A 55545-nucleotide genomic window follows, 5' to 3' on the forward strand; every position below is an offset into this window, starting at 1 on the left:
TTCACTTTAAAATATGTAGTTTTACTGTATTGGGGGGGTCCGGGGGGTCCGAAAACCAGTCAGTATCTGGTGTGACCACCATTTTCCTCACGCAGTGCAAGACATCTCCGTCGCATAGAGTTGATCAGGTTGTCCACACCTCTTCAATGGCTGTGCTAAGTTGCTGGATATTGGCAGAAACTGGAACACGCTGTCGTATACGCCGATCCAGAGCATCCCAAACATGCTCAATGGGTGACATGTCCGGTGAGTATGCTGGCCATGCAAGAACTGGGATGTTTTCAGCTTCCAGGAATTGTGTACAGATCCTTGCAACATGGGGCCGTGCATTATAATGCTGCAACATGAGGTGATGGTCGTGGAAGAACGGCACAACAATGGGCCTCAGGATCTCGTCACGGTATCTCTGTGCATTCAAAATGCCATCAACAAAATGCACTTGTGTTCGTTGTCCATAACATATGCCTGCCCATACCATAACCCCACCGCCACCATGGGCCACTCGATCTACAACCTTGACATCAGCAAACCGCTCACCCACACAACGCCATGCACGCTGTGTGCCATCTGCCCTGTACAGTGAAAACCGGGATTCATCCGTGAAGAGAACACCTCTCCAAAGTGCCAGACGCCATCGAATGTGAGCATTTGCCCACTCAAGTCGGTTACCATGACGAACTGCAGTCAGGTTGAGACCCCGATGAGGACGACGACCCCGATGAGGACGACGAGCATGCAGATGAGCTTCCCTGAGACGGTTTCTGACAGTTTGTGCAGAAATTCTTTGGTTATGCAAACCGATTGTTGCAGCAGCTGTCCGGGTGGCTGGTCTCAGACGATCTTGGAGGTGAAGATGCTGGATGTGGAGGTCCTGGGCTGGTGTGGTTATACGTGGTCTGCGGTTGTGAGGCCGGTTGGATGCTCACTAACACAGATTTAGACAGAGTTGTGAACAATATTTGAGAGAAATAGGTCTTTTGTGTACATAGAAAAAGTCTTAGATCTTTTGAGTTCAGCTCATGAAAAATGGGGGCAAAAACAAGTGTTGTGTTTATAATTTTGTTCAGTGTATTTATATTCATATAATTTATATAAATATATTTATTATATAAGCAACATATTTTTCTTAAATACATGCACGTGTGTATTAACATTTACATAATAAATTACACAGTACACACATTATGTAAACAAAAACTTTTATTTTGGATGTGATTGTTTGACAGCACTATTATTATTACTTTGTTATAATACTAAACAGTAATCAGGGTAGATTTACGTATAACTTTGAGTTTAACTTTAGTTAAGTAGATTTTAGTTACTTTTATAACTATTTAAAAACTGCAAAATAAAAGCAACCCTTACCTGCCTTAAACTTTTCTTCTCTTCTTTCACGCTGCATTTTCAAGAGATTTGGCTTTTTTCCCCCACTAATCTGACTTTTTTTTTGCGCTTGGTGCTGAACAACCACTCAACACCCTAGTAACCACATAGAAACATACTCAAAACAGCCACCGCATAGCAATGTCATGGCAATCATCTACAAAACCCTGGAAGCATATTTTGCATGCACTTCAGAAATCCTGTAATGCAGCACTACAAAATGTTCAAAGTATGCATATAAATGTGGACATGCATATGTTTGCATAAACTGGCAGACACATTTTACTCAGCCACATTTTTCATTTATTATCAGTTTACAACATGTACACTTGGCGGAGTCAAATCAAAACTGGCAAATCTGGTGCTAAAATTCAAGTCAGTTCAGTGTCTTTCTGAAGATGCTTTCGATTTAAATGAACTTTGCTAACCCTTGTGGTCCTGAAAACAACATTTGGATGAGGACATCCACCCCCCACCAAAAATCAAAATAAGAACACATCTTACGCACAAGCTAATATGAATCTGTGAAAACAAAGGCCTCACTCAAGTGCTGCAAATGACTTCATGTTTTCCTCATGCCTTTGTGCGGAATCTGAAAGGATGAAGTAGAACAAGCCGGATCGAGTCTCTTGCCTTACACATAACAGGACTAAAGAAAGTAGCTTGATTTAGACATTTACGCAGCCCTCAAAGAAATCACACATGGCTAAAACTCACAGACCGTTGCAGTCGGAGACGCGGGAAAAGATGCTCTCCAAATAACGCTGTACATCACTGGGAGGGATGAACATCATCCATTCGCATTCAACAACATTCACTTTTTCCTTTAACGGAAGAAAGAAATATATTAATATGTAGTAAACGTAAGTTTAACGGCTAAAGCACATTAAGTAGAAAATGACAAACGAAAAGTTCAGAGAACGGTTCAGGAAGGGCCGGCGGCTCCTCCTAGGGTGTACCGCATGTCTTGGTCCTGGGTGAACTGAGTTTCCGGAGCAGCGTTTGCGGGCGGTGGGGTGGCGCTCGGGGGAGAGGAGGGTCCCCGGCTGGGGCACAGGTCTGCTGCGGGACGTCTGCTCTCGGAGGCTTGCTGGGAGATGAGCTGGAGTAGGGTTGTCGCTACATCTGATGTAATGTCTTGAGCATGTTTTGCAGACTTTGACCCTGTTGCCTCTGGATTTACTAATGCAGAATCTGCCAGGAAAAAAAGACAAAAACTTTAGACTTCAAATATATGATCAAAGAATTCCATACATGAGCTATGGCAACAAATAAATATTACAATTAAACAATACATAACATTACTGCTGTAAACCCTAATAAGTCATGAAAACTCAAATTCATATTTATAATTCATAAACCAAGAATGAGGTAAAACTTCAGATTTTGGTTTCGTACTATAAAAACATGTTAAATGTATTTAACTTGAAATATTGAATTAAGCAAAGTCACAATATAATTAAGCAAATAAATCATGTTTATTACTACTACTACGCTGTTTCTTGTTCTTTTTTTGAATGATGAACAAATAATTATTTTGATGTAACTAGAATAAAAAGTAGAATCCAATCTAAATAGAATTAAAATTCTGGAGTATTGTTAATGCACAAATGAAAATATGAATCTGCTTTTAAGTGATTATTCTTCACTTACAAGCAAATATCAGCTTTATTTGCTCTTACCACATTTGATGTAATTCTGTTAAACATTTTAATTATCTTTGAAAATATTTTAAGTATTTATGTACTAATTTATGGAGTTTTCACTTAACTTTTTCCATAAAAATGATCATTTTCATAATTATTTAAAAAGGTATATGAGTAAGAGTAATATTAAAGGTAAATAATAAAAACAGCATAGTAATTTGTTAAGAGTGGTCAAATGAGACTCAATAGTTTGGGTTTTGCTAATGCAGCAACTGGCAGGAAAAATTGATTTATATAACTTAATTTATATATGCTAGATTTATGTAACGTGACTCTTCACCGGGTGATAATTCTAATGCTTCAGTTGTTTTATTTATTGACTAGTCTAATACATGTATACAGGGAGCGTGATGTCTGTCTCATTCATAAATTGATGTAATTTTCTCTATTAGTAAGTCCTTCATGATTTATTCAAAATCAAGTTTTGATCTGGATCAGAAAATAGTCATCTTTCAATGACCTCTAACTGAATCACAGTTAAGATGCATGCTTGGCAGACATCACGCTGCCTGTATACATGTATTAGACTAGTCAATAAATAAAACATGATGCGCCAAAAGCAAGCGCCCACGTCTGCATGGCTAAAACACTTAAAAAAGTAAAAACGTTGGACTGTCCTTAAGCTAACAGAGAAGTTGACCTGAAATGAATCCATGCTTGACACTTGACCAATTATTCATCATTTAGGCAGTTCTGCAGGAAGTGTGGGATGAAACGCCTCCACACTACTTTAAAAGAAACTTACACTGACCTACAGGGATTGGCTGGAGTCACTTGTTTTTTTATCTTATCAAATGTAAATGTTGGATAATTAGATAAATGTACAAATATTAAATCATTTTTCCAAATGATAATAATATCTAAATATTATTTTTGACTTGCATATTTAAAGATCGCTATACAGTGATAAATACAATAGTAGCAGCAGTAATAATAATAATAATAATAATAATAATAGAAGCATTCAGGAATGGTGCAACATCATTTGCAGTGCAGTATTTCTTCCTGAATTTGAATGTACAGATTGCATTTGTTTTTCCTCATGGACATCTACATTTTTAAATGTGCATTATTTATGAATTTTTAAAATTCATTAATATTTTATGAAACCATTGTTGTGATGTCTTACCAGATCTGCATACATTTAAATAGTTAAATACGACGCTGATCTAACAAAGCAATAGCTTTTGATTTTGTTTCAATTTTAGACTTAGCTTCTGTCATTTAGGGATAAAATATATAACTGAAGGTGAAGGTTTTTAGTTTTTTTTAAACATCCAAGTTGTTAATCTTAAAAACAAATGGGTCAATGCAATAGATTTATGATTTTAAGAAAAGGCTATTCAATAAGTAAAAAAATATATATGTATGTGTCAAACAATTGAGCAATGGCCGTGGCACATCCAGATTTTAATACTGGGGAAAAATGCATAGAATTAAATTATAGTTGACTTTAAATCTGATCGTGTACAGCTGATCTCAGCAAACTCATTCACAAGCTAAAAAGTAGTTTACTTCTGTGCTCCAATACGACATTGACTTCACCAAGTTTAAAACTATAGATGCTTGACATTAGATTTTCTAGATGCATACGTAAAAACATTTTTTAGGATTTGTGGGAGTGAATTAGCTCATGCTAAATTATTCTTACAGCAACTACTGAAATGTATTTTATTTCAACTTTAGCTTTTGTGTGTGCAGTTTATGTTGTAGCAGTAGTTTGTCTAATATCAGTCTGACTATTATTACTATACAATAAACTATACTAAACTAGATGTTCATTTTGAACTAGTAAACATCACATTCACATACATAGAAAATATCTACAAGAGTTTGGAGACTTTCATCAATGGAACAAATTGATGGTGAGATCGAACACAAAAAAAAGGCAAAAACAAGCAATAGCCCTTTTCCATCAAAGAAAATATTGATAAGTGTGAGGACAAAATATACAGTATAGCTATAATTTATTTGACACTCGTCTCACAATAAGGCTTTATTACAGTGTGTATTCCTGTATTCACAGATTAAACCCCAAAGACCATGTGAAAAGAGAGCAGAGAGAGAAATGAAATCGACCACTGAGGAACTGAGAGTGAAAACAAAAGCGTGTGAGCTAGAACAAAAATGAGCTGGAGGGTATCAGTCGGCAGGACAAGGTCAGCGATCTTAATTAGACTTCATTAAGATGGATTACACCAGCAAAAGCTATAGAGCATCTCTTGGATGAGAACAGGTACCATTTACAAATAAATGGATGCATCTTATAAAACGTCAAGAAAATGCTTGTCATATTTTACCCCAAAAATCTACAGAAAAAAATGCATTAATTTGCATTTTTTCCCGAGACTTCTTGTATTTGACATCCGCATAATAAATTCAAATAAACTGAATTTAAATCTACATAAATTAAGCACATTTTCCACCCCTCATAACCATAATGAGTGTAGATGTTTTATTTTTGTATTTTAATTTTTTGGGAATTTCCTTAGATTTTCCCCAATGATGCACATTCTGTAATTTTATACATTATAATTTTATTAATTAAAAAAAATACAAATTAATTATCGATATATAACATTACAATAATGAAATGTATATGGACTATATTCATTCTTATTACTGTGATGCAGATATAAAACATTATGCATTACAATGAAACATAACATTCTATATAAATTCCTTTTTTATTAATTCTTATGACTAATGCAAAATATACATAGGTGATATATGTGTGTGTGTGTATATATATATATATATATATAGTATTTCACTAATAAGGACAAGTTTTCTCATTACAATTATGAAAATGAAGTGAATGCCCTTAATTTTCATGAAAATAAGGGCACCAAAAAGTAAAAAAAAAAAAAAAAAAAAAAAAAATCATGGTACTAATGGTACTACTACAAATGCAAAATAAAAATGTTCAATGTCAGAGTGAAATATGATCTCTGCATATTCTTGACAGGATTTTAAGATTCACCCACTAAACCAATTCAGTAAGAAAGAAATTATGCGTGCAAGACAGAGGTTGGAAATGTTGCCTAGCTTACTCCAGCCAAGTGTTGTTTTCTGAGTGTACTAGAAGAGAGACACATAAATAAAGATGTGTCCAAAATGGCTCTTTATTAGGACTATTTAATCTGGATTTAAAAGAGTGACAATTTAACGCAAACACTGTAACAACACTGTGTGTGCCAATAGATGAAGAGCTCCCATGTCCTGTCTGTGAGCAGATTTCTGCGCACAAAAAGTCCGCTGGACACCGACGCAGTGCGCAAGCAGACGGGGCTCTGTGGATTTTGTTCCTATGAAAATAAAAACTAAATACTGCAAGACTGTAAAACTCAATGGAAGTTCACGAAAAGCAGAAAATAAACATCTGGATTTTCAAATAAACATGACCATTTATTTCTCTATTTGTTAGCCTGCAGTCTTTCAACTAATTAAACGTTTCCCCTCTTTAAGATTTTAGGAAGAAAACAACAAAAAGAGTGACATCTCTGCAAGAAAAGCGTATGGTTTCTCTGATGCGGGTGGGTCCCACATTACGAGCCTGCGGTGTAACCTGTTTAGCTGCGGCCAATCACAGCATTCGACAACTCAGGCCCCGCCCCCCATAGACTTAACTAACACTTGCCCTCGCGCTCGCCGGCCATGACGGAAGCGGAGCCGCCTCGTGCAGCGCCCTCGTCTGGCCGGACTCCGTTGCTCTCGTCTGCCCGCTCCGCCCCTGGCGCCGGAGCCTTTATCAGCTGCTCCAGCAGGAGCGCGAGCAGGCCGGCCTGGTCTTCCTGCGGGATCTCTGCTGGCTGCGGGATGCTAGAGGACTGGATTAAGGTGGAGAGCTGACTAAGCAGCTCAAGCTGCTGCGCAGCGTCTGGCTCAGGGGTGGAGGGGGCGGCAGGCGTTCTGGAGAGCACTGACGTGGAGGCTTCAGAGGACGAGCTGCGGAGATACTCTGCCATCCGCGGGATGGTTAGATTGTCTGTCTGGCCCTGCAGCAGGTTGAGCAGCACCGCCAGCTCGGTCTGGTTCAACTGCTCCGCCGCAGCTCCCAAACCTGTGCATAGAAACGGTTACATTTGATTGCCATTTATGCCAAAGTTTCTTGCCTTTCAGTTTACATACTGCAGCATTCAAACGCTTGGCCTACACAGATTTAAAACAATGAGGAAGCTGGAGGGATAGTATCATTCCAAAACTCCAGATGGAGGGTACTGAACCTGTAACAATGGACCCTTTTCACATTTAGAGGCTTTTCAGAAGCGGAACTTCTAGTGTTGACTGAAACTACAACAAATATCATTTTCGACTTCCCATTTGCCCCAACAGTAAAATCCACGAAAAGAGGAAGAGAGAGATTGCTAGTAACCAGTTTTCTGTCATTTAATGCCAAGGTAGTTAAACACAAAGTACAGTGTTATAAACACGTTTATTTATTTATTATTTTTTTAATTCAAACAAAAACTTTACTAGATTTACCATTCTAATGACTGCAGAAAAGGGTCCATGCACTTAAGGCTTTCTTTTTTTTTTTTTTTTGAAAAATGGGAAAGCAGCAACAGTATTGACAGCCACAGTAAAAATGCAACCCAAAAAGCAATCATCATCACTTCCTTCAGAGGCGAGGGTTTGAGTGAATCACAACAGAGGTCTCTGTACAAACTCAATGGGGTAAAGTAACAAAATGGGTGGAAATTGATCATGTAAAATCCATCGACTATTCTGGTTCAAGAAATATTGACATAAGTGAACAAAGTACAAAATATAGAATAAAAATAAAATAAATACAATGTTAAAATTACAGCCTCAAATTCAAATAATTTAAATGATTAATGCTGATGCTAGACTTCCTTTTATAGAGATAAGTGGCAGGACTTAAATTTATGCAGCATTGCTATAGGAAGGATTTCTAACTCCGTAAGCGGAAAAGTTACATTCATCAGCACTTCATTATATATCCAGCCAGTTTAAAAAGCACAGATAAGGGCGAGCTCCTCTATTGGGTCCAAAGGTCCAATCCATTTTAGAAAACACTTAATTTTTTTGGATGAACAGTTTAGATAAATGGTCACCCTGCACCGCTTCTGCCTTACCTGAATAGTTTAGTTTAGGGATCCTCAAATCTGGCCCACTCCTGCAGAGTTTAGCTCCAACCCTAATCAAACACACCTGAGCACGCTAATCAGAGTCCTCAAGATCATTAGAAAAATCACAGGTAGGTGAGTTTGATCAGGGTTGGAGCTAAACTCTGCAGCGGATTGGCCCTCCAGGGAAAGATTTGAGGAACCCTGGTTTAGTTCCTCTAACTACCAGCCTATGATTTTGAGGTGAACAGAACCCAAGTGTTCCTGTAAAGTCATGGCCCACCTTCCAGCTCACTGGCTGTGATGTTTGCCGGTGCGGGATGGGCAGATGAGGGTGGTGGGGGTGGGGGACTCGGTGGCGGGCGGCTGTTCTCCCCTCCTGAAGGTCCCGCGGGTTCCTTTCGGGGAACTTTGGCAACAGGGAAATCCTCAGGCACTCCGCTTTGCCTCTGCCGCCGCCGCTTCTTGCTCCAGAGCTCATGACAGTCTTGCCAATGAGGCAAACTAAAAAGAAAGGCCACATAATTACAAAATTATATTTGTGTATTTACAACTATAAACTGCCATATAATCAGCTAGTCATTCATACGGAGTTAAATTTCATAATATTAAATAGCCTAACAGCATTTAATTGCAGCTGCATTTAAAACTAAATTACAAAATGTGGTGTGACTTTACCACTCGTTCCACAAACGTAGTTTCATTAACACCATGAAATACGATTTAAAGGGGTCATATGATGTGATTTCTTGTTTTCCGTTTCTTTAGTGTGTTATGTACATGTTTGTGCATGTATACGATCTGAAGAGTTACAAAGCTCAAAGTCTCCCACAAAAGGATTTATTTTAATCTAAAAGAGAAGGCTGATCCAGACCGGGCTAAAACGCCTCAATAAAACACACCCCCACATGTCTACGTCACGATGTGGAAATATTTGCATAATGCAGCCCAAATGTTCACGCAAAGAAAGGCGGCGTGGTTTCGGTAACCGCAGTAGAGTTGATGCAGCCATGTCAAGGAGATGCTGTGTGTTTCTATGCGAAAGCACTTTATTTGACCTTCCGAAAGTAGATGCAATTAGGAATCATTGTTAAGATTTGTTTACAACAGAGCGACACAACCCAAATGTTCGAATTTGTGCAACGCATTTTATGGACGACAGTTTTGTGAACCTAGGAGAGTACAAGGCTGGCTGTGCACAAATGCTATTTCTAAAAAAACCCCAAAAAAAACAAAAAGAAAGGGTCAATTCCAACTTAGCTATGACAATCTGGCGATTCTGAATCAGCAACTGTAAGTATGTTTTGTTATTAGTTTAAGCATTTGCTATTGACTGTTCAAATGCAGAATTTTGCGCAGTGTAGAGTAACACGTCGTGTGTGTGTGCGCGCGAGTGAGTGAGAGATCATATCATCTAACACATCTGCATTAGTAGTACCATTAATGTTTATTTATATATATATATATATATATATATATATTATATGTATTTTTGTTTTGTTTTTTATTATACGTACAATGCTTTGGCAATATGTATCTAAGTATGTCATGCCAATAAAGCAATATGAATTGAATTGAGAGAGAGAGAGAGAGAGAGAGACACAGAGAGAGGGTCACATCACAGAGTCAGCTGTCTTAACCGTGGCTTGTGTACTGCAAATACATCATCACTGTGTCTGTCACGCGACTCTGTTCCCCTCTCGGGCTTGAACTGATGGTAAAACTAAGGATATTATTAACTGTCTTTATATTTACTCTGAAGGCTGAAGCTCGTGATTTATGGTAAGGGATATTACATTTCCGATGCACGCTTGTGGTGTTCGGCCAATCACAGTGCACTGTGTCAGCTGGCCAATCAGAGCAGACTGCGCTTGTCAGAAGGAGGGGCTTCATAGAAAACGACCCGTTTGAGAGAGGTGGGGTATAGAGGAACTACAATAATGTACAGTATTTGAAAAACAATGTGTTTTTTGAACATTAAAGCATGTCAACATATTCTGTTACACCAAATACACAAAATAATTATCTTTAAAATAGCACCATATGACCCCTTTAAATCACATAAGATGTGTTTGTGTGTGCACTGACTCAGGTGGCGGCATCTTGTTGGGCTCCACATCACACAGAAACTGGCTCGCGAGGGCCTGTTCGGCTGTGCAGCGTCTCGAGGGGTCCAGCGTCAACATGTGGTCCAGCAGGTCAAGAGCTGAGGTGGGCAGACTATAGACCAACATTGTGATTATAAAGGAAGTACTGTGCAAAAATATTGTGACTGAAAAGATAAATATATTTATGCATTTGGCAGAAGCCTTTATCCAAAGTGACTTACACTGCATCATTAAAATTCAGGAGCATAACTATGGCAAAACAATCATGAACAACCTTTTTTCTTTTCTTTTTTACAGTGCAAAAGTTAGGTAATTTTTAATATTTATTTAATAAGTTTGCTCAGGAAAGATGCATTAAATATCAAAAGTGACAGTAAAGACATTTATTAATGTTACAAAAAAATTTAAATTTAAAATAATTGCTGTTCTTTCAAGCTTTCTATTCATCAAACCATCCTGAAAAAAGTATCAGGTTTCCATAAAAATATTAAATCAGCACAACTATTTCAATGTTGATAAGAAATGTTTCTTGAGCAGCAAATCATCATATTAGAATGATTTCTGAAGGATCATGTGGCACTGAACACTGGAGCAATGATGCTGAAAATTCGCTTTACGTCAAAGGAATAAAATACATTTTCAAATATATTCAAATAGAAAACATTCATTTTAAATTTCACGATATTACTATTTTTTACTGTATTTGTGATTAAATAAATGCAGTCTCAGAGTGAGAGACTTCTTTCAACAAAGATTAAAATCTGTCAGAGAATGATGGAAGAGTTTCAAAAATCAGGCTGAACTTACAAAGAGAATTCCTCCCGTAAGCGTCGTCTGTACTGTTTCTTGGGTCTCATGGTATTAAAGTACGGCAGCTTAATTACATCTGGCCAAGCAGCAGGACACGGACTACCGCACAAACGACTGACCAAAACAAAATACAAAACAGATGAAGTATAACACTGTTTCATAAAGTCCTTTCCCCTCTTTCAGCATTAGAGCAACAACACATGTGCATTCAGAGAATGTGAGCAATGTACCTGATCAACTCAAGCTGTAGAAGCTCTTGGTTGGCCTGGAAAATTGGTTTCTTAGTGAAGAGTTCTCCCAAAATACACCTTTACACAACAGCAAAAAGAAACACAAACGACATTATTACATGAACAGCAGCTGAGGTGTAAATGTAGATGGGAAACAGACAGAACGTCTTACCCGCAACTCCAGACATCAATAGCAGGTGAGTATCTCTCCTCTCCTAGTAGCAGCTCAGGTGGGCGGTACCACAGCGTGATCACCTTATTAGTGTACGGCCGACTGGGAATGACCATCAAGTTAGTGTTATACACCAAAGCTTTTCAATACAAATCATGTTTACCGTTTCTAAAGTTGCATGGAAATCTATAGAAACTTTAAAGCTGAAGGTAGGGGTGGGCGATATGAGCTAAAATTCATATCACAATATTGTCCACTGTCCAGACGATGTTGATATTATATCGCGATATGAGAGAAAAAAATTGGAATCACATTTTAGTAGACTTAAAATTACAGGCAAAATATGTATTTTAACCAGGGCTCTGAACCGGTCCAAGGAACGGAAACAAACAAAATTTTGCCTGGAACAGAACCAGAAATCAAATTTCTTTTCCGAACAGAATTGAAAATTTGAAATGACCATTAACCGGTTAATAACGTTATTTTATAGTTCCATTTAATATTTGAAATTTGCTGTCAACCAATCAGGAAATGAAGTAGTAGCGAGTGAAATGCCCACGCTCAGCTGTGAACACTTCATAGGTAAGTCGCAACGGCGATACACCGGCGTTAAGAGTTTATCCTGTCCAGGGCAGTCGTGGCCTAATGGGTAGAGAGTTGGACTTGTAACCTGAAGGTCGTGGGTTCGAGTCCAGGTCCGGCAGGGATTGTAGGCGGGGGAGTGAATAACCAACACTCTCTCCACCTCAATACCTTGAGCAAGGCACCGAACCCCCAACTGCTCCCCAGGCGCCGCAGCATTGGCTGCCCACTGCTCCGTACTGTGTGTACACTTGGATGGGTTAAATGCAGACCACAAATTCCACTTCCCATACACCACTTCCCTTTCCCTTTTGGGAAGTCGTGGCCTAATGGTAAGAGAGACGGACTCGTAATCCAAAGGTTGCGGTGCGGGTTCGAGTCTCCGGCCGGCAGGAATTGTAGGTGGGGGGAGTGAATGTCCAGCGCTCTCTCCACCCTCAATACCACGACTGAGGTGCCCTTGAGCAAGGCACCGAACCCCCAACTGCTCCCCGGGCGCCGCAGCATAAATGGCTGCCCACTGCTCCGGGTGTGTGTTCACGGTGTGTGTGTGTTCACTGCTGTGTGTGTGTACGTTGGATGGGTTAAATGCAGAGCACGAATTCCGAGTATGGGTCACCATACTTGGCAGTATGTCACTTCACTTATCCGAGGATAGTGTTAGATGGATTCAACAGATATTACGCACCTGCAGTGCTTGAATGGAGAAAACTGAATAAAATTATAGGCTTACATAAAAAGGAATAGATATGCCTATACACTAAATAAATTTCATTTAAAACATTGGCAGATTAACAAAACGATAGAAAAAAAGTGCTAAGTTAGGCCTATGGTTCAATGTGACGCGTTGAAAGTTCTCGGAAAGGAAAATGAGACGGCAGAAAGTAGTTTTCTTTATTTCGCAAAAGCTTGATAGTTTTGAATGATGTCTTGCATCTCTAGCCTATAACCAACCAGCGTTGGTATGGCCATATCGCGCTGGTGTCTCACGCGCGCACAGACACAACATATTTTTTGCGGCATTGCAGCCTGTTCATTATCATAATAAAATACAGTTAAAGAAACGTATAAAAAGTTACAGTATTGTAGCCTACATCATTTCTGAATGTAATAGCTTAATAAAATGTGACGCGACTTAGCCTGTTTTTCCCCCTCAAAACACAATTTTATACAAGTAGCATTTTTTTAAACAATGCAGCAAACATTTTAAAATATCTTTAAAAATACTTTAATGTCTTTAAAACATTAATAGATTTTTTATTTTGTTTACTAGCAAAATCTAGAAAAGATGATGCTGTATTGGCTGTGACTAAGTGTAGCCATCTCTTCCTGTTTTTTTTTCTTTTTCTTTTTGTGTAAAGAAAATGCTGTACTTTATTATTTCTTATTATTGGCAAAAACCATTTAAAAAAATTCCTTCTACTCGAACCATTTCAGATTGTAATAACACAGAGGAACGCAGGAACAGAAACATTAAAATATTGATTCTGCTCGGAGTGAACCGATTGATTTTAATTTATTTTTTTCATTTTTAAGCCCTGATTTTAACCTTATATAACTAGAAATAAAACATGATTTCAAGATCTAAGGCAAAAATAGAATGGTCTGACTTTAGATGTGTGAAATTATGCTACATAAGACACACCTGCGCAAAAGAAAAACAGCAAATGGACTAAAAGAACATGCAAATTCACTCTGACACCAGATGGCGCTTATGGCCTGAATTTAGCGTTCCTTTGGTTACCGCTGTAATTAAAGCTGCTCTGCGCTGCGCTTGTGAACACGGAGGTTAGATAAAGAAAACGCCATCTAAAGCTTTCTGAAGAGAGTTCCCTTCAGATACTCATTCATATTAACCCCCTGCCCACAATTCATTATTTATATTTTTCTTCCAATATTTCGAACATTGTGAACGGTGATCTTGCGCTGCCAGCTACAGTATTTTCTCTCTCTGTGTCCGTGTTCTGCGTCTCTGTCCTGTGTTAACGGTAATTTACAGACTTAGTAATATTACCACACAAATTACATTTTGGGAAATTATTGTAATCCAGTTTGTGTGCAGTTCCGAAAAGCCGACCTTGTGTTTGGAGCAAAAACTATCCGGTTCTGATTTCTGTCCGATCAAGTGGGGAATCTCTCTCTGATGACGCAGTAACAACTGCGTGGAAAAAAAAATCTTTGTCTGTCCATCCAATGAAATCCATGAACATGTAACGGTATCCACGGTATAGCAAAATCCATACCATGGCATAACATAATACCGGTAGTCACGTTAACACCAGTATAGCGCCCACCCCTAGCTGAAGGGTGTCAATTTTTGCACCCCATATTTCGACTTAACTAAATTCTTGTTTAGCACAGCCTACAGAAAGATAGAGAAAGCATAACATTTACTTACCTTTCCTCAGAGTTATAAAGACGAGCCAAACCAAAATCGGCAAGTTTGATCTGACCACTGTAAAAAGAAAAAACAACAACAACAAAAAAAAACAGTAAGGCGAATGGAACAATTTGCAAAAGCTGTAAATCTTGTATAATATATTATTTAACACTATTTTGTAAACAAGGCCACATTTGATCATTTTAAAGCAAGATGCAGGTATTATTGGTTAAATGCCAGTACATAACGTCACTGTAAAAAATATGAAAAATGTATTGATACACTAGCATTTAGCACAACGTTAGTTAAGAATGTAAAATGAATGCAAAAATCATATGCATGCTACTATTCAAAAGTCTACAGCTACTAAGATTTTTTTTTTTTTTACAGTTTTTGAAAGAAGTCTCTTATCCTCGCCATGACTGCATTTACTTGAATAACACAGAAAACAGCAAATATTGTGAAATATTATTAGAATTTAAAATATTGGTTTTCTATTTGAATATATATTAAAATGAAATTTATTCCTGCAAAGCTGAATTTTCAGCATCATTACTCCAGTCTTCAGTGTCACCTGATCCTTCAGAAATTATTCTATTGCTGCTTGAAACATTTCTCATCACTGTTAAAAAAAAAGGTTACTGATTAATATTTTTGTGGAAACCATGATAATTGTTTTCCAGGATACTTTGATGAACAGAAAGTTCAAAAGAGCAGCATTTATTTGAAATATTTTCCATAACATTATAAATGTCTACTTTAAATTGATCAATTTAATGCATCCTTGCCAAATAAAATGATTAATTTCTTAAATAAAATTGAACGTCAGTGTAGCTGAACACAACATTCAAATTTGTATGACACTACTAAGAGACCAACTTCATGCAATATTTCAGAACACAAACTGGTACCTGTTATTTAGCAGGATATTGGAGCACTTGATGTCTCGGTGCAGAAAGTTCTTCTTGTGGCAATAATCTAATCCCTCCATCAACTGACGCATGAAGCTCTGCACATGCTCATGGGAGAAAGACACCAGTCCTGATTCCAGCAGCCCCATCAGGTCATGGTCCATGTACTCAAACACCAGGTAAAATGCACCTAATGCACAAAAATACATACAGGTTAATACACAGAGGTAGGCCTGGAAAATCAGTGTGTGCAGGCAGAAAATGAAGCGTTTCAGGAAAATCTAAAACGGAGTGGGCCACAAATATGCCACTAACTCTAAGAGAATGTGTTCACCACTGAAAAACTGCATGTTAAATACAAAAATAAATACATACATGCAAATGCATTTAAACAAACCTTTATCCTTTTTGAAGTCAAGTGCGTCTTGTTTATCAGTGACAATTTCTTTCATGTTGACAACACTGCGATGGTTGAGTTGTCTCAAGATCTTGATCTCTCTGATGGCAGTGATGGGGAAACCCTCCTTTTCATTATCCAATCTCACCTTCTTCAATGCCACCAGCTCTCCTTTAGACACCAAAACATAACAGACGGCTGTCAACATGGATTTATGCAATGGCAAAGATAGCGGTGCAATTACTGAGAATGATCAGATAAGCACAGCTTTTCTAATTAAGAGCAAATAATTCTGCATTTAAAGCAAAGCAAACAAACTACCATTCAAATGTTTGGGGTAAGACTTTTTTTTTTTTAAGGAATTAAAGGATTTTTTCTACTGGCTCGGTCGGGCCAGTGGTTCAAATTTTTACTTGCCCTGCCACAAAAAAAAAAAAAAAAAAAAAAAAAAAAAAAAAAAATCGCTGTTATCATTGCTTTTGATCTGTTATCTTGTATTCTAATAAATAAGCTTATATAACACCAATATTTTAGATATCAATTAAATTTTACAATTCTCTATAACAATTTCGATACCACAGCAAAAATCACAAGCAAAAAATAACATGAATATAAAGTTTAAACATTATTAAAGACAAGTGACAGCCATAAGAACAAATTACAAGTAAAAGCACAAACATAGAAATTAAATGATGCTTTAGGTTATGTTTGTAAATGTTCAGGCACAGAAAAATCACATAAAATAACATTAGCATATTCTTCACTGTGTTGCACCTTGATTTTTCATAGCTATTTGAAATTAGAGGCAACCACTGCATTTTAATCATGAATTGATCCAAAAAATAAATAAATAAATAATATACATGTTCAATGTTTGATTTAAATTAGATTGTATAATTTCAAAATCTGAAGCAAAAACAGAATGAGCTGACTTCAGCTTTGTGAAATGATGCTACATAACATCTAAAACTAGAACAGTGACAGTGTTTCCTTGGTTACCACTGTAAATACATCAGCGCTGCGCATATTAACACTAATTTAATATGCATTATACGGAGACAAGATGAAAAGAAAATGCCATTTCTGAAAACAGCCAGTTCCCCTCAGAAACGCATTCATTTAAAATTCAATATTTGGATTTTCTTTCTATATTTCGCGCATTGTGTACAGTGATCTTGTTCTGCCTGCTACAGTATTTTCTCCTCTTTGTGTCCGTCTTCATCCTCTCTGCCCTCGGTTAACGGCCGTTTAAAGACTAATTATAACAACAACGTAATATTTCCACACAAATGGCATTTCAGAAAATTATTGCAGTGCAGTTTGCGTGCAAGCACAGAACAGAAGATAGTCTGGAATTTTTTTTTTTAAATAAAATAAATGTTCAGTTGATTGATGCATCTGTAGCCACTCCAGCATATAAATTCCATATAGATTAATCATTGTTAAAGCTACAAAGTTACTTGCCAAGAGGGGCAGGGCTCTACGCTTATTTCTCTTTTTAGGAGTGCTTGTGCTCAATCAAATAATCAATAATCAAAAATTCGGATCAAAAATGAACCTTCCCATTACGAGGTGATATTTGACTCAAAGTGATTTACAGGGAATTTTGTCGCACTGTAGAGGCCTGAGGGGTAAGGGGGAGAGGCCTGAGGGGAAGTCGTGGCCTAATGGTTAGAGAGTCGGACTCGTAATCGAAAGGTTGCGGGTTCGAGTCCCCGGCCGGCAGGGATTGTAGGTGGGGGGAGTGAATGTACAGCGCTCTCTCCACCCTCAATACCACGACTGAGGTGCCCTTGAGCAAGGCACCGAACCCCCAACTGCTCCCCGGGCGCTGCAGCATGGCTGCCCACTGCTCCGGGTGTGTGTTCACGGTGTGTGTTCACGGTGTGTGTGTGTGTGTGTGTGCATTTGTTCACTACTCACTGCTGTGTGTGTGCACTTGGATGGGTTAAACGCAGAGCACCAATTTCGAGTATGGGTCACCATACTTGACAATACGTCACGACTTTAGTTGACATACTTTTGTATGTAGCCTATTTGCCCGATCAGGCGGCTGTCTGTGCAAAGGAGTTGTCTTTTGCCCAAATGCTTTTTAATTGCTTGAATTTTTTTAATTAACAAGGCTTAAAAACACATGCAAATGAGAAAATTTTGTGACAACGCTGCAGTGGCCCAATCAGGCTATCTACTGTCCCGAACGTCTTTCACGCTGGCCCGGGCCATCGGGCAATCCTTATTGTCGAGCCCTGCTTTTATTCAGCAAGGATGCGTTTAATTGACCAAAAGCACAAGTAAAGACATTTATAATGTAAAATATGTATTTCTATTTTAAGGAATACATAAACATTTTGGAGCGTATTATAACATTTCCACACACTAGTATTCATCCCCTTTAAACAACACACCTGTGTCTTTGTCCTTTGCCTTGTACACCTGACCGTAGGTTCCTTCTCCAATGATGCCGATGATGTCAAACTTATCCACACAGCGCTTGCCCCAGTCAGTTTGAGTCTGCTTCCTCTCTCCATATCTAGGACAGCAAATCCTGCACACATTTGACAGACACTTGAGAAAAACCTTTGCCATTTTTCAAGTCACTTTCTCTCATTCTGCCATTTTCCAGAACCTAACGAAGCATTCTAGCATCCCATGACTAAAGTAATAACTGTGATAAGGCTTTCAACTCTTAACAATAAAACACATTGCCATTCAAATCTTGTTCAAAAGAGACATTTATTCCGCAAGGACACATTAATTTGATCAAAAGTATGTTCTCTAAATATAAATGTCTAAGAGCACAATGTGTTGTATTAGCAACACTTCAATGTTTTAAAACACAATCTCTTTTTTCTCGGTTTTAAAATGCAAATCGCTTTTTTAATTCATTTCACAAAAACAAAAGGTTAAGGCTTGAATAGCTCTGCTCACAACTGCTAAAATATGGAAATAACTGTTACTGTACCTTCTGATCACACAGCCAAAAAATAATGCTTTTCCTCAGTGTTTTTGTCTGGTTTTTCAGTGCAAATGTCAAATTTACTGGAACCGCAAAATGACAAATCCTGTTTTATGAGAAGTTGATCAAAATGAAGTGAGTTTAGGATTAAAAAGAGAACAAATATCTTCCAATGAATGGAATCAAGAAAATCGTCTAAATTCAACTGACAGATCTGCTCAGTTTCTCAGAAAACAAGACTCCTTATCTTCATTTTCCTTCATAAGTAAATGTATCTTGATTTAAAAATGCTTAGATACTTGAACATAAATACTGAGGACCATATCAATTTTTAACAATGCATGCAACATCTAATGCCATTACTTCATGAATTTAACACAGCGGTTCCCAAACCGAGTCCTCGCCTCAATTTACAGAATGGCTAATTCCAACCCTGTACTAGGGCTGCCCGATTAATCGAATGCGATAGTCATGAACATCTCCTCAGGAACACCGGTTCTGTGATTAGTAGTAAATCTCCATCACCTGCTTTCAGATGGAGCAGCATTTACTACACAGAGCCGTAGTTCACTGACAAGCTACGCAAAAAAAATCTAAATTTAAATAAAAATTCATAAAACACCATATCATCGTACGAATATAAAATAGAAGAAATCATTCGTGATAATGACAGCTGTTTGCCTAGCTTCTCAGTGAACTACAGTTCTGTGTAGTAAAATGCTGCTCCATCTGAAAGCACATGAAAATACCACAATAACATGTTTTTACTCCAAACTCACTTCATAACGTCAGCCGAGCGTTTGAAATAAATCCTTCTGTGAGATGTGGCCTTTTCCACAGAATAAGGCACGCAACATATTTCATAGTGTTCTAAGCAGTGATAAAGGCTATGTCGATAAGCATTACATCATACATATACATTATTAAAATGAAAATAATAAGAACTAATATGAATAAATCATATATTGCCATAGTCAAGTGTTTATTAGTAACGTTGAATCAATGAAAGCAGTTAAATCTTCTGTTTATTCAGCAACCGCTATAGGCATGTCCTGGGTTTCTTCTGCGGGGCGTATTTGGAAATTCCGCACGAGAGCACTTTCTGGCCTTCGGATGGAGATTTACTACTGATCACAGAACCGTGCTTCACTGAAAGATACGCATGATAATCGCAGCTTTTGTCTAATCACAATTTCGATTTCATTTCGATTCACCGTGCAGCCCTACCCTGTATGTTTTAAAACATTTTCGAAAGGGGGTATTTTGAAATGCAATATTTCACAATAATATAATTTATTTACTCTTTTTCATCAAATAAATGCAACCTTGGTAAGCATAAATGAGACATGTATCCTCCCAACCCCAAACTGTTGATCATTAGTGTAGCTGAATGTTAATTTCACTCAATCATCTTGAGAAATACCCTGAATGCTGAAGCAGTGGCACTTACTTTGGTCTCTTCTTGAAGGTTGGTTGCAGAAGCAGTGGGGATTCTCGAGCGGGGGACTGCGGAGGGGAGGCGTCTCCTCCAGGAAGTACTGGAGGGAGGGGCAACTCACTGAGCAGGCGTGTCCTGATTTCTTTTTCCTTTTCTTTCTCCTTCTCCCTGTCCTTCCGTGATGACTTCTGGGAAAGACTGCTCTTCTTTGGACTGAAAGGAGAAAAATAAAAATCCACAGTTAATATTCATTCTATAGGGAAAACAAAGCTATTCCAAAATCAAAATGGTAATTATTTTATTTTAGATTTTTTTCACAGCTCTAGCTAAAAGTAACTGAGAACATAAGAGAGGAATGTGGAACAAAATGTGGAATAACACATTTAGCAGTAAACGTCAGAATTTTTTCATCCAGTGAGCTGGACGGTTTTTTATTATAACCACAAATTTTGCCTCAACATGATGCGACCAAAAATGGGTCTCTTAGACCGCAACGTGTCATGTAACAGACCTACATATGATCTAAAAATGTATTTACAACTCATACAAGCATTAGGGATTTGAACAGATCTAGATGCCAATGTATAGAGAAAAGGGAAATTGTGGAAAAGCCAAATTCATGGTGGTGCATTCTGCATGGATAAGCACTAAGGATTTTGGCAGGGAAATTGCAGCAGTGAACATTTAAAGTAAAAGAAAATAACACCAAGTAGTTGCTATTTACACTAAGTATAAATAAAGTTGCATTCAATTTGGACAGGCATAAACAGCAATAAATAGCTTGTAGTTAAAAAAATGCAAATGCTGTTACATGGAATTCACACAAAATGTAAAAAGAAGAAATAAGCCATGCACACTAACAGTGAATATTCTGCGTAATGCTGGGTGTAGTTAATGACAACAGCTTTTATCAACAAAGCTATCTGCATTTAGTGCAAACAGACACCGCCAGGAAACAGCTTATCCTCAGCTTACACTCTCTACAGCCCTAACATGCCCACATGCATCTAGGATAAATATGTAAATGATCAAGCATTTACGATTTGATCATGTGACCAAGAGCCAACATGCACAAATGGAGACAACAAACAAGTATACTATAGCTTAAGTGTACTTGGGCCACTGTACAGTGTTTTAAAAACATGAATGTTGCTGCATTAGATAGCAGATATCAGAAGCAAGTGTCATTAATTAAGGTAACTCAAATACACTAAATAAAAAGTCTAATAATATGAATGATAAAATACATTTACACCATTGAAAGATAATTATGACTATTAGTATTCCGTGTTACGTTAAACCTGAAAAGCATGGCAAAATAGCACCTGATGTGTGATCATAAGGTCTCAGGCCCAAAACGTACTGAATGCAAGAATGTGAATGCAAACGCATCAAGCTATGCCAAGCTTGATTTTCTGCATCACTGCATTTCAAAATATCAGACAACAAAGTGCAACACAAGTACAGTTGCATAATCAGTGCTTCCACAAGGGACTTCAGCATAAATGATTTTTTTTTAGGTCAACTAAGGTCAGTTTGAAGAGAATGAGCAAGTCAAGTTATTTTAGTATTATTTATATACTATTATTACTTTAATATTTTTAATTTAGCTTTTCAATTCAGACTTCAAGTTATTTTTAATAATTGTTTTGTGCATTTTTCCTTTTTATTAGAAAATATTTAGGTATAATTTATTTTTATTTCAGTTTTAGTTTTTACTGCCAGCAAATATTATTGTTTTAATGCTTTATTTCAATTAGTTGCCAATGCATTTCTAATTAACTTTAAAGTTTTCTATATTGCAGCATTATTTAAAACATTAAAAATATGTTTTTAAAAGTTTTAGTATTAGTTAATAAAAATAACCCTAAATGAGAGTTAAAGTGCACTAAATGACTGGAGAAGCCTGGCATACATAATCTTCTGGTGAAATAACAGACTTCTAGGTTGAGTTGAAACATTACAAAGTCAAAACTAATTTTTAAAATGAAACAATCCATAAATAGGTCTTCGTGCCAAATACTCGTCCAAACATCCAGTAGGCAAATAACATATGGTGTGTAGATCCAAAATATACAATAATACAAAGATGAAAGAGATCCACACTCATTTATTGCTCAGGTCATAAAAATCACCTTTTTTGCACATATTTTTGTGACCTCTGGGAAATAAACGAAATAAGCCTTTTTGGCTGAATCTGGACGAGTGCGGATCTTTCATCTTTGTATTTAAAATGAAACACATGCATGGATAACATGCATCTATAAAATGCATTTAGTAAAAAGGTAGGGTGACTTTTCATTTAATGCCAACATTAAAAAGCATGTTTACAGCTACCTATCCAAATAATGACATCCAGTTTAATGACAAACGTTATCAAATCTATCACCCTTGAGAATCGAAGTTTGTTAACACCAGAGCAATGCAAGAGCAGACTGTACATTTGCAAAAATCGGCAAAATATTTGAGTCAAGAATGCTTCAATATTTCCTTATGAAATGTCTCTGATCAAGACTCACCTGTCTCTGCAGTCTCCCAGAAGAACCGGCGGCAGGGGAAGAGGCGGAAGTGTGGAAGTCTTAATCGTGTGTGCGGGACTTTCCGTAGATTTCTGTTTGGGGCTTTTTGTGCGAGAAGAAACAGGTGTAGCAGGTGCTGAGGGTGGAGGAGCAGGCGGAGGGCTGTTTAGAGGAAGAGGTGGAGGGGATGAGAGAGGAAGAGGAGGGGGAGGAGAGTTCGCCGGGAGAGGCGGAGGAGATGAGAGAGGCAGCGGAGGTGGACTGGATAACGGAAGAGGTGGTGGAGGAACCGCAGTGGGCTCCTCCGCCGGATCAGTGCTCGGAGGTGGCGAGGGTGGTCTCTGAGGCTCAGGGGGCGGGGCTGTGTCTAGTGGCGGCGTCTCAGTGTTTTTCACCAGTGCATTTGCGACGTTGGACGTGTTAGGGCGGAGGGAGGGGGAGTTTTTGGCGGCGGCCGCCGCCTGACGTTCCTTCTTTCTTCGCGTCAGCTCAGCCCCCAGGCTCGAGGTGATCGGCAAGCGTGAAGACGAAGGGGAGCGGCTGCCTGGTCGACTGCTGTGGGAGGAGCCTCCACTGGCTCCTCCAGAATATAAAGAATGCTTCTTAGTGCGAGAATGGGAAGAGGAGCGTCGAGAGGAGGAGTAGTGAGGAGAACGGCTCCGGGAACGCAGAGAAGGCCTGGGGAGGAGAAACAAAAAATAGAAATGTTTTAAAATCAGTCATGTGAACCTGCTCAAATGAACTAAATAAATGTAAACACCCTGTTTAAAGCATCAACTGAATCACAAAGGGTATCCTTAAAGTCACAATGAAACTTAAGTTCCATCAGATCTTTTCTTGCATATTGTGACGTGCATTGCAACACGTGAATGTTTATTGAAAAATAAAAAACGTAGAGCGAGACATAGTTTTATGCATTGGTTGTTGAGCAGATTTTGAGATGTTGGTGTTGTACTGAAAAACAGGGGCAGCTGAACGTGACCTTGCAACAGCAGGGTTTTAAGTGCCGTTCACATTACACTTTTCGTTCTATTACGGGAGAGCAAAACGTAAGCTTGTGTGAATAGGTTTCACATTTTGCGCTGTTCCGAAGGTCAAGTTCAAGTGAATGTGTATTATGTGAAGCCGTGTGATGAATAGAAGATTGATACAGCACAGTGTGACCTTGTAGCTGAATTAAAAGAACATACATTTAACAAACTTTTTTTAAACAGGTAAAATACATCAATCTTCTACGATAAATATTTAATTGTTATATTGTAACACAAACCAAGTCATTTCAATAAAGCATAGAAATTTGTGCAATGCTTAAAATGATAATTTGTATAATAAACACTGATTGACAGTATGATTTACACCAAACATAGATAAATCATATAAGTTAAAACTAACCCAAACACAACAATTATATATTAAAACACTGGTCAGTTAAAAATAAAAAATAAAAATCTGAAGTAAAAACTCCAAAAATAAAATACAACTTTAAAGGAAACAAAAAAATGAATTATGAAATGAAAATCATTTAGCACAGTCTATAATGACTTTAACTTACCTGTCAGCCTATTACTTGAAACAATATGATGTGCATAAATATGACTAAACACTGGACACCGAGGTCCCATTTCAAGTGGATTCATTTCATTGCTTTTGCAGTTTTGGCAAACAAATGCTAGACCTTATTTTACAAATTGCATTTAGCAGATGCATGAAATCTAAAATTTGAGACACCAATGTTTCAGGAGTTTAGGACACATGCTTATTCAATAACTGATTTATTTAATATCTGAGTTTATGCATATGATTTATTTTTCAGGATTAACTGTATTTTTTCCAGAGCATTGTTAGATGCCAGTGTTTCCTGTCATAGATATGCAAAGATTTGATTTCAAAAACAGTATCATAGCTACTAAACAGTTTCTTGTTATGGTTTTAAATCTGTATTCAACCTCAGAATGATCTAAAATGAGGTGCTAAAGTCTATTTTTGTGGCGACTGTGTTTTGAAATTAAATTATTATAATCTTAATTCAAGCCATGAAGGATTTTGAAAGTGACCGTAATCAGTGTCGAGTATTACTATAAGGTTAGTCAAATCAATCAAATTCAATCAGTTACATTAATAAGGTAATTGAAATAGTTACACTATTACATTTTAGATAGGGTAACTTGTAATCTGTAACCTTTAGCTTCACTGTCACTGGGTTTGACATTTCCAATGTGTCCAAAAACCTCTGGAGTGACTATATGATGTAAACATGGACTGTCTGATCTGTTTGTTTGTGTGCTTTCTCACCTGGACACTGGACTGGTGCTGGATGAGCGTCGGTTGCCGTAAGGACTGCCAGGTGAGTGTTTTCTGCTCACATACGGACTTCCATCCTTCTCGGGGCTTGAAGACCTCCTCCTCCGATAAGGGCTCTCGGACCTCTGTCTGCTCCGCCTGGGAGGCTCCCTGTACGGACTGGGGCTCGCAGCCCTGCGCTTGGAGGAGTAGCTGTTCTCGAGTTCCGCAGCGGAAGGACTGTCCGCTCCGCTTCTCCTGGACTGACCCTTCCCTTTAGGGCTGGACTTGTGGCTCTTGGCGGACTTCCGATGGCTTCGGTCCTCCTCATACTCCTCGCTCCTCCGCTTGTCTTTGCGAGATTTTGACGAGCGGCCACTTTCCTTACTGATGGAGGAGGAGGCGGAGGAGGCGCTGCTGCCCAGACTGACAGCGGACTGCACCGCACCTGATGAGAGAGAGTCGCCGGGCCTTTTGCTACCTGACTCACCTGAGCGTCTGGGTGTGGATGCAAGGCACGCAGCTGAGCTAGACTTCTCCTTGGCCTTCTTGCGGCTCTCTTTACTCGCTCTTTCCCGGTCTTTACTGTTCTTCTTTCCGCCGCCAGCCTCTGCCCTCTCCGCGGACTCCCTGACCCGAAGCGGGTCTTTGGACTTCTTACGGGAGCGCTTGTGTTTATGAGTCCTGTTCTCTTTCGCAAGCCCCTCCCCCGCTTCACCGTAGTCCGAGCGGTCTAAGCGTTCTGCGTCCCCGCTCTCCGCCGGTTTCCCGGTCGCGGGGGAGTCCAGGAACGTGTCCGAGTCGGAGCTGATGTCGTCGTACTCCACCAGAGGCTTGATGGCGCCCACTGCTGGAGGCGCGGCGGCAGCGCATGCGGAGCCGGTTTCGGCCTCGTGTTTGGACTTGTTTCGTTTGTGCTTGGAAGAAGTGGACGAGCTCGCCGTCTTGGTGGGATGCCTACCGGGACCCGCGTGCAAAAGCTGGCCTTCCCCGCCGGCCGCCTGCTGCTGCTGCTGATGGTAAAGCGGTTCAGCCTTCCTCTTGGTCCCATGCAGGCGGTCTGATCCAGGCATACCTCTGTCCTCCGGAGACGCGGACCTAAGTGGTCAAGACAGCACATGAACAGCACAAATCGCTCAGTGTTGAGTAAAAGTGTGAAATCTTGCCAGCCGGAAGAGTCGGAGTGAAGCAAAACAAAGATGCGCACGCTACTTGACGCGCAGAGGTTATCCACAAGTCATCCCGGTCCCGTGTCTTCTCCGAATCGTGTCGAAATGTATCCAAGAGTATAAAGCCAAAAACAAAAATAAAGATTTCTTTAACGATATCGTCCTTCACGATGGCATCACTGGTCGTTTCCAGGGTGCTTTAAGCAGCGGCTAGCTTTAGCTAAGCTAGCATCCCTCGAAAAGACAAAAAGAAAGAAGAAAAATAAAGGCTGTCCTTGTTTTAGATTGTTTATCCTTGTTCGATATCAAAGCCTAAACAGACGTTAGCTCTCCTTGCACACGGTTTCTGAGCTTTGAAGCAGTAAAGCTCGCAGTGTAGGGATATTGTCCCACATAACTGAAAATAAAACTTGACCCGCTTGCTTCTTGTTCACATATTCGCTTTAATGTTCAGTGTAAACTCTCTGTAGTTTCATATTCATCGGAAATTATCACATATTTATGTGTTAAAATTGATTCCAGTTTACTTAAGCGGCTCTGGGAAGAAACCAGACCCAGAAATTGGGCGATGTTCGTGGATATATAAAACCCTCCACGGCCCTGAATTCAGAGAGAATTCACTTCATCCATTACAGCCAACATTATGCGCAGCCTCTTCTGCGCATGCGCGGTTTAGCCCGTCCCACGGAAAAGGAAACACCACAACCTCGGTTTCCTCTCGGATAACGGATTTTCACAGAAATACTATAATATTTTGTATGAAAGCAGTGAAAACAAAACTGGAAACATATAAAAATATTAAATCGCTTGTTTACGTTGCGTCTGTAGAATCTCCATGGTAACTAGGCGACAGCCAATCAGAAGCAAGCAGTCCGCGTCACTTGAGCTCTGCTTAACTTGCATTTTGGTTTAAATGTGCATTATTATTATTTAATGATCATTTAATGATAATAATTTATAAGACAAAACAGCGATTTAATTATTTTATTGTAGCAGATGTAACGTTACAGACTCTTCTTTAGCGTGTTAAACGTTACTTACATCATTTCTGAGCAAACCTGTGAGATATTTGTCGATATGCGTCCTTTAAATTATAACAACATTATGAATTTCCATAAATTATGCAAAAACTTAGCCTTGTTCAATAACAAAATTTAATACAGTATAATTTCACCTTCGTGAGCATTCGTCAGCGGTGAATGTATGCCGGTTTTATAGTTTATTAATTTGATGTAGATATATATCCGTGTATTTTCACATGTTGCCGTCGCGCGTAGATGACGTCAGAATGTGTTCTCTAGCGCAGGCAGGTTTTTCACTGATACAAATAAAAAAATGGTTTTTCACTGATAGTTCTCACAAGACTTGTCTTTGGAACAATCTTTTTATTTTACATTGCGATAAGTCTTTATTTTATGAGAGTTGGTTTAAATATAATATTCTTTCTTTATTGGATATGATGGATAACCAAGTTACAATGATTTCTGCCTGAAACATGGATTTGTATGTCATCCTAAAGAGTTTTATACAGTTGTAAATACCATTCCTAAAAGTGTAGTATTGTTGCTCAAAGGAACTCTTTCTCATTATTCTGTGGTATTTTCTCTTCCGTCTCTGAGATTGGATACGTTATCTATTAGAGATCAAAAATGTACCAACAAATTTATAAGAAGTATTTTCATTAATAGACTTTATCCAAATCGACTCAGACGTCACCATATTTTTAAAGATTTTGACTCAAAGGAATTAAAAGAATTTAGAATAAGCTACCTCTCTTTTCCAATCTTCCCAAAAGTAAAATAACTTCCATTTAAAATAATGAATGATATATATCCATCGAAAGAATTCCTTAGATCAAAATTTGACATTGAGGAAAACTCGAGCATATTGAGCATATTAATTGGGATTTTATCAACTGAAAAATTACATTTTAAAAGAAAATTAATACCACCCAAAGAGTTGAATATAAAATTGGGGAATATATGCCACACAGTATCTTTATTTTTAATGTACTCGATTATCCATTTTATTTTAAATACCTCATTGAGGTCTGTAAAATTTAACACTTCAAGACCCCCAAATTTTCTACTATTATTTAAAATATATTTTCGTAAGTAGTGAGTTTTTCTTTTCCAAATGAAGTCATAGAGAATCTTATCCAAATCCTTAACAACATTCTTTGGAACTTCCATTGACATTGATACATATACAGACCTTGAAATCCCTTCTGCCTTTGACCGTAAAATGCCACCCATTAAGGACAAATCTCTAATTACCCATGTATTATAGCTTTTTTTTAATCTCTTCAACAATAGGCTTAAAATTTAATTCATTTCTTTGCATAAATCTTTACATATTACTATACCAAGGTATGTTACAGTGTCTTTAATTGGTATTCCTTTAATTTCTTTCAAAAAACATTCTTTAAGAGAATAAAACAGACTTACTCTTATTCATCTTTAAACCAGAGACCTTAGAAAATTCATCTATACAATTTATAACACTCTCCACTTCTTCACTGTTTTTGACAAAAATCGTGGTGTCATCTGCTAACTGACTGAGTTTGTCAAACACTGAGATTCCATGAAAACTAGCTTTTTTGATATGAGTGGCCATCACTTGCACAGCTAATAAAAAAAGAAGAGGCGATATAGGGCACCCTTGCCTCATCCCACAGCCCATATTAAATCTCGGACAGGTACCATGAGTTAACTGGATAACATAAAAGAATAAAAAGACATAAAAGAATGTTCAATAGTATCAAACGCTTTATAAAAGTCGATAAATAACATTAAACTATCATCTGATATAAAATGTCTGTAATCTAATATTATTTCCAATATAGTGTCCTTTCAAAAAACCTGATTGTTCTTCATCAATTATCATTTTTAGACATTTTTTAAGTCTTTTTGCAAATATATGTGAATACATTTTGGTGTCGTTGTTTAATAAACTAATTGGTCTCCAATTTTCTAAATAGAACTTATCTTTGTTAGGTTTTGGTATAAGTGTAATTACTCCTTGTTTTAGTGAAGAAGGAAGGTCTCCAAAATCAACTGAGGTGGATAAATCAGTTTGTTTGGGAAAACGCTGCCTCGTGTTACCACCACGATTACGTCAAATGACGAAGACCATCTTTGAGTTTTTATTGGCTACGACCGCCGGAGGCGGGGCTAACAAATCAAACCCGGAAACGAGCATAACAATAACAAGAAAATATATGAACTGCAGTCTTTACACATGCTACAATAGGAGAAAATATTGCACTTTTCATAAGTACTTTGCACACATTGACCCATAGAAATGTTTAAATTTCCTCAGCACGCCAAACAAACAAACATTCAGTGTCAAACTATAAATAATACAATGACTTCATCTGAAATGCTGCTCACATTTTTTTTATATATATATAAAATGGATAATATTTCGAGCTTGGTAATATGACAACTACAAAATTTATTATGTTTTATCACAAACGACTTAAATTCGACCTTTAAGACGTTGAACGTTGTCCACAGGCAATAACTTTATACTTTTACTCCGGTTATACCACATCACGCATTGCTTTAAAGCATTCAAAATCAATTCAGTCTGACAAATGAGTATGAAACTGCAATATTTATGAATAATATTGACTATAAGGTGTAGTTTTGAGATGGGAATCTGTCTGAGATCTAGTGATGGTAAAGGGGAGGGGGTGAGATAAGCTTGATTTGTTCATACTTCAACCACTGGGGCTCTTCTGCATCTTCGCCATATACAAACGCGATGAAATCAAGCGAAAACACGGCATGAGCTCGACGGGAACCAGCGGCACCGACACATCTGCCACCTTTTAATAACCGGACGCGCTTTTCCTCTCCGGGTTACCGACTATATAGTGTTCGGGATGGGTAAGGAGGTGAACGGCGTCTCTCGGAGTCGCTTTGAGGCGAGTAGCCACTGTTTATTTGCAGATTGACTTGTCGATGTAAACAATCTTGCGTTTTTACTCCTAAACGGCTTAAATAATGGAGGATTATAAGTGCAGTAGAAGAGGCCGAGCTTCCGCAATCATACATAAGAGTTCAGCTCTTCTCATCACTTGTCAGTCTGTTCAACACATTCAACTAATGTATGTCGACCAAAGGCAACATCAAACACGGTGTTATGCCTCTTAAGTTCATATATTTAGTTTCTTGTGAAGTCTAGTTTGTGTCGGATTGTATAAACACAACCATTGTTCCAAGCTTGAGCCACAAAAGGTGCTTTAATATTTCTCTGTTATTTAGGTGAAGCAACAGTAGGTTGCGAGCTACGCTTCGATGGCTTTTATAAATGAAACCGGTTAGCTGAGATTATAGGAGACGGATAATGGTGGTAGGCCCACAGGCTGAAGTGGGGGAAAACAAAAGCTGGATATATACACAGGCCTTTACGCGTAAAAAACATCTTTACTATAGGACAGTTGGGCCTGTTTCCCTCGAAGACGCACGACCAGCCGTGTTTAAACAAGTTATAACTGTGTTTACGTCTGTTGTGTCTCAAAACTTAATGAGCTGACTACTTAGACTGCATTTTCGTGGCATATCAGCAGCGTCCTGTGATGCTTACTAGGTTTGACACACAGCCTTAATGTTGAGGCACATGGCATTGATGCTATGCTTTAATATCGGGGGTTTATGTCTGTAGTTGCTCTTAAAGATCAGATGTAGACATGCAATGTCAAAGTGAATACATTGTAGGCAGTTACTAAAGATTATTTTGTTATGCAATGCCCCATTGTTGATCTACCCTGTACTATATTTGAATATAATCCTATCCTAACCAAAATTTACCATGGTGTCCAGTTTCCACCACATTACCACAGGTATTTAACTCTCTATACACCGTAGACACAACTTTAAAAGCCATTTTAACCATTCAGGGTGTGACATTACTAACAAATCACCAATATTTTTACATAGACTAACTGTCCTCTTTGTTTGCCATTTTTATTTCTGATAACAATCTCAGCATGGCTGATGTGAAAGTGACATTGCACCAAGTATATAAGAATGGGAATTATTAAATAAACATTTAGTAATTATAATTATAAAGTTCATGCATTATTGATAACTTGCACTAGACACAAATGCTATTAAAAACAACATGCGTGTTCTGAAACATTCTCCCATAATCATAATTGTTCATTATGACTTTACAATAATAACCAGGACATTTAAGTGGAAATATGATTACTAGGTTCATTTTTGTTGAGAGACAAGGCCTAGTTGTAGTATGTCTATTGCAAAGGCATGAATGTAATCAGTATTAAAGAAGCACTGCATTGTTACCGGCTTAGGCCCGTTTCTTTTTTTAGGATCTGAGTGATTATCTGGACATTGTTTTGGTTGGTTACAGCAGCATGAGTTATATTTACAAATGAATGCCAGCTCATCTTATGCTCATTTGCTTGATTGTTGCAATATTCCCTGAAAATAGGGATATGTCATACAGCAGTTTTATTACTGTGCAGTTGTAATTGGATCCTGTGAAAGTGTTACTGAGGAAATGGGGTTGTTTATGGGTCAACAGAAGGTATAGCTGACAGATTTCCAGGCCAATCAGAGCTAGAAACAGTTGCATTACATGTAAAAGGAAGCGAGTCACTTTTTTGTCATGAAGTTAGCTAATATAACAGATGAGATAACAAGAAATGTAATTCAGTAAAATTGTAGTCAGTAGCAGTTATCTTTATAGCAAAATGAGTGCAAAGATACTCAGAAAACATTCAAACAGGTTAAAGTTACATAACACTTGCCTACTGAGAATATATTTAAAACAAGTTTAGAATAAATAATACAAAAATTTTTTTAACTTAATGTACTAAAATAACTAAAATTCATCCATGTGAAAACAATTACAGGAGACATTTAGATATAAAAGGGATCTGGTCATCTGGTGATATACAGTGTTTCAGATGAGCTGGAAACAAGTGATCAATCATTCCTGGTTTGTAACAGTTTGCAGTCAGACATCACATGGCTCATCCTTAAACAAACAAACAGATGGAAAGTCGCCTCATTCAGCATGGACGGGTGAAAAGAAAGAGGAACAACACAAATGTGCAAGTTCATAATAAAGAATCGCTGTAAGTTATCTCACACATTGTTTGTTTGTCTTTCTCAGCTGAGCCAATGCTTTAAAGGGCCTGTTCACCCAAAAATGAAAGTTCAGTCATCATTTACTCCCCCTCGTGTCATTCCAAACCTGTAATGACTTTTTTTTTCATCTGTGGAACAGTAGAGGAGATTTTTGACAGAATGTCTAAGCAGTTTTTTCCATTACAATGAAAGTGAACAGTCTCTGTAGTTGCGAAGCTGTAAATATATGACTAAAGGCCCGTTCACACCAAAAAACGAACCATAAAGATTACAGTAACTATTAGCGTCCACACCAATGTACGGTAACATTGTTTATTTTAAGCACACACTGCAGTTATGTGTCCTGCTGCTGCTTTAAATGCATGATCGCTTTAGTGTCAGATGGATTCTGATTGGCTGTCAATGTTTTATTCGTTCTTCATTCTGAAAGTGATTCCAACGATCTTGTTCAACCTTGTCATTATCTGTGATAAATTGTCTGTGTTAATTAGTGAATTTTGGCAAAGAGGCCTCAACAGACTGCTGGGATCCAATTCTTGTTCAGATCAAGATGGGCTTATAAAAAGAAATCAGTGTTTTTGTATTTTAACAATAGACTGGCCAGTGCACACAGAAACAATTTATGTGCGCTCCACTCTTCTTTGATGTGAGGTTGAGGCAGTCACTTCTTAAAAAAGGGAACATCCGGTCCGGTCTGAATTATTCAACAGGACAATCTGTATCTCTTGTTACCACTTGGAAAAAAGGTTTTGTGGTTTGATGGGAGCAAGATAAGCCCTCTAGTGGTAATTTCATATAGTATATTTGGCACAAAGTCAAGTCTGTAAAAAACGAAATTTGGGATTGAAATTCTTTTATTTTTTTCCCCCCAGAAAAATTAGATTTGTGTAATTGTTTCGATGTTAAATTACATTCTGCACTACTGCCAATTTACAAAAAGTGACAAAATAATTACCTTAAAATATTATGTCTAGTTTAAAGGAGTAGTTACTCCAAAATTAAAAAAATAATAATACATACTTACCCCCTTAAGGCTATCCAAGATGTAGATGAGTTTTATCAGAACAGATTTGGAGAAATTTAGCATTGCATCACTTACTTTCCAATGGATCCTCTGCAGTGAATGGGTGCCGTCAGAATGAGAGTCCAAACAGCTGATTAAAAATTGTGAATATGTTTCTTACAAACATGCACCTTTTTGTTTCTCAAGATGTTAATTAATGAACTGGAGTCATGTGAATTGTGCTGTTTGTATCAGCTTTTTGGACTCTCATTCTGATGGCACCCATTCACTGCAGAGGATCCACTGCTGAGCAGGTGATGATTTGATTATGAACTGAAAACATAAAAATAAAAGCTAATTAGACATTATTATTAATCCATTGCTGCACATTTTAGGAAGCAGTAACTGACATTTGTTTAACAAAAAGTTATTTCAGTAAAATAGATCTTTTCATTATTTCATTCTTTGATGCATAAAACAAATGTAACTTAATTTGATGTCTACATAATGCTAAAGAACCTTGTTATGAAATGACAGGCTCGGTTTTCTCACATAAGAATATAAAAGACACTTCAACAATGTGAGTATTGTATTGTATTGTTGAAAGTGTGTGATTTGCTGTAGCACACAAACCGTATAACCCTGTTGTTGACCTTTGAACTCATGAGTCGCACAGTTTTATAAATGCATGTCTTTCTGTCTCCTCAGATGTTCTCCAGTAATGACGAGGCTTTTATCAACAAGAAGCTGCCGAAGGAACTGCTGTTACGGTTGGTGTGAAACCCATTGAGCACTTCTCTCTCTTCCTGCTTCATTTCCTTATTTTTATAATGTTGTCTGGTTGTTAATCTTAATCATCTCTCTCTTCTTCATCTCCTTGTCTTTGCTGTTTTTAGAGCATAGACTTGTTTTCGAACAAACAGAAATAATGAAGACTTTAATGACTCTGCTATCACAACCTTTTGTTAATGACGTTTGCTAATAGTTCTGATGTTTTTCTGCAGAATTTTCTCATTTCTGGATGTAGTCACACTTTGCCGCTGCGCACAAGTCTCACGAGTAAGTGTGTTTTTTTCTAGGCACTTGATAGATTAAACTTGTGCTTTGTGGTGCATTAAAGGGGTCGTTGCTAAAAAGAACATTATTTTGTGTATTTGGTGTAATGCAATGTATTTATGTGGTTTAAGGTTCAAAAACACATTATTTTCCACATACTGTACATTATTGTTGCTCCTATATGCTCCTTTCTGAAACGCAACGATTTTTACAAAGCTCATCATTTTGAGAAGTGAGGCATGCTCTGATTGGCCAGCTATCCGGTGCGTTGTGATTGGCTGTATACCTCAAGCGTGTGACTGAACTGTTACGCCCCTTACCATATTGTGGTGCCGTGTTCTGGCGCGACGACACAAAAACAATAAAACCCATTATAAACAAGGCATTTGTTGCATCCAGTGGGGACATAATTACTGATTCTAATGACTTATACTGTCTTTTTACGCGTTGCGTTGCGCCATGTAAACATTACCATGTCTGCATTTGTGATTGGAGAAACAACAATCACTACCCTACACTGCTCAAAACTCACGTTTGAATCGCCAGTGGCAAATTCTTTAAATAAGAAAATGTACTTACAGGCTGTGAGTCAGAAGCGCCAGGCTGTCCTTGCAAAGTTGGAATTGCCCCACTTTATAGAAACAGCCTTTGGGCACAGCTGGCAGGCTACTCCCAGGTTCAGGAAATAGCTGCACACACTGGGTTGAACTGTTCTGGAACAGTGTTGTAAATATAACTTAACCACTGATTTCTAGTTGTGTACTCTTTTGGAAGCCCAAACAAAGTACTTTTGCTTTCACGGCGTCTCCAGGACATGGCGCCGGCGGCAGCAACGATGCTACAGTGAGAATAATAGTTCCGCCTTCTTTCATTGCGTAAACATTTGGGCGGTGTTTTGCAAATCTTCCCACACCGTGACATAGATATGTGGCGACATGTTTAAATGATCTGTTTTAGGGGGGCGTGGCAGAGTCTTAACTTATATAAAGAATATCTCTTTGGTTTTGAGACTTTAGTCTTTGCTACTTCAGGGATCTTATCTATGCACGAACAGCTTGTAACACTCCAAAGAAGAAGGAAAACTTGAAATCGCATCATGACCCCTTTAAGTGTCTGTTTTGACATTTGCTCATTTCTTTTAAGAGCCTCTAAAATGGGCACTGTCAAAACATCTACTATAACATAGTAACAATTTTAGTGGATTACATGTTGTTTGCAGTGATACTTTGTCTAGATATACAGCCATCTTTGAGTGGGTGTCTATGGAGTGAAATGAAAAGAGCTCTTCTAGAATAATATCTTTAGTGTATATGTATCGGTGGTGGATTATTGAGTTTCTGTTTCTCATTTGATCTCTTTCCATGATTTTCTCAGTCATGGAACGTGTTAGCCCTGGATGGCAGTAATTGGCAGCGCATTGACCTCTTTGACTTCCAGAGAGACATTGAGGTGAGTGGACAGACGTTGTTCTTAATCTGGAGTCTGGACAGTCCACATTTTGTTCTAACTATTAAAATACAAGCAATTTCAGACATTATTTAATACAAAAGTAGCTAAAGATCATAAAAAATCTCTTTGTTTACAGGGCCGTGTGGTGGAGAACATCTCAAAACGGTGTGGAGGCTTCCTAAGGAAGTTAAGTCTTAGAGGATGTCTGGGAGTTGGAGACAGCGCTCTCAGGTGGGAAAGAGGGAGCAGATGAATGCTTATCTACGCTGAGCACGTTTTCACAGCAAAAAGATGAAAGTATTAATTCTCGAAGACCCATTTGCAGATGGGGGCACAAAAAATTAAGCCTTTTTTTTAACATTTACATGTATGCATTTGACAGAAGGTTTATCCAAAGCAATTTACACTGCTGTTCAAAGGTTTGGGGTCAGTACTTTTTTTTTTTAAAGAAAGTAATTATTTTATTCAAAAATGTTGCATTATAAATGTCTTCACTTTTTTTAAAACAATTTAATGTTTCTATTTGAAATACAGTAAATGCTGTTTGAACATTCTATTCATCAAAGCATTGTGAAAAATGCATCACGCTTTCCCAAAAATGTGAAGCAGCACGACTGTTTTCAGCATTGATGATGATGATGATGATGATAATATATATATTTTTTTATCAGCATATTAGAGTGATTTCTGGTGGATCATGTGACACTGAAGACTGGAGAAATGATGCTGAAAATTCAGCTTTACAATGACAGGAATAAATTATATTTTAAAATATATTCAAATATAAGACAGTTATTTTAAATGGCAATAATATTTTGCAATATCACAATATTGTTTTCGCAATTTTTTGAGACTTCTTTCAAAAATCTTTCAAAAAAAAAATCTCACCCCAAACTTTTGAACATGGTATATTTGATCAGTTCAATATTTGGGCTTGTATTTTGTATCAAAATGCTTTCAGTGATAAATATCCTACTAACTGACAGATATAATTGAAATAGGTGTTGTGAGAATCCACCTATCTTTTTGTCAGCTCTACAGAAGAAAAAACTGACCAATCTGAAATGCTTTCCACCTGTCAATAATTTTGACTTCTGGTTTAGCAGCAGAAAAAACAGCTGCATTTTCTTATCGTATCTTTGCATTTAAGTACATTTAAGATTTGCCATCTTTCATTAATAATTTAGAGCAAAGATACTTCAGTTTATGTTGTCACTTTGCTCTTTATGTAAATAGGCAAGAAAATAGACTACAGCTTTAAAATTCACTTTGTTGTCTGCTTTCCATTCTGAAAGACATTACATTTATACTCAAGGCATTATTGCTACTTGAAAGGAAATTCAAGCTTTTTTGTTTAATATAAAATAATTTTTTGTCTCTTGCAGAACGTTTGCCCAGAACTGCAGAAATATAGAGCTGCTCAGCCTCAATGGCTGCACCAAGATCACTGACAGGTGAGTAAAAGATGCGACGTGTGTGGAAATGATTTGTTGATCTCTGTTGAACTACTCTTTCTTTTTGCAGTACCTGTAACAGTTTGAGTAAATTTTGTCCCAAACTGAAGCACTTGGATCTTGCCTCCTGCACCTCAATCACAAACCTGTCCCTCAAAGCTCTGAGGTCAGCGTTCGCAGATGCACACACTTGATGGTTATGCAAAATGCTTCTCTTGGGCTAAATGACTCCGTCTGTGTCATTTTAGCGAGGGCTGTCCGTTGCTAGAGCAGCTGAACATCTCGTGGTGTGATCAGGTGACCAAAGACGGCATACAAGCGCTTGTGAGATGTTGTCCAGGACTCAAAGGCCTGTTCCTCAAGGGCTGCACACAGGTAATTCTGTGCTTTCACAACATGTTCAAGACTTCTTCGCTGTGCTTCCACCTTCTCAATGTTATTTTGACACACTTAGCTAGTTCTAATTGCTTTTGAAACATATTTAAATGTGCAGTATGTGCCACTAGCACTCCCCCCCCACAGTGCTGTTCAACTAAAACTATTAATCTTTTTTGGTGATTGAAATAGAGCTGGAAAATTTGAAGTATTAGATTAAAACTTTTAAAAAATGTAAATGAAAATTAGTAATATTACCTTGGCAACTAACTGAAATTAAGTTGAAGTAATAAAATTACTAACTGAAATTAAAAGTAATTATTTTAATAATTACTAGCACTTCTTCACAATGATATTGTGAACTGTAACTAAAACTATTAAAAGTAATTTTTAGGTAATTGAAATAATGCAGAAAAACCTAGAAAAGTAGACATTTGAGAAAACAAACTGAAATTAGCTGAAGTTCTTAATAAATTTAGAAATTGATTAAAGCCATATAGAAGAAACAAAAATGACAAAAGCATAATCTAAAATTAAAACTGAAATCATAAAAACTAACTAAAAGCTAGGTCAGAAGCATTGGTCGGGAATTTTTTCGATTCTGTTCGGATTTGAAATTTGATTTCGTTTCTGTTTCCGGTTCTGTTCCAGTCAAAATTTAGTTCGTTTCCGGTTTTCATTTTCGTTCCTTGAGCTGGTTCAGAGCCCTGATTTACAGTCACACACAGGAGTATTGTGCAAACTGTACTTCATAGGGATGTTTAGATAACTATATAAGAATTCACGTTCACGTTTTTTAAAAAACATTTTCATTTAACTTACAGAGCTCAGTTTATATGCTTCCGTTTGTTTTCTATTCTCTTCTATCAGTTTAAATGCTTCAGTTGTTTTGATATTATATTATATTATGTTAGGCCTATATTATATACCTATTAAATAATTGACCTTGTTTTTTAATGGAGTCACTTATGCTCATCAAGGCTGTATTTGTTTGATCAGAATACAGAAAAAAAAACTGTAATATTGTGAACACTTAGGCTATTGCAACTTCTAATTTTGGTTTTCTATTTTAATATATTTTAAAATATAGTGTATTCCTGTAAAGCAAAGCTGAATTTTCAGCATCATTACTCCACTCTTCAGTGTCATATGATCCTTCAGAAATCATTCTAATATTCTGATTTATTATCAGTGTTGAAACTGTTGTGCTGCTTAATATTTTTTTGGAACCTTTTTTCTTTGATTCTACGATTAGGCTAATAAAAAGATAAAAAGAACAGCATTAATTAAAAATCTAAATATTTTCTAACAATATAATTTAAAAATATAAAAATAAATAAATATTTGATGAAAAACCAACTTTAAAAAACATGATAAATATTGCTGAAATAACTTCAAGTCATTTCAAATAACTTAAACTGTAATATATATATAAATGTTAAAAAATTGAATATATTTAAAAGTTATACAGAAATATTGCCATAAAAAATGACAAAAGCACATGACAATTTCTAAAATAAAAAATAAAAGCTAATTTACGTTACACAAACAAAATGAATGGATTACAAAGTTATTTCAAAGTGTAAACAATTATTTGTCAGATAACCTAAAAATGTGGTTCATGTTATCATCAAGGTTAACTGTTATATGGGATTGTGCATAGTGACAACAAAAGACACCATAAACGTTGTCTGTATGCTATCATATAGTTTCTGAAGACTTAAAATGTTTAAATTTATGGTAATTGTTGTCACTGATTCTGCAAAACACCATAAAAATAAATTGTCTTAAAACAGATAAATAATTTTTTGGGTGGTTAACTGTCCCTTTAAATCCATTCATTATCTGTCTCTCTCTTATGTGTTCTCTCTTCGTAGTTGGATGATGAAGCACTTCAGCATATTGGAGCACACTGTCCAGAGCTAGTCACACTCAATTTGCAGACGTGTTCAGTAAGTCGCACACATTCAGTCGTACAAATGAACAGGGGTCGGGTGTGAATATGTCCTGTGGATGGGTTCCTCATGCAGCTCTGTCTCTTTGTGTGAATCGAGCAGCAGATCACAGATGAAGGTCTCATAACTATCTGTCGCGGGTGTCATCGGCTGCAGTCTTTATGCGTGTCAGGCTGTGCAAACATCACAGACGCTATTCTCAATGCCTTGGGCCAAAACTGCCCTCGCCTCAGGTGTGTAACCCGCACATCAGCTGCAATCCCCCATAACCCAGTTTTTCTCCTCTTTTAAACGATGCATCATTGATCTCCGTGTCTTTGTAGAATATTAGAGGTGGCTCGCTGCTCTCAGCTTACAGATGTAGGCTTCACCTCACTAGCACGGGTGAGTAAACAATCCCACAAACACATGTGCTGTGCTGTGCTGATCCTCCAGAGCTTCTAGCAACACAAATCCAGCATGTCATTTCCTCTTTCATTTTTTACAGAATTGTCATGAATTAGAAAAGATGGATTTAGAAGAGTGCGTACAGGTGAGTCACAATGGGTTGGCATTAACAGAGTAACGCATAAAAGTAAAAAAAAAAAAGTAAAGTCGTGACGTATTGTCAAGTATGGTGACCCATACTCGAAATTGGTGCTCTGCGTTTAACCCATCCAAGTGCACACACACAACAGTGAGTAGTGAACAAATGCACACACACACACACACACACCGTGAACACACACCCAGAGCAGTGGGCAGCCATTTATGCTGCGGCGGAGCAGTTGGGGGTTCGGTGCCTTGCTCAAGGGCACCTCAGTCGTGGTATTGAGGGTGGAGAGAGCGCTGGACATTCACTCCCCCCACCTACAATCCCTGCCGGCCGGAGACTCGAACCCACAACCTTTCGATTACGAGTCCAATTATCTAACCATTAGGCCACGACTTAATAATAATAATAATGTTCAAATATTGTTACAGTATTAATTCTACAGTAAGAACATTAGATTTGATAAAAACCCTCTATAAACTATTTATTGTTGCCCATTGAAGTGATTAGTCACATTTGATGATGATAATTCTGAAATAAATCTAATAAAATTTTGAAATGGGTGAAATTTTAATGGAGACTCTAAATAGAAGGAACTTGAAAAGGATGGATTATTTTTTTTTATATAAAAGGAATTTGATATTTTTATTATAAATGTTTATTAGAATTCTTTATTGTCATTATACACGAGATACAACGAAATACTATTCATTTATATATACTTTATTCTCTCGTCTTAGCGTAAATATTTTAATTGTACATCTCTGTATCATGTATATTTCTTTTTAGTTTTTTTGTCCATGCACCTTACGCAGAAGCTCTGCAATTTCGTTGTATTATTGTGTACAATGACAATAAAGAATTCTAATATTAACTTTGATTAGTTAAATAGAATAAAACATAAAATAAAAAACTAATTCGTACAAACAGCTCATTCTTTGAGTAATGTTTTCCAAATCATAAAAACAAAGACCTTTATAAACGTTTGAAAAAGTTTTAAATTGTAAGCCTGAATGTATCTTTTAAATTTAAATGTTCGTTTTTATGATGATTGTGTTTTAGTTTAATACTACTAGATGTGGAATCTTGTTTCCACCACGGAATAAAACAGAAAAATTGTGATATTTTTTTTATTTTTTTTGTCTCACAATTCGGACTTCCTTTCTCACAATTCTTGGGGATAAAAGTAAGAATTAGTGCTGTCAATCGACTAATCGCATACAAAATAAAAGTTTGCATAATTATTATGTATATATAAATACACACACATACAGTATATATTTTGAAAATATTTGCATGTCTATATCTATAGTCATATAATTTATATTATAAAGAAATATATAAACAATTTTTATATAAATATATACATGCATGTGTGTATATTTATATATACATAATAAATATACACAGTACACATATTAAAACAAAAACTTTTATTTTGGATACGATTAATCGCTGTACTATGGAGCCTGGCACGTCACCTGTAGGAGAAAAAAAAAAAAAAGTTCATAAACCGTACTCACAAATTCTTAAACTGTTCCCTCGGTTTAACAAATCGTGCCTACGGATTAATAAACCATACCCACAAATTCATAATCCGCAGGTCACAATACCAGGTTTATTATACAATAATAATCAAGTGCTAAGATTATCACAAATGAAACAAGATTTTGAAGCACATCTTTCTTATTAAATCGTCGTATTCCACCTCGTAGAGCCTACCCTTTACAATAGATAGAGAATCACTTGACAATTTGCTGTAGGCCTATTCCACATAATAATATGCAATAAAACAATAATAGGCTATAATATGACTCGTTAACACGTGAGCTTGCTGTTCTTCTAAAATGAATCCGCGAGTACAGTTTACAAACCCGTGGGAACGGATTGCAAAAGCGTGTGCGCCGATTATGAATTTGTGGGTACGGATTCAAAAACTGAAGATACGGTTCACAAAAAATCAGAGATTGGAATTTCATACAGTTTAAGAATTCGTGAGTACGGTTTATAAACTGAGGGGATGGATTGTAAAACAGTCGCCGCGGATTGTTTTTTTTTTTTCCTCCTACAGGTGACATGCCGGGCTCCTTACTATGTAGTTACCTCTTCTTTTAAATTCCTTTTATTCCATGGCAAAAACAGGCTTTCATACCACCTAGATCATGACATATGCTTTTAATAGTGGTCTTATATTAAATTAAAGATAGCAAGTTCTTAATATTATTTCCTGTTTTGTATTTTATATATAACTATGTATTTTGAAATATATAATAATTGTTAATATTATTATTCAAATTATTTTGTATATGTTATTTTGGACAGACATCGATGCAAACATACAACAATGTAATTATCACATTATTTATTTTCTCACTGTCTTTAATATAATTTTACATCTTTCTCTAAAGATTACAGATGGAACGCTCATTCAGCTGTCTATACACTGCCCTCGACTCCAGGTTCTGGTGAGGATTAAACCACAAAAGTGTACAAACAAATGACACTGCATATTTTAAAGTCAGCATAAAAATTCAGTTTTCTCTGATCTTACTATAAACAGTTAATTTATGCATATGTTTTGTTATTTTATATTATCACAATACAGAAGAAAAGATCTGTCACTACTATTTCATCACTATTTTAATTAGTGTTGTCAATTTAATGTGATCGGTTATTTAAAAACTATTTTTAGAGAGAAAATGACCACATTTTGATGCACTCATCTGTCTCCAAGTTATCTTTATTTGAGGGCTTTTCTCCACAAATATTCATACATGTGATTGTGACGTTTCTTGAGTGTTATGGACTAGTTTATGTGTTTGGTTCTCTGGCGTGTTGCAGAGTTTGTCTCACTGTGAGCTCATCACTGATGATGGCATCAGGCAGCTGGGCAGCGGACCCTGCGCTCACGACCGACTGGAGGTGATCGAGCTCGACAACTGCCCGCTCATTACAGATGCGTCTTTAGAACATCTGAAAACCTGTCACAGCCTGGACCGCATCGAGCTGTACGACTGTCAACAGATCACCCGCGCTGGCATCAAGCGCTTGAGGGTAAGCCCTGCTTCTTTTGCTTATGCTCCGTGAGGGAACCGCAGTGTATTATTGTTTCTAATCTTGTGTATGTTACTAAAAATAAAACCTTTTAGGATATAAATTTAAGATTGATTTGCAATTCATACGTATTTTACGAGGTGGCTAATTTGTACGAATTCGAACGACCTCACTCTACACCCCAGTGACGGGTAGGTTTAGAGGCGGGGTTAGGTGTAGGTCATTCGTACAAATTCATACGAATTATGCAACTCATAAAATATGTACGATTTAGCAAAAAATGTGTACAGGTTGCCGTGAGATCGGGCTGCAGTGCTCAGTATGGTCCCAAGAGATGGGTGTAAATATTTTTCTAAATTGGGTGATGCATCATGCAAATTGGCATCCATTAAACTGTGATTCTGGTTTAGTTCATAATTCATATAAATGGTGCAAATGTAACTGGAGAAATTAGTGAATTTTAAAAATTGTTTTCAAATAACTGACCTTAGTATTTACGCAAATAAAATTTAAGTCCGAGTCAACCTAGAATGATAATTTTTTTTTTGTTATTTTAACTAAATTATAGTTAAAATGTAATTAAATTATAAAGTAAATTGTAGGATTATTTGAACTATTGCACATATTTGTATAAGGTAAAACGAGCCTATTTTATACAATATAAAATTGTTCAAAATTAAAGTACCGGAACACACAAAAAATTGACTATTATAGTATTAATAGTTTGAAAGATTTGGCTTTTATTTACATTTGTCTTTTTTTCAAAGTAATATTAGTTTTATTTTCAGTAATTTGTGCTTTTGCTGTTTTATTTTTTAAAAACCTATTTCAAATTAACTTTTTTCTGTTTTAGTCATTTTAGTACTTTAGCATATTTTAAATTCTAATTTAAGTTGTTCATCTAATATTTATCATTTTATTTGATTTCAGTTGACAAACACCTTGTAAGAATAGCAGCACTGATTTCGACACGAGGGCGTTAACACAGCACAGTCATCAACCTGTGCTTACAGTCTCAAAATGGATAGATATTATCTAACATGTATCAGTTTAAACTTTGGTTGTTTTTGCCACCATGCAGAATTGCTGCATCTGTTGACGTTTATTTATGGTAACATTGAGTTTTAACATTTTAGCATTCATTATTTTTCATAAATAAGCAGTCTTATAGGGCGGGAAGTTATCATATGTTGGTGAGCTTCCTGCCAGGTGTACATCCACAATTTTTGAAACTTTTTCTTTTTTTTTCTTGCATCCCTCTGTAGACTCACTTGCCCAACATTAAAGTTCACGCCTACTTTGCACCTGTGACTCCGCCTCCATCGGTGGGCGGAAGCCGCCAGAGATTCTGTCGCTGCTGTATCCTTCTATGATGTAAAACGGACTCTGCATCTTGACCTCTCACCCACTGATCTACCTAGAGCACATGCTGGTGGGTCCCCGGTCAGATCGGATGGGAGCGACAAACTCGACACCCAGTCATGAGCTTTAATCAACACTACAGTCCGTTCAATGGCTTTATACAAGACTTTTATGGTAATTAAAGTGGACGAATTGGGGAATGTGCTATTTTGTTCATCAGAAACTATTTGGAGAAGAAAACAGTGGGGCCTTTATGAGAAATACACGGCCACTACAAAACGTCATCGTGGTTACGCGGTCGCTGATGTTCCTTGTTTTTGGATGGACCACCTGAATTTGATTGGCGATCATGGTAAACAGGAGACGATCACACGGTAACCAGCTCAAGGATTCATGCCTCATCTATAACACACAGTGAGCCCCTGAGGAACCCAGCTTTGAACACACATTCAGACACATCTCTCTCTCATACATACACTCACAGATTCTCTCTTTCTCTCTGTCTGTGTTGCTCTCAGTGGCTTTGTTAAACTTAGAGCAGAGACTGAATATTTTCGAAGCATGATTGTCTTCCGAGTCTTGCTTTTTTTTTTATCGGTCTTTACCTGATAATCTCTTTGGAAGGGGTCCGAGTTTCAGCCGGCCGGTGGAGAGGCAGGGGAAGATGTGAGGTTAAAGATTTAGGCTGCAAGTAAAGAAGGTGAGAGGGAAAACAGGAACTGTATTGAGATGATGAATGTGTCATGCATGAGATTACAGCATCTCATGCATTGTGTGTGTGTGTGTGTGTGTGTGTGTGTGTGAAAACCTGTCATTCGTGATCACAGAGAGAACGGCAGTGGGCTTCATTCATGAAACAAGCAGAATTAATTTCTCTTGTGAATCCATTAGTTTGCCTGTGGGCACTTTTGGCCTCGTAGCCTTTAAGAATATAAATGCGCTTAAAACGCACTTTAAAAAAAAAAAACATTTTCATGAATTTATTTCAATAAAATTTTATACAAAATGTAGTAATTAAATGATGAATACCAAAAACATACTTTGAAATATGGTGAAAATGATGTGATTCAGAAGAATTACGATTTGACAATTTGAAAAAAAAAAAAAAAAAAAATCTTGATGCCACACAAAGAAAGAAATATATATATATATATATATATATATAATGGTGTGAAAAAGTTTTCTATTTATTTCAATTTTTGCGTATTTGTCACACTTGAATGATTCAGATCATCAAACTAATTTTAATTACACAAAGATAACCTGAGTAAATACAAAAAGCAGTTTTGAAATAATTTCATTTATTAAGGGAAAAAAGCTGTCCAAACCTGCCTGGCACTACGTGAAAAAGTAACTTACTATTACAGTTACTGTAATAGTAAATCTAATAACTGGTTGTGCTACCCTTTGCAGCAGCAACAACTGCAATCAAGCGTTTGCGATAACTGGCAATGAGTCTTTCACATCGCGGTGGAGGAATTTTGGCCCACTCTTCTTTGCAGAATTGTATTAATTCAGCCACATTGGAGGGTTTTCGTGCATGAATGGACTGTTTAAGGTCATCCCACAGCATCTCAATCGGATTTAAGTCCGTACTTTGTCTTGGCCACTCCAAAACCTTAATATTGTTTTTCTTAAGCCATTCGGAGGTGGACTTGCTGGTCAGTTTGGGATCATTGTCTTGTTGCATAACCCAAATGCGCTTGAGCTTGAGGTCACAAACTTGACGGCCGGACATTCTCCTTCAGGATTTTATGATAGAGCGCAGAATTCATGGTTCCATCAATTATGGCAAGTCATCCAGGTCCTGAAGCTGCATAACTGCTTGGGGATAATCAATATATTTTCTGGCAAATGTGAGACGAGCCTTTGTTCTTTTTGGTCAGCAGTGGCTTTTGCCTTGGAACTCTCCCATGGATGCTGGTTTTGCCCAGTCTCTTTTTTTATTGTTGAATCATGAACACTGACCTTAATTGAGGCAAGTGAGGCCTGCAGTTCTTTAGATGTTGTTCTGGGTTCTTTTGTGACCTCCTGGATGAGTCATCATTGCGCTCTTGGGGTAATTGTAGTAGGCCAGCCACTCCTGGGAAGGTTCACGACTGTTCCAAGTTTTCTCCATTTGTGGATAATGGCTCTGACCATGGTTCTCTGGAGTCCCAAAGCCTTAGAAATGGCTTTATAACCCTTTCCAGACTGACAGATGTCAACTATTTTGTTTCTCATCTGTTCTTGAATTTCTTTAGAGCACGGTATGTTGTGTTGCTCTTTAAGCATGCTTCACTTTTCCAGACTAGTTCTATTTAAGTGATTTCTTGATTCAACAGGTCTGGCAGTAATCAGGCCTGGGTGTGGCTAGTGAAATTTAACTCCGCTTTCTAAAATAATGTGATTAATCACAGTTCTTTCATGATTTAACAGGAGGGGGCACTAAATTTTTCACGCAGGGCCAAGCAGGTTTGGACTTCTTTTTCCCCTTAATAAATGAAATCATCATTTCAAAAGTGCATTTTGTATTTACTTGCATTATTTTTGTGTAATATTAAAATTAGTTTGATCTGAATCTAAGTGTGACAAATACACTGTAAAAAAAAAAAAAAATGTTGAGCCAACTTAAAATTTTAAGGCAACCAGCTTCAGCAAAGTTCAGAGAACTCAAAAATCTGCTGAAGCTGGTTGCCTTAAAATTTTAAGTTTCAACTTTTTTTGCTTTTTTACAGGGTATGCAACAAAAAAAAAAAAAAAACAGTAAGGGGGAAAAACCGTTTCACGGCACTGTATGCATGTATGTATATGTTCAAATAATCACATTAAAAATTCATATGAGTAAAACACTAAAGTTTGATATTTTTGTAATGCATATTTTTACACTGAATCTCCAAATGAATGTAACATGAAGATACTTTAAATATTTGTTTAATTGCATCTTTTTACTCTGGATCAGTTATACCAGTGATACCAATATTGTATTGGTACCGTATTAAATTATTTTTTCACAATTTCTATGGATGAAATGAATAATTGTAGCCATTCAACATTACTGTATAAATTAAAGCAATAATTTTTAAACTCTGTAAGGCTTTAGAAAAATATAACAACTTATAACAGAAATTAGCTTAAAACAATCTTCACATTTAGCTTTAGAATAAAACTGCCTTTTATTTGTTCATGTCTCATATGTCGTCTCAGACAACTCCGATGAATGACAAATATTGAAGTGGTTTAAGTAATTAAAACTAATTAACAATGTAGTTCAAAACTAAAAATAATATTTTTGTGATAGATTTTCATAGTTTTAGATTGAATGTCTGGGACAAATGTAAAATATCAAAATATCTATAAATGTATAAAAATAAAACAAACAATACAATAAAACAAAGACCATTTTAAACTAACCAATGAGATACAAGTCTTCATAGCTGGAAAAAAAAAAAGTGAAATGTTTGAAGTAATATTTTTACACAGAAATGAATTTGTTCTTGTGTTTCATGAATGAGGCCTGATGTGTTTTAGGTCTGATTGTTTTCAAGTCTGCTGATTGTTCTTCATCCACAAAACAAAGCGAGCAAATAATCAACCGTAAGCATGTACTTTACAATCAATGCACTCGTGAATCATCCGCTGGCTTGTAAAGTACAACATACAGATTTGTGCGCAAATGTACTCCGATTATGAAAACAATCAAAGGTGTTTGTTTTAAAATGTCTTGTTCGTGTTTGACTGTGGTCTTTTCAGTTTAGCTTCTCTTTTGAGTCCGTGTCCCTGCGAGGCCACTTGTGGAAATGTTAGTGTCTGTTTCTTTTCATGAATTTCTGTAGGTAAGCATTAGAAAATGTCCATATTGAAATGAGTTGCAATATATGTTGAATATTTCAGTAGGGCTTTGTGGAGGTATATGGATGAGCTGGAGGTGATGTGGCTTATATGCCGTTTTGTGGCATAAAAGCATTAAATGTTTCAGATAATGATACTTGATGAAAACTGCAACTACATTAAACAACTTTTACATTAATTTACATTCAGTTTCTTCAAAAAGTGCTCACACTCGTACACTTTAGACAGAGAGCACAGCGGCTGGGATTAATGTACTGACCGCCAGCTGCAGTTTAACGTTTTGTTTCTGTCACACAAAGTATTTCAGCAGATCAGAGTCATATATGCAATAAAAAGCTGTATTTTGAAGTAGGTTTTCTGTATGTTTTGATTGTATCAGACTTGTAGGTGTCATCAGGTGCTTTGTCTTTTTTTGGTGATATTCTGTGAGGTTTATTCTACACCTTCTTATTCTTCATTTATTTTTGAGGTTTCGACTTTGTCCGCAGCACATAAAACACATCCTCGTTTGCAATCAGAGATATGCTCGTCCAGTCCAGTGTTATTTATTTTTAATTTTTTAATTGACCTTGACGTGATCATTTCCAGCAGTGTATGAGATTGTGTTTTGTGACACAATTCTGTGATTTACTGCCACTTAAAGTGATAGTTCACCCAAAAATGAAAATTCTGTCCCTCAAGTTGACGGCAGCCATTGACTTCCATAGTATTTTTTCCCCATACTGTGGAAGTCAATGGCTGCCGTCAGCTATTTGGTTAACAGGATTCTTCACAATATGTTTTTTTGTGCTCAAGAGAAGAAAAAACGCATACAGGTTTGGAACAACTTGAGGGTGTGTACAGTTTCGGGTGAACTATCCCTTCAATCATTATTGGGGGGTTATTATTGCTGACAGGCTGCATGGATGGGCAGGGAGTTTTTGCCCAGAACAGAACCATACCACCAAACTGTATGCTAAGTGTCTATCATTGCCGATAGTGGTCCTGACAGAACTTCATATTGTATGCATATGTAAATTATTACACGCATCTTTCAGTGGAGTTGCAAGCAACTTTAACAGGTTTAAGACGATCACTGATCAACAAGATGCTCTCAGAATTAAACAAAGGTGAAATCTGATTCACATGAAAAAACAAACTTTACAGAGACAAAATGCAGCCCGAAAAAGCTGTTACATACTGTTATTGAACAGATCTTTAGGCACGCAAAAACTTTCAGTCATCCAGGTCAGGAAGTATTTACATTAAAAAGCCGTCCTGGAGAAATAAGGCCACTTCCTCCATTCCAACGGTTCTGTTCATTCGGGTCTGGTCTAATAGCAGGGTTCCCACGGGTCATGGAATTTCTGGAATATCATGGAATTTTAAAAGGTTTATTCCAGACATTGAAAGTCAGGGAATTTTATATTTTTTTTGTCCAAGTCATGGAATATCAGGGATTTTTGTTTGTCGACTCCATTCAGTAGGCTACTCGCGCGCTGCGTTCTGTGTAAACAGCTCGCGCAAACAGCCACGTCTCTGACACGCACAACGTCTCTCTGCGTCTTTCTTGTGCCTGAATGGGCAAATGCATACAAAAGTATAAAAATACCCGTCTTGGCAAGTAACTTTGTAGCTTTAAGAATGATTAATCTATATTTAATTTTTACAGTGGAGTACATGCATCCGTTCGACCGGCAATTTTTTTTATTAGAGCATCTTCTGTTCCGTGCACACAAACTGCACTGCAATCATTTTCCCAAATGCCATTTGTATGTAAATATTCAGTTATTATTATAATTAGTCTGTAAACGGCCATTAACAGAGGCCAGAGACACTGAAGACGGAAGCAAAGAGGAGAAAATACCATATCAGGCAGAACAAGCTCGCTGTTCACGATGTGCAAAATATAGGAATCCTATTGCATTTTATATGATTGTGTTTCTGAGGGCAACTGGCTGTTTTCAGAAAAGTTTACATGGCGTTTTCTTTTCATCTTACGTCACATTAAATGAGTGTTAATACGCACAGCGCTGCTGGTTTACAGCAGTAACCAAGGAAACGCTGTATCACAGTTCCATAAATGTATCAGAGAGTGAAATTGCGTCTCATTCAGTCCGCTGTTTGTTTCATTCACGTAGCATAATTTCACAAAGCTAAAGTAATTCTGTTTTTACTTTTACTATTTCTGTACCTACCTTGAATTTCATTTCTATATTTTTGCTATTACTTGCAATTTGTTTGAACTTTGTTAGTTAGGCTAGGTAACGGGTAAAATAATAAAAAAAGTGCTCAGCACAACAGCGGCCTGTTTTTCAGTTCATTATAGGTCATGGAAATTCAGCTTTTTAGTCAATGAAAGTCAGGGAAAAGTCAGGGAATTTGACATTTGGCTTAGAGTGGGAACCCTTTAATAGTCATGGAATCTGTCAATAACATTTCCAGGTCATATTTCATTCCTTAAAAAGTAAGATTTTATGTTGTCAATAAAGAAATAAAGCTTACTTTGAGACAAATGTGATTTCTGCATTGTGACATTGTTTTCCATTCAATTAAGGAAACGCTTAATTATACACTTGAATCAATTTGATATTTTGTTTATATATATATATATATATATATATATATTTATGTCACAATACAGAATTGTACTAAAATTATTTGTTTTTCTTTTCTTTTTTCTTGAAATGTTATTTCTTAAATGTTCCTTTTAAGTTTTAAGGTGAAAGTGATAGTTCACCCAAAAATGAAAATCGTGCCATCCTTTACTGTCCCTCAAGTTATTTCAAACCTGAGTTTGTTTCTTTCTTCTATTGAACACAAAATAAGATATTTTGAAGAAAGTCGGTAACCAAGCAGCTGCTGGTAGTCATTGACTTCCATAGTATGAAAAAAAATAAATAATACAATTGAAGTCAATAGCTACTGTCAACTGTTCAGTTACCAGTATTCTTCAAAGAATATTCTTTTGAGTTTAAGCAAAGAAAAACAATTAAACCGGTTTGAAATAATTTGAGGAGGAAATGACATAATTTTCATTTTTGGGTGGACTATCACTTTGATCTTTTATCTTGTACATGCCATTTACAAACATAAGCCCCTTTCACACAGAGATTCCGGAAAATACACGGGTAATGTGTTCCGGCAATTGTTCAATCCCGGGTCGTTAGATTTGCTGCATTCACACTGCCAGTGATTTTCCGGAATCTGTGCGCGCGTTCACACACAACCCGTAAATGTTCCGGAATGACACGTGACGTCATCATGTGACGTATATAATGCGCCGTGCACCATTTCACTAAACTGGCGAACGAAAAACAAGAAAAAAAAAAACTAAATTGGCGAACGATTTCAGCTTCAGCGCGGATAGTGAGGGGCTTCGGTCGCTGCTTCATTCCAGTTTACACATTTTTCGTTGTGTGAAATGTTGATCTGCTCTTGAAAGAGTCGCATGATAACGCGCGTCATCAGTCTTTACGGCATTTATCCGGCTTTTGTTCACACAGCGCTCGTTCCGGGACTGAACCCGGCAATGTTACTAGGTCCCCAACCCGGGATTGGTCCCGGAATCAATCCCGGGTCGTGGTTGCGTTCACACAGAAGGCACTCTGGCAATTTTCCGGCAATGTTCCGGGACCAACGTGCAGTGTGAAAGGGGCTATAGGTGTCAGTCTGCTTTGTGGAATGCCACCTGGGAAGCTTGTGAACTAATGAAATTGTTCACTTTGTTACTAAAAACATGATCTTAACACACTCCCAACACAGTTTAGGATTGCGCCAAGATGTTCTATTCTTCTTCCTGTCCCTATAATGCTAGTTAATACCGATTCCTATTAGTTTTTATATTTTCAAACAAGCTTCAGTGTCCCTTCCTCACATTTGTCCTTTATTAATATTGCAGTTAAGTGAGAAAATGAATCCCAAACAGCTGCATTACGACTCATGTGCTTCTATCGGACTCCATAATACAAGTATTGTCATTTTTAAACAGTAGTGTCGAAGACATCTCGAGTTGACTTAGACTCTTGTTCACTATACTGGAAGGGCCTCAAAACATTGACATTATTTCTTTATAGTCAATAATGCCCTAAATAGTAATCATCAGTGCAGTTTGCTCATGTTATGTTAAAAAAAGTCTCACTCGTTCTTGCTTTTGGCTATTTTATTGGATTTTACCTCATCTTTGATGCCTAATAAGCTCTGTCTGTTTTTCTTTCTATCTCTCTGACATTCTCATACACACACACACACTCACATTTTGAGGGCACCCTCTCAATCAACATAGTTACTTGTGCACTTGTTATCAGTGAGTGTGTATAAGCGGTGGAGTCTGATTTTAAGACACAGACAAATTTACAATCTGGGGGTCACAGTTTGAGACGGTAAAATGAGTGATCAGGGTGACGTGGACATAAACTCTGATTTTTTGGTCCTTGGGGATTAAAACCTTCACAAAGACTTTTTTTTAACCAATATAAATGGAAATGGCAGTATGAATAATTATATAACTATATATTATTAAGAGCTGTGTGAAATTTTCTGTTATTGTTTGGACAGATGTTTGTCCCTTTTCAACAAGGTTGATGTGGAGGATCAGAGACAATAAAATAGTTTTTGAATTGATCTTCAGAGTTGGTATGAACTTATGAACATACTAATTAATATATTATTCAGTTAAGAAAATTAATTACTGTAGTAAAGAAATCCACCACACAAACAATATGATGGATGTAGTGCAGGGGTGTCAAACTCAGTTCCTGGAGGGCTGCAGTCCTGCAGAGTTTAGTTCCAACACAAACCATGTAGTTTCAGTTGAGCCTGAATGACTTGATTAGCTGGTTCAGGTGTGTTTAATTAGGGTTGGAGCTAAACTCTGCTGTACTGCAGCCCTCCAGGGAGTTTGACACCCCTGCTCTAGTGTTTTGCTTTTCCATAGGAGGGCAGGAAAAGCTGTTCCCGAAGGAAGAGATTTGGAAATCAAATCTCTTTTCAACTCATTAAAATTTGCTGACTCATGCTAGCAAAAGAACCACACCTTGGGAATTTTTATGACACAAGCAATGTACTAGTTTGACCTGGATCATTTCAGTAAGTAGTCATGATGCATCTGAATTTTTGTGCTGGTATGACAAACAGATATCACGAGTAAAATGACGTGTGTTTCATGATGGAAACTAAAATGTGGTGTGATACAGGAAAATACAAGAACATACAGTACCCTCCACTAATATTGGCACTCTTGGTAAATATGAGCAAAGGCGGCTGTGTTTTTATCTTTCATTCAAAAAATTCACAAAATTCCAACCTATCATTGAAGTAAAACAATTGAGAGTGGGGGAAAGTCTAATTGTGAAATAAATGCTTTCTAGTTCATGTTGGCCACAATTATTGGCACCCTAGTATTGCAACGTCCTTTTCCCAGGGTAACAGCTCAGTTTTCTCCTATAATGCCCGAAGAGTTTGGAGAACACCTGATAAGAGATCAGAGACCATTTTCTTCATATAGAATCTCTCCCGATCCTTCAGATTCCCAGCTCCATGTTAGTAGCACTTTTCTTCAGTTCACAACCCTCATTTTCTACAGGATGTCAGGGGTCAGACGACAGGGACAGCTATGGTAAAAGTTGCATTTTGTGCTCAGTGACCAATTTTTTGTGTTTATTTTAATGTTTGTTTTGGATTGTTGTCCTGGTGGAAGATCCAAACATGGCCCATTATAAGATTTCTAACAGAGGCAGTCAGGTTTTGGGTTTTTTTATCTGTTGGTATTTGATAGAATCCATGATGCCATGTATGCCAAACAATGCAGATTTATTTTCACAGCCGTCTTTGCTCATTTTTATCAAGGGTGCCAATATTAGTGGAGGGCACTGTATTTGTTAGTGTTTAATACCCTCAATAAAGATGAAAACGAATGAAATAATAGTACACGAGTAGTACAAAAATTCAGCCTTGGCATCACAGGACTAAAAATATCTTCAAATAGAATTTTTTTTTTAAATTGTAAGAATATTTCACAATATTATTGCTTTTACTATATATTTTTTGAGCATAAGAGACTTGTTTCTAACACATAAAAAAAGAAAAAGAAAAATAGTTGTACCAAAACTTTTAAATGCTGTATTTTGTCAATCTGTTGAATTTAATGGACCGCCAAAGGTTTACAGAAGTTTTCCACGATGCCTCTTGATCTGTTTAGCAATCAAATGATTGACGTTAAAATTAGTTGTTAAGGGCATAAGAATGTGGTCAAACTTGATTCAGTATGAGCCCCTTACTGACACTCATTCTGCTCACGATTAACAAAATAAGTATATTTTTCCAATGACACTGAGATACAGTTCACATTTTCTGCATGTCATTGCATTTCCTTGGCTGAGCTACAAATGATTACAAACAATAGTAAATTGGATAATATCCGAACCCAGTTACCTTGGCTCGAACAGCACATTGTCTCACAAAACAAGTACTGACCTCTTCTTAGAAGCAATTGTACACCCAGTTACAAATGCACGTCTCATATTACAGTTTAATGTGCACATATCTGAAGAATGTGTTTCCTTAGAAAGAACAAAGTACAGCTGTAAGTAGAAAGTTTTGTTACATGCTCATTTAAAAAGTATTTTGTGCAAATTTTAACATGTTGTCTAACCTCATGCAGCCAGTCTTAAATGAAGACTGAGTTTTAAAGCACTTTTTAATTCCCAGCTTTATAAAAATGTTGCTCTGCATAATACAATCCGAATTCCGGAAATGTCGGGCTGTTTTCTAAATATAAAATAAAAACTAAAACACTTTCAAATCACATGAGCCAATATTTCGTTCACAATAGAACATATAGAACATAAATGTTTAAAAGGAGAAATTTTATACTGTTATCCACTAAATGAGCTCATTTCAAATTTGATGCCTGCTACAGGTCTCAAAAAAGTTGGTACGGGGGCAACAAAGGGCTGAAAAAGCAAGACATTTTGAAGAGACTCAGCTGGGAGAACATCTAGCAACTAATTAAGTTAATTGACATCAGGTCTGTAACATGATTACCTATACAAGGGATGTCTTAGAGAGGCAGAATCTCTCAGAAGTAAAGCTGGGCAGAGGCTCTCCAATCTGTGAAAGAGTGCGTAAAAAGATTGTGGAAGACTTTAAAAACAATGTTCAACATGGTCCAGAAGCGCCGTTGTATCCTGTGGGCCAAGGCTCATTTAAAATGGACTGTTTCAAAGTGGAAAAGTGTTC

General features: G+C 37.1%; 3 protein-coding genes across 6 annotated transcripts in view; 1 reads left to right on the forward strand and 2 right to left on the reverse strand.

Annotated features, from left to right (window-relative positions):
• Positions 1–1667: 1667 nt before the first annotated feature.
• LOC306847695 (uncharacterized protein) lies at positions 1668–26792 on the reverse strand. Of its 3 annotated transcripts, XR_013782179.1 has the most exons (16): positions 24975–26792; positions 22683–23360; positions 20176–20376; positions 18175–18314; positions 15770–15940; positions 15373–15562; positions 14480–14536; positions 11500–11601; positions 11328–11405; positions 11095–11211; positions 10268–10399; positions 8463–8683; positions 6730–7152; positions 2343–2577; positions 2105–2207; positions 1668–1975 (listed from the first exon to the last, which is right to left on the reverse strand). XR_013782179.1 is itself a non-coding variant. In XM_079381807.1 (15 exons), exons 1-15 carry the CDS (start codon positions 26033–26035, stop codon positions 2198–2200), a joined length of 3816 nt encoding a protein of 1271 aa, XP_079237933.1. In that variant the 5' UTR covers positions 26036–26792; the 3' UTR covers positions 1669–2197. The 3 variants fall into 3 exon arrangements, 2 of the variants coding, with proteins under 2 accessions (XP_079237933.1, XP_079237932.1); XM_079381807.1 differs by having other exon boundaries at positions 1669–2207; XM_079381806.1 differs by lacking the exon at positions 1668–1975 and having other exon boundaries at positions 2173–2577.
• A 2962-nt stretch (positions 26793–29754) lies between these two features.
• On the forward strand, positions 29755–45590 carry LOC306847033 (F-box/LRR-repeat protein 20-like). 2 transcript variants are annotated; one of them, XM_079380769.1, is made up of 16 exons: positions 29838–30062; positions 33968–34029; positions 34264–34318; positions 35690–35764; positions 35901–35995; positions 37150–37218; positions 37289–37384; positions 37467–37593; positions 39471–39545; positions 39651–39781; positions 39872–39932; positions 40036–40080; positions 42489–42545; positions 42922–43134; positions 44216–44245; positions 44400–45590. In XM_079380769.1, exons 1-15 carry the CDS (start codon positions 30021–30023, stop codon positions 44231–44233), a joined length of 1221 nt encoding a protein of 406 aa, XP_079236895.1. In that variant the 5' UTR covers positions 29838–30020; the 3' UTR covers positions 44234–44245; positions 44400–45590. The 2 variants fall into 2 exon arrangements, with proteins under 2 accessions (XP_079236894.1, XP_079236895.1); XM_079380768.1 differs by lacking the exon at positions 44216–44245 and having other exon boundaries at positions 29755–30062.
• An 8833-nt stretch (positions 45591–54423) lies between these two features.
• LOC306847347 (CMP-N-acetylneuraminate-beta-galactosamide-alpha-2,3-sialyltransferase 1-like) overlaps positions 54424–55545 on the reverse strand; it is a 13923-nt gene continuing 12801 nt past the window's right edge. The window contains exon 7 of the mRNA XM_079381254.1: positions 54424–55545. This exon is cut by the window's right edge and continues 378 nt beyond it. The gene's annotated coding sequence lies outside the window, so the exon portion shown is untranslated.

Source organism: Barbus barbus (genome assembly GCF_936440315.1).
Source record: "Barbus barbus genome assembly, chromosome: 27".
Lineage (NCBI taxonomy): Eukaryota > Metazoa > Chordata > Actinopteri > Cypriniformes > Cyprinidae > Barbus > Barbus barbus.

What these genes read in the sequence shown, in the direction of transcription:
- LOC306847695 (XM_079381806.1), bottom strand. Translation starts at nt 26,035, where the DNA reads ATGCCTGGATCAGACCGCCTGCATGGGACCAAGAGGAAGGCTGAACCG. An exon ending in TGACTTCAAAAAGGATAAAG is followed by an intron (nt 15,563 to 15,769) that starts GTTTGTTTAAAT and finishes TTTGTGCATTAG; the next exon opens with GTGCATTTTACCTGGTGTTT. An exon ending in CTACAGCTTGAGTTGATCAG is followed by an intron (nt 11,212 to 11,327) that starts GTACATTGCTCA and finishes TGTTTTGGTCAG; the next exon opens with TCGTTTGTGCGGTAGTCCGT.
- LOC306847033 (XM_079380768.1), top strand. Translation starts at nt 30,021, where the DNA reads ATGGGTAAGGAGGTGAACGGCGTCTCTCGGAGTCGCTTTGAG. An exon ending in TCTCTCGGAGTCGCTTTGAG is followed by an intron (nt 30,063 to 33,967) that starts GCGAGTAGCCAC and finishes CTGTCTCCTCAG; the next exon opens with ATGTTCTCCAGTAATGACGA. An exon ending in GTTGGAGACAGCGCTCTCAG is followed by an intron (nt 35,996 to 37,149) that starts GTGGGAAAGAGG and finishes TGTCTCTTGCAG; the next exon opens with AACGTTTGCCCAGAACTGCA.